Consider the following 72,089-nt stretch of genomic DNA (forward strand, 5'->3'; position numbering starts at 1 on the left):
CTCTGATGATTTAAAATGTACTGCTAACCAACTTACTGAATCCTAAGAAAACTAACCTTTTCCTGTTCTTCCCTTCAATTCTCCAACACCATAAAACTACCTTTTTTGTCTCCTCCCTGGACAACACAGCCATCTCTACTAAACGTCATACAAAACTCCATGGAGTTACTGTTGATGACCAAAGTTCGATCTCCACACTCAATAATGTATTAAAAAGATTCATCGAGAACATGGACTCCCATACACACGCACAAAAAATTCCTCACTTATTCCAGACTCTCCCTTGCTCAAGCCTTCCTACTCCCCACATTACTCTACACAGCCCCTATACTCACAAACCTCTAATCTGACTAAATTAAAATTTACCTATAACAAAATTGCAAGATTTACCTCTAACCTACCCTATCACACTCATCATTGTATAGCCCTAATTAACCTGCAATGGCTGGAATTCCAGCACCAAACTGTATTACTCCGGCTTCCCACAGCTCATTCTGTCTTGCGCAGTCCATCATTTTGCCCTCTCTCTGCTCTCATTTAACCTTACACTCCTAGCCATGCCCTCCGTAGTTCTCAACAGAACCTACAGCAAGTCTATAAGCCTAACAAAAATATTGGTAAACTGCTCTATAGCTACTGCATCACAAATGCGTGGAACAAACTACCACTATATGTCAGATCCATCACAAACGCTGGCTCCTTTAAAATAGCATTGAAAGACACCTATCGTAAGTCATGGTCATGCCTTTGTAATGACCCAACATAACATCTTCCTGTCATCTATAATTTCTGCCAGCTTCTCCCACTCTCTAAGCTGCATCTTTTATATAATAAAAAATAAAACTCTTCTAATCAGTTGTCCCCTTAGCTTCTATTATTCTTCACTTATTTCCTACCTAAATTTACATTTTTCACCTACTGTTTTACTCTACACTCAACCTTTCATTACAGTTATTTTCCCAGCTTAGCTTACAACTGTCTGTACTGTATCACTCCTTTTGCATTTATTTACACCCTCATGATGCAGTTTTCTATCTAACTTATGGCAGATTTGTACTGTGCACAATGTTAAGTTGTCTATCTCGCCTTCATTCTTGCTGGATGGGTTCGGAGCCGACCTCGGCTCCGACTCGGCCACTCTAAAAGCTCGAGAGTTGGTTCCACCGGCTCGAGGCTCCCCTTATATCCCACAATGCTAGGCGAGAGTTACCTCAGATCTCGTTTGCCGCTACAGCTATCGAGGTTGGTTTTCTACCGGTTCTTGGTAAGTCACTTTTTCTTGTGTAATTTAGTCTATTAAAACCCCTTTAATTTTAATATTTTTACTTATTTCCCTTAGTTTAGAGAAATTTTTATCCCCTTCTAAAAAATTCCCGTTTTTTTCCCTCAAGAACTTTAGGTTCTTCCCTTGGGCCTATTGGCCTTTTTCTCTTCCCTAGGGAGTGTGTGTATTATTTTTATTTTAAAAAAAAAAAAAAAAAACCTAGTTAGTGGTTTTATTATAATTTATTATAATTTTAACTTGACAGGGTGTAATTAGTGTGTGTGTGTGTGTGTTTGATTACACCTTCTTAAAAATGTCTAAAGAAGCAAAGGTCTCCGGATTCAAGAAGTGTGATGCGTGCTGTCAGAAAATGTCTCTGACAGACGCTCACACTTCTTGTGTCTACTGTCTGGGACCTTTGCACCTGCAGGACTCCTGTGCTGTGTGCCATGGCTTCAGCCCCAGGGTCCTGCAGGAAAGAAAAAATAAATTGATCTTGAGGGGCTTACTCAAGCCAGAGGATTCCCTTTCTGTTTCTACTGGGAAGCCCTCTAAGGCATCTAGGTCTTGGCTCCGACAACTGAGCCGAGACCTAAGGTTTCTAAACCTCTGCCTACATCGGCTCCGGGTGGAGCCGATGAGTCTCAGTCCACAGTTTCTGTGGTTCCTCGGCTCGGTCGGAGCCGAGGTATTAGAAGTTCCCGTGTCGGCTCCGACCAGACCTTCGGAGCCGACAACTAGGAAGAGGTCCAGGTCACCATCTCTTGGCTCCGTTCATTCGGCTCCAGGATCTCCCCTGCTGTCTGAACGGAGCCAAAGATCTCACTCCTCTAGGTCATCGAGGCTGTCGGATCATGACCTTCAGAGGGTAGTGAGTCGACTTCTTAAGTCCGAGGCACTGGCCCAGATGCTTCAGAGCCCGACTCATCAGTCGATGCCTGCCCCGGTCCATCAACATATTCCTCCTTCGACTCTCTTGAGCTCGGCGCCGGGTCGCGTCGGAACCGAGACTGTGATAGCGTCGGAGCCGATACAATTGTCTTCGGCTCCGATTTCTTCCTTGGAAGAATCTCGGCGCCGGACTTCCCTCGTCTGCTCCGAGGGGGTGAGTGGCATCGGACCCTTGTCCGACCCCTCTCCCTCTCGGAGCTTGGCTGGTGAGTTCGGCTCCGACATCGGCCTCGGAGCCATCACTGTCGGTGCCGAGGGGGGTTCTTAGCTTCTCGGAGCGGGGACCTCTGGCTCTGCCTGACAGGGGTGCATTCGAGGTCATGCGGAGTGTGTTAGAGCCTGGCTCTACTCCACAGTCGGCTCCGTCCGCTGCTCCCTCTACAGTGCCTCAGGTTAAGTCGACTCACTCCCTCATCCCGGACCGCAGAGAGCCAGCTCCTCAGGAACCCCTGTGGGATTTCATCCTCTTCCGAGGCCTCTCCTGATTTGGCAGAAGAGCTCCCTCGGAAGAGGAAGTGTAAGAGGAAACACATTGACTCACCTGAGTCCATCACGTCAGACACAGATTTGGATGATTCTGAGGGTTCCCCGTTCCCCTTCTGAAGATGTCTCATTTGCAGACATTCTGGAGATCCTCAAACAGAGGGGAAATTGGCCAGCCCTCAACCCTTCGGAGGACGAATCTGTGTATCTTGAGGCGTTGGCTCTCGTCCTTCCACCTCCTGGGTGTCTCCCCCCTTTGACCCCCTCATGCAGGTGGTTGCTAAGAAGGCATGGACGGCTCCTGATTCAGTGGACCCCACTCCCAGGAGACCCTCCAAGTTCATAACGGCACCAGCAGACAAACAGTTCTTAACAAAAGGAGTTTCTGTGGATGCTATGGTGGTAGCTGCTGCCACTAAGAAGGAGCTAGCTGATCCTTCAGTACCTGTCCATCCACCTAACAAGGAATCTAGGTACATGGACAGGTACGGGAAGCGGATGTTCTCGTCAGCGACATTTACCATGCGTTCGCTGAACTACCTGTGCCATTTTACTCGTCTTCAAAGGGACTTGATCAAGGAAGCGAGTGAAATGTTAAAGGACCCTACAGCTGCGGGTTTCCAGGATAAGATGAACACGCAGCTGGCTACCCTTAACTCCATAACCAACTCCTCCATGCGCCTTCTTTCTTACGCGGCTGATGGAGCGAGCAGAGCCGCAGGGACAGGTGTGGCCTTACGTAGGCATGCCTGGATGCGGCTATGCAATTTGCGGACCCTTCAAGACGTCTTTCACTAACTCCCCGTTTGATGGATCATCCCTCTTTGGTCCTCAAGTGAAAGAAACCTTGACTAGGTGCGAAACTGATGGCAAGACCCTTTCTGCCGTCGGAGTCCGTTTTTCTACTCCTTCTAGGCCTTACCCCAAAGGCCAGAAAGGTGGAAAGATGTGGTTCCGTAAACAATCTCAAGGGACTTCGCCTGACGCACAGAGTCGTTTCCCCGCCAGAATCAGAGGCGGGAATAACAATGGTAGACGTCGCCCTAGGGGCAGGGGGGGTCCGCAGAACCAGGGCAATCGGGAAGCCTTCCCTGACAAGCCCTTTCAGCATCCCTGAGGTGTTGCCCGACTGCCCATCTTCGGAGGCAGTCGGGGGAAGATTGTCACTGTACCCAGAAGCCTGGCTATCCCTGACTCAAGACAAATGGGTACAGTCCATCATTTCCGAAGGCTATTCTATCCCCTTTCTTCGCATTCCAAATCAGTCAAAAAAATCCCTTCCAGATGTTCCACCGCTCAAAGGGATCTAGCGGTTTTGGAGATTTCAAAACTGCTTGCAAAAAGAGCAATTCAGCCAGTTCCAGCAGACCAGCAAGGATCCGGAATCTACTCAAGGTTCTTTTTAGTTCCAAAGAAAACGGGACTGGAGACCAATTTTGGATCTCAGTGTCTTGAACAGATCAGTCAAGAAAACAAGATTTCGGATGGTCACGCTGCAATCCATCCTTCCCCTTTTGGGCAAAGGAAACTGGATGTGCTCTATAGACCTTCAGGATGCGTACTATCACATAAAAATGAACAGACGCTCCAGAAGATTCCTCCGCTTCAGGCTGGGAACCAGTCATTTTCAGTTCAGGGCCCTGCCCTTTGGTCTCACCACTGCCCCCCGGGTGTTTACCAAATGCATGGCAGTGGTAGCTTCTCACCTGAGACGACAAGGATTCCAGGTGTTTCCATATTTGGACGACTGGCTCCTCACAGCTCCCACCAAGCATCTCCTTCTGATGGCCAGGGATTACACTTTTCGCATTTGTCAAAAGCTGGGTATTTCAATAAATTGCGAAAAGTCTGTTGTGTCGCCTTGTCGTACTATTACCTACATAGGCAAATCTAGATACAGTAAACATGTCTGCGAGACTAACACATCAGAGAATAACAGACATTCACAAACTGGTATCACTCCTTTTCAACAACAACAGAATCAAAGCCAGGTTAGTTCTGAAAGTGTTGGGAATTATGGCAGCGGCCATACCTCTGCTTCCATTAGCCAGATTCCACATGCGGATCCTTCAATGGATGCTCTTTACTCAATGGTCATACCAGCAACTTCCAATGTCTCACACCATTATGATCACGCAAGCGTGCAAAAATCATCTCAAGTGGTGGATGTCTTCCCCTCAGCTCTTGTTGGGAAGACCCTTTGTTCCACCTCCTCCGGTTGCTACTCTGACTACGGATGCCTCCCTGATCGGGTGGGGGGGGCATTATCAGGGCAGGACGGTCCAGGGCACATGGCAACCAAACGAATGCCACTTGCACATAAATGTTCCGGAGATGAGAGCAGTGTTTTTAGCGTTGCAAGCCCTTCAAGACTCTCTTCCCTTGGGAACGATTGCAATCCAAACAGACAATATGTCTGTAGTGTGGTACATCAACAAACAAGGTGGAACCAGGTCATACCCCCTGTGTCGAGAAGCACTCAGACTGTGGCAATGGGCGATTTCTTCTCAGCGGTTTCTGATAGCAACGCACATCCCCGGGAAGTCCAATCAAATTGCGGACAAGTTGAGCAGAGCTATCCTCATGCCTCACGAGTGGTCTCTGAAAGACTCTGTAGTGAGAGAAATTTTTCTCAAGTGGGGCCAGCCTTGCTGCGATCTTTTTGCTACTCCCCAAAACAGCAAGTGCAGAGAATATTTCACTCTGTTCCCTTTACCAGGCCAACCCAGCAGAGACGCTCTAGTCCAAGTTTGGCCCGGGACTTCTGTATGCATTTCCTCCTTCCCACTAATCTCTCAAGTGATACAGAAAGCTATCGCTCAGAAGGCCTCATTGATCCTCATTGCTCCTTACTGGCCTCGACAAGTGTGGTTCCCCTTTCTACATCGATTTCTTTTGGAGCGACCGTGGAATCTGGACCTAGTTCCAGATCTTTTGATCCATCAGTCGGGTCAGTTTCATCGCTCCCTCCCCTCTCTGAACCTCACTGCTTGGTTCCTCCAGTTCCAACCTTAGCCAGGCTTCCTCAATTATCTCACTCTGTTAGAGATATTTTGATAGCTTCCCATAAATCTTCCACTCGGAAGATTTATTTGAGTAAGTGGAAACGCTTCACATATTGGGCTCAAGGAAAGGACATAGATCCTTTCACTGCTTCCATCCAATTAGTCCTTGATTTTCTAGCTGAACTCTTCCATGCAGGTTCATCTCCTCTACACTTAAAGTTCAATTGGCAGCTATTTCTAACTTTCATGTGGGTATTTCTGAATCTGCCTTAATGTCCCACAAGCTTTGCAAAGCCTTTTGAAAGGAGTTTTTCTTCTCAGACCTCCTATAAGAAATCCTCCTTCTCCTTGGGACCTAAATTTAGTTCTTGCTTCTTTGATTCTCCCCCCTTTCGAACCTGCAGTCTCCTGTTCTTTAAAATTATTATCATGGAAGACTCTTTTTCTGGTAGCTATTACATCAGCTAGAAGAGTTTCAGAGCTTCAAGCACTCAGCTGTCGTCCTCCTTATCTTTTGTTTCATAAGGACAGAGTATCCTTACGAACTAACCCGTCCTTTTTGCCTAAGGTGGTCTCGACGTCAAATCTAAATCAAAGCATTGATCTACCTGTCTTTTTTCCAGAATACTCCAATAGGTCTGAACAAAAATTACACTGCCTGGATGTTCACCGTCAATTGAGGTACTACTTGGATAGAACAAAACAGTTCAGAAAATCTGATCAGCTGTTTGTCTCCTATGCGGAAAGCAGAAAGGGACTTTCAGTTTCAAAGGTATCATTATCCAGATGGCTAACATCTTTGATTTCCCTTGTATATGAAATTAGACATCAAAAGCTGCCTAATAAACCTAAGGCCCATTCCACCAGAGCTTTGGCTACTTCTTTAGCTTTCCAAGACAGTCTGCCTATTGACACCATTTGTGCAGCGGCTACTTGGGCTACTCCTCACACTTTCATTTCTCATTATAAGTTGGATTTAGCTTCTAGGCATAGAGCTAACTTTGGTTCCACTGTTCTCAGGAGTCTGTTCCGTTAGGCCACCCGGGACAAGGTGCTAGGGACGCGGTCCCATCCAGCAAGAATGAAAGCGAGATAGACAACTTAACATATAGAAGTTATGTTCTTACCATAACGTTCCATGTTAGTTGTCTTCTTCTCGCGTCCCACCCTCCTTCCCCCTGGCCTGGACAGACCTAGAGGAGTTGTGATTGTGACCTCTCTTTCTACCACCTCTTTCTTAGACATATGCTGTTGTGCATATTTCCTGGTGCAGGATGTAGGTCACCCTTCTTTCTTCCTGTTGTTAGAGGTGGACTCTGTTTACAGTTATACTGTTACTATTATAAGCTGGGGTTAACTTACAAACGAGATCTGAGGTAACTCTCGCCTAGCATTGTGGGATATAAGGGGAGCCTCGAGCCGGTGGAACCAACTCTCGAGCTTTTAGAGTGGCCGAGTCGGAGCCGAGGTCGGCTCCGAACCCATCCAGCAAGAAGAAGGCGAGAAGAAGACAACTAACATGGAACGTTATGGTAAGAACATAACTTCTATTTTTGTTTTTCTTAGTGTTAAAAAACAAACTTATGACCTTGTTATTAACAGTTATTTCATGCTTGTAGTTTTTAATCTTTTTTCTACTGTAAGTATTTACATTTATTACTCACTTTTTTTTTTGTAATGACTGAAGCTTTTCTCGTCAGGTCTCAACTGAAGAAAAGCTCTCTGTCCAATCGGACTAACCTGGTTAATAAATGTCAAATAAATAAAATAAAAAGCCAAAATTTTGAATGCACCTTTAAGTTCTGTATTGGTCTGCATATACATTCCCAGTACTGAAAAGAAATCATATACAACACATGTAACTTATTTTACTGGAAACTGTAAATGATATAAATGATGTCAATGAAGTCAGAATAATGGAACTGTTACTTATGAATGAAACTGGCTGTAAATGAAACAATGTAACTGGTGACAAGGATGTCTGAATATGGAACTGTTACTTATGAATGAAACTGACTGTAAATGAAACAATGTAACTGATGTCAAGAAGTCTGAATAATAGAGCTGTTACTTATGAATGAAACTGGCTGTGAATGAAACTGACTGTAAATGAAACAATGTAACTGATGATAAGGATATCTGAATAATAGAAGTGTTACTTATGAATGAAACTGACTGTAAATGATGAAACAATGTAACTGATGACAAGGATGTCTGAATAATAGAAGTGTTACTTATGAATGAAACTGACTGTAAATGAAACAATGCAACTGATGAAAAGGATATCTGAATAATAGAAGTGTTACTTATAAATGAAACAATGAAATTACCCCTCCTGGCTATAACATCCTTAGAAATGACCGTGAAACTAAAAAAGGTGGAGTTATAGCCATTTTCTATAAATCTAACCTCCAAATTTCACCCATCAATGTGCTTCCATCATTTGCCACCAATTCTGAAATCCTAACTACCAAACTCCAAATCAATAACTCCAAATATATCTACTTTGTATGTATCTACCCCCAGGTAATAATACCAATACTCTAGAGAACCTACTCAATCACCTCTCTACCCAACTACCCCAAGAGACCATTGTACTAGGTGACTTTAACATAGACTGGTCCACTTGCAGTTTTATGAATCCTACCAATCACATAAACCTCTTTGGTTTCACACAATTAATAACTCCTACAAGAATCAGCAAACCTACCAAAAAAGAAACTACTCTGGATTGGATCCTTATTAATAGCGACCCTGAAACTTATACTCCAGGAACCCTTCCAGATGACATTAGCGACCACATGCTTACCTACATTATTAGACAAAAAGTCCATATTCCAACTACTCATAACCTCAAAACCTCCTGCTCAAAAAAATTCTTCAACCCAAACAGCTTTCTAACCGAATTGCAAGCATGTGACTGGTCACCACTAACCCATCTAGAACTTGATGAATCCGTTACTTACTTTAATACTAACTTTCTTCAAATCCTTGACTGCCATGCACCTTATCGCACGACTAGAATAAGAACAAAACCTGCCCCATGGCTCACAAAACAAACCAGGCAGAAGTTACTCCTCAGAAATAAAATCTGGGCCAAATGGAGAGCTACCAAATGCCCATCAAACCACCTTCACTATAAACCGCTAAGAAATGCCACCAAGAAGGATATTCTTAGGGATAGAAAAGATTTCTACCTTCAACTACAACAAACCAGCCAATAAACTCCTCAAAAGTTTTGGTCTGGAATAAACACTTCTTCAGCCAGGCCACACCACTACTCCAGACACAACTGGTTACAACCATAATAACTCCACCCAGATCCCTGATGCCTTTAATAACTATTTTACTGAAGCCATTATAACCCTGGCTAATTCTTTACCACCTTTCACTACCTCCCAAACTAATACCTGTAATACTTCCCTGCTTACCTTTCAGATACAACCTGTATCTACATCCCTCATCTGTAAGCTACTTCAAAAACTGAAACCTTGCAGCCCTTCTGCAGACCGTCTCCCATCTGAATTCCTACAAATAGCCGCAAAAGCCATAGCCTATCCCATCTCCATCCTTATTAACAGAACTATCTCAGAAGGCAAAATCCCTGCTCTATGGAAGATATCCCGTATCATCCCTCTACACAAAGGTGGTTCTTCTACTGAGCTTTCAAACTATCGCCCTATCTCTTTACTCTCCCCTTTATCTAAGATCATGGAAAAGTGCATTCACAAACAACTACTTAACCACTTATTACAAAATAACCTACTTGCAAACTGCCAACATGGCTTTAGACCATTCCACAGCACATCGACTGCCCTCTTATCCTTTACCAACTCCATAAATAAAAATCGTAACAATAACTCTTTTTCCTCTGCACTGTTTATTGACCTGTCGAAAGCCTTCAATATGGTTAACCATAACTTACTACTAGACAAACTAAATGCCTACTCTCTCAAGCCTCAAGCTATACAATGGTTTAGGTCATATCTGGAAAATAGACAGCAAGCAGTACTTTGGCAGAACAATTTGTCTTCACTACTACCAGTCAGTATTGGAGTACCCCAGGGCTCTATCCTAGGTCCCCTACTCTTTTCTTTATTTATTAACAATCTACACATGAACATACCTCAAGCCACCTGCATTCAATACGCCGACTCCACCTTAATCTGTACAGCTAAGAATATAGCCACTCTCCACTCCCTTACCCAAACTGTTTTTCATAAAGTTGAAAACTGGTTTATGCAACACTGCCTCCTCCTAAATCCCAAAAAAACTAAAGTACTGCTTTTCACCCCTACTCACAAATCTCCTACTCCTTTCTTCACTATAACCTCTAACAATGGCACTAACATTACCCCAGATACTACAACCCGCCTTCTAGGTGTAACAATTGATAATCGTCTCAGCTATGATGAACACATCAACTCCACTATAAAGTCTGTTAACAAAAAACTTGGTACCCTCTATAGAATCAAACCCTTCCTTACCCCTTCTGCAAGAAAAACTATTGCCCAAATCTACCTCATTTCTACCCTTTTCTATGCCTGTGTCATATATACTAACCTTTCCAATAATAACCTCTCTAAACTCTCCACCTGTTATAATAGCATAGCTAGATTCATCACAAGCTCCCCCTTTAAAACTCACTACTGCCTTAACCTCAAACAACTAGGATGGCTAGAATTGAAAAACCATATACTCTGTCAACAATTACTTATTACGCAAAAGATCCTATACCACCCTAACACCACCCCTATCCTCACCAATCTAATTTCACCCTATACAAATCTATCCACACTGCGCTCTGCTAATAAGCTTGTAGTTTCCTCAAATAAAGCTAATAAGAAAGCTGGGGATTCACTATTCTCAAACACTGCAGGAAAACTCTGGAACCAGCTTCCCTCAGAATTATCCACCCGTGCTTCTACTTCTATTTTTAAAAAACATCTTAAAGAACATCTAAAAACTCATCGGCGTTGTCCATGCACTAACCCAGACCGATGTTTTTCGTTACTCTTTCACTTACCCCTTTCCCTACTCCTCTAAACTAAGTCTCCGAAACAAGTTACTACTGTTTCTTTGAAGTATGAGGATAACACTTGTGTTTCCCTTCCCTGCCTGAGACTTGTTCTTACATTCTACTGTTCTTTATATAATTAGTTAGTAGAATTTCTTCTAAATCTACTATAATTGAAAATGTATTTTCATTACTCCTTTTAGACTAATACTACTCTGTACTGTATTCCTGCATGTTTCTATACATTAACTGTTGTTAAAATTTGTATTATTATTACTCATTTTAGACTAATATTAGATTGTAATGTAATCCTTTATGATGTTCGTGTTACCCTGCTGCAGTCATCACACGTGGGTTATCCTGTCGTCAGGCGGTCCCGCAGTCGGCCGGAATTCCAAAGTCTTGGTCCGGCGTCGGTTGCTGTCGCCTCTTCCCTGATGTCAGTGCGCCAGGGGTATAATGCAACCGACGCCATTTTCTTCAGTCTTTCTTGCCGCGCGGTGCCCGAAGCAGTTTGCAAGTGCCGGTCGGCCGACTCCTGAGATTTTCGAATTCGAATTTCAGACCGAAGTCTTCTATAAAGCTAAGTACCCCATTGGGGAAACTTTTCTTGCCTCAGACCGATGTCAGAAAAAGTTAACAATTGTATTTCTTGTGGGAAGCAAATACCTCATAAGGATTTTCATTCTTATTGCATACCTTGCCTAGGCCCAGACCACGACGTCACTACTTGTCGGTTTTGTGCTAGGTTTAATAAGCGTACTATTAAAAGACACTTTGATTTCGCACGACACTACTTCGGTAGGAAATTTAACTACACCATGCCGTCAGAGCAACCGACTACCGGCGTGCACAAAAAACGCACGGATAAGGACAGACAGCCCAGGCCTAAGCCAGATTCCGAGGCTCGGCCGAGCCGGTCTCTGGTCCTCAGTGAGGCTCCGACGCAGTCCCTGACTACCGCAGATCTGGAACCAGAGACCGCTACGGAATTTTTGGCGGAATGCACCAGGCCGACACAGCCATTTAGTTCAGGCCCTTCCGACGACATTGCTACAAAAGACGTCGGTGCTACAGAAACGCCATCGGTTTCTGAAGGTGTTTTCAGACCGACGACCCTCACCATTAAAACATTTTCTAAGATGAAGGCTCCTACTAAATCTAAAAGGACTGCACTTCAGTCTCCTGTTCAAGGCCCCATGCCTAAGAAACAGATGCTCAAAAATGGCTGAAGATTTGATTTCTTTAATCAGGGGTTCCCAGCCCCCTCCTGACAAAAGGCCTAGACAAGAGGAAGATAATGCATCCTCTGAACAAGTGTCCATTTCTTCAGACTCCTCTGAGGACCAAGATTACTCCTCCTCTCCTTATGAAGATTCTGATGCTGAGGACTCTATTCCCTCAGCTTCTCCTCCTGAAGACTACTCCTTTGGGGAAACTTTACACACTATGAGGGAACATTTTCACTGGGAAGGTCAGGACTACTCTGACTCGAAGAAAAGGCTCAGAGAGTTTCTTTTACTCCCCCAACACAGACCACTTGCCATCCCCCCCAGTTTTAGACATTGTGGATGATGTTTACTTAAAATCCAGTTTCAACCCAGACTCTCTACCTCCTGCTCCGGCTAAGCCTGACAGATACTATAGAGTGCCTGATTCCCACAAATTTCTTTACAAAAGCCCTGTAGCTGATTCAGAGACTATCTCCCAGGGTCCCAAGGGGGCTAAGGCTTCTATGGCTAAAAACCCAGTACCCTCTGAGAGGGATTCCAGAGCACTAGACAGGTGGGGGAAAAAGGTTTACACCTCAGCCACACTAGCTATGAGGGCACTGAATTGCCAATTTCACATGCTTAAGTATCAGCAATTTCTAATATCTCAGTTAAAGCAAAGAATAACCACTCTCCCTCAACAATCTGAATTGCAAGAAGTACAGGATCTGTTGCACGCCACTGAGCAGGTGGGCAAACATACCTTACAATGTGGGTTTGATTCTCTGGAGGCCTCCTGCAGAGCAGCTGTCACTGGGTCTGTTATACGTAGGCATGCTTGGTTAAAGGAACAAACTTTGCCTGATCATGTTAAAGCAAAACTACTAGATGCTCCCTTACAGCAGGATGTTCTTTTTGGAGTTAAAGCAGAAGAAGTTTTAAAGAAAATGGAGGATAAGGCAAAATCTATGCAGACAGTCAAAGATTTCCTACAGGTACAACCCCCTCGCTTCAGCAAAAACTGGCCAACCAAAAATTGGTCCTTTCCAGCTTCTGACAGACCACAGAGGGGTAAATACAGATGCCCAAGGGGCAGAGAACAACCACAAGCCCAGTATAAACCTTGCCAATGGGGCACTACAACACAGAAGGGAGGAGAAGACGGGTCCCAATCCACCAGAAGGCAAACTCAATGACTTCCACCTCATCTGGCCAAGCAATACTCTCTTGGCAGCCCCCTTGGGAGGAAAACTCGCACTTTTTTCAGACAACTGGCACATTTTCACAAAGCACAAATGGGTCCTAGACATAATTTCACGAGGATACAGATTCCATTTTCACACCTTGCCAATGAAAAGAAGAATGTCAAACCTGCCACAAAATCAATGGGCAGAGGCACAAAAACAAATTACAGCTCTCATGGACATGAGAGCCATTCAACAAGGTACCGACAAATTACCACATAAGTGGTAATCCATTAAGTACGGAAGAGGTAATCAGGGACCTAGGGACCCAGGTTGACAGTAACCTCTCATTTGACACTCACATTGCCAAAGTGGTTAGGAAGACCTTCTATATATTGCCCACCTTATCATGAAGGGTTTCACATCTAGATCAAGAGAGGTCATTGTGCCCCTGTACTCTTCTCTTATCAGGCCAATGATTGAGTACAATGCCCCATTTGGGATGTATCTCACCCGACACCTGCAGCAGTTGGAAAGACCCCAAAAGTTCCTCACCAAGAGGATAAAGGGTCTTAAACATATGTCATATGCTGCCCGACTGGAAAAACTCCAGCTCTATTCAGTCGCATACTGCCTACTCAGAGGTGATCTGTGCCTGATGTACAAGGCCATGTCCAATCCGGAATTAATAGACATGCTCCACCTCAGAAAATCCAAATCCATCAGAGCCACGAGAACAAGAGACTTAAACCTCAACACAGAAATAAATAGGACATGCTGGAGGGACAGATTCATAACCCAGAGGCTCCCTACACTCTGGAACAGAATCCCAGTCCATGTTAGGCAGAGCCCCTCATTGACTCTATTCAAGAGAAATTTTGACGAGTGGATGGGAGATCGTAGGTTTACCCTGGGGGTCATCTCTGTGTCACTACTAGACAGAGGCACAGTAAACTAAACCCTAAAAGGGCGTAGTATTCTCATCCTAAGGGGTGGTGAAAGCCACACACACTCTGGCTAGGCTTATAAATGCCCTAGGGCAGATAGCCTAGTACGAACCAATGAACTGGTACCTACTTGAGAGCAAGGCCAAGGATTTTACTCTACTCTTTCTAGTGCCCAGAAAGGACAATGCCTGGAGAGCAATTCTGGACCTTTCAATTCTAAACACTTACAAGTACCCAAATTTAAGATGCTAACACTACAGCAGCTACTTCCCATATTGGGCAAGGAAGCATGGCTAGTAACGTTGGACCTCAAGGAGGCATACCTGCATGTCTCTATCAGACAAAGTTACAAAAGATACCTCCATTTCATTGCAGGTTCAACCCATTACCAATTCTCTGCACTGCCCTTTGGCTTATCTACTGCGCCCAGAGTCTTCACAAAATGCCTGGCACCAGTAATTGCATACTGCAGACAAAGAGGAATTCAAATATATCCATACCTGGACGACTGCCTCATCCAAGCAGAAAGCAAAGACATTCTCTTACATCATCTGGCCTTTGTAAAGCATCTACTAAACTGCCTGGGGTACACAGTAAACGAAGAGAAGTCAAAACTAGTACCCTCACAAAAAATGACATTCCTGGGTGCCAGCTTGAATACAACGGCCCAGAAGGCTTATCTTACGCCAGACAAGCAACTACAACTGACTCAATATTTCAAGAAAATGGCAACAAAGACCCAATTAACTGCAAGAAAAATTCTGCAGGCCTTGGGCTTCATGGCATCTTGCATACTAATAATACCATTTGCAAAGCTGCATATGAGGAAATTACAGTGGTACCTAAAAAGCGTATGGTCTCAACACAGCCACAGCTTGGACACAGTGATATCTCTCATTCCCTGCCTACAACAGGAATTTCTATGGTGGTCACAGGCATGCCACCTCAACAAGGGTCAGCCTTTCACCTTGCCCCCAGCCAGGCAAACTATCGTAACAGATGCTTCAGATTACGCCTGGGGGGCACACATGGCAGGGCAATGCGTTCAAGGTCTATGGACTGCAGATCAAAGAAATCTGCACATAAATCAAAAAGAGATGCTAGCTGTACAGAAAGCTCTGACAGTCTTCAAGGATCTATTACATCTAGGACAACTGGCAATACAGACGGACAACACCACAGTAATGTGGTACATAAACAAACAAGGGGGTACACATTCCTACCCTCTATGCAGGCAAGCAATGATCTTATGGAACACAGCTCTGGCTTACCAAGTTCAGTTACAAGCTCAATTCCTGCCAAGACAGAAGAACACATTGGCAGACAACCTCAGCAGAAACATCAAGGATCCCCACGAGTGGAAACTAGATCCACAAATATTTGCAATGATAACTCAAAAATGGGGCCTTCCACACATAGACCTGTTTGCCAGTCCTCAAAACTATCAACTAACAAAATTTTGTACAAGGACATTTCACCATCAAGCTTGGAAAGTGGACGCACTCTCTTTCAGTTGGAAAAACCTGACAGTATATGCCTTCCCTCCATTGCCTCTCCTCACAAAGGTTCTTCTGAAAGTCAAGAAGGAGAGACCACGACTAATTCTCATAGCCCCAGACTGGCCACGTCAGCACTTGTACCCGCTATTGAGAAATATGGCCCACAGCCCACCATGGATATTGCCTCAAATCCCCCATTTGCTCACACAAGAAAATCAGATTCTACACAGCCAGCTGAAAACTTTAAATCTGGCTGCATGGCAAATCTACTAAACATCCAATCAGCTCCTCTTTCCCAAGCAGTTCTGGATGTTATTCTGGAAGCCAGGAGACCAAACACCAGGAAGGCTTATTCGGACAAATGGAAAAGGTTTTGTGCCTGGAACCAAGCTAAAGGCCAAGACACAATTCAGCCTCACATGCCTCACATTCTACAGTATTTAGCTGAGATGTTGCACAAATGACTTTCTTTTTCCTCCATTAAAATCCATGCTTCAGCTATTTCAGCTCACTACAACACGGATCCACCTTTATTTTCACACCCTCTTCTAAGGCAGTTCCTCAGAGGGGCAAAAAACATTAGACCACCCAGAAGAGCTCCTACACCAACATGGGACCTCAATTTTGTTCTGGAAAAACTAACGCTACCTCCCTTTGAACCAGCTTTCTCTGCAGATCTTCAGTTCCTATCATGGAAGACGGCCCTGCTGCTAGCAATAACTTCAGCTAGAAGAGTCTCAGAGCTACAGGCACTAATGGCAGTGGAACCTTTCCTCATTTTTCATCAAGACAGCATTTCTCTACGAACTAATCCTTCCTTTATGCCTAAAGTGGTTTCCAGTGTGGCTTTAAATCAAACCATCCACTTACCCACCTTCTTCCCAAATCCACAGAACAAAGGTGAGAGACTCCTGCATTCCTTGTACATTCACAGGCAACTTCGTTACTACTTGGACAAAACTAAGGCTTTCAGAAAATCTGACCAGCTCTTTGTATCCTATGCTACAGCTTCTCAAGGGAAGGCTATATCAAAACAAACCATTTCTAAATGGATAGGTCATTGCATACGTTTCTGTATATACCCATCATGGGAAACCAGTCCCTGCTACCATTAGGTCCCACTCTACCAGGGCAACAGCTACTTCTACAGCCTTTCTCAGGGGGGTTCCAACCAAGGAGATTTTAGAAGCTGCAACTTGGAGTTCAGTACACACCTTTACCAAACACTATCACTTACCTCTTTACTCTAAGACCAGGGTGGGCTTCGCCACTGCAGTTCTGCAGGGCCTTATAGCCTCCACTAACCCTCTCTGATACCTCCCCCCTTCCTTAGCTTTGGAATTCAACCCAAGTGTGATGACTGCAGCAGGGTAACATGATGAACATAGTACAGTTTTGTACCTACCATAAATGTAGATGTTCGAGTGTTCACCCTGCTGCGGTCCAGGTTACCCTCCCTCCATCCCCTCTGATCTACTGGCTAAATCTCTTCAATACCTTACTGATGTATTTGCTTATAGCTGAGGGGATTTTGTGTTTGTGCAGAGGTTACTCCATTTGGTACTAATTTCTGACCACCTTTTTGGGGGCACCTGACATCTGGGGCAAGAAAGACTGAAGAAAATGGCGTCGGTTGCATTATATAAACCCCTGGCACACTGACGTCAGGGAAGAGGTGACAGCAACAGACGCCGGACCAAGACTTTGGAATTCCGGCCGACTGCGGGACCGCCTGATGACAGGATAACCCAAGTGTGATGACTGCAGCAGGGTGAACACTCGAACATCTACATTTATGGTAGGTACAAAACTGTACTTTTCTATATATTAGTAACTTTATCACTGTTCATGCTTGGAGCTTTTCTTCCTGGGCCTCTACTGAAAATGGACATATATCCAGCTAGACTAGCCCGGTTAACAAATGTAAAATAAATAACTAAATAAATAACTGATGGCAAGGATGTCTGAATAATGGAACTGTTACTTATGAATGAAACTGACTGTAAATGAAACAATGTAACTGATGACAAGGATATCTGAATAATGGAGCTGTTACTTATGAATGAAACTGGCTGTAAATGAAACAAAGTAACTGATGACAAGGAAGTCTGAATAATGGAGCTGTTACTTATGAATGAAACTGACTGTAAATGAAACAATGCAACTGATGACAAGGATATCTGAATAATGGAGCTGTTACTTATGAATGAAACTGGCTGTAAATGAAACAATGTAACTGATGACAAGGAAGTCTGAATAATGGAGCTGTTACTTATGAATGAAACTGACTGTAAATGAAACAATGCAACTGATGACAAGGATATCTGAATAATGGAGCTGTTACTTATGAATGAAACTGACTGTAAATGAAACAATGTAACTGATGACAAGGAAGTCTGAATAATGGAGCTGTTACTTATGAATGAAACTGACTGTAAATGAAACAATGCAACTGATGACAAGGATATCTGAATAATGGAACTGTTACTTATGAATGAAACTGACTGTAAATGAAACAATGTAACTGATGACAAGGATATCTGAATAATGGAACTGTTACTTATGAATGAAACTGAATGTAAATGAAACAATGTAACTGATGACAAGGATATCTGAATAATGGAACTGTTACTTATGAATGAAACTGAATGTAATTGAAACAATGTAACTGATTTACAAGGATGTCTGAATAATGGAATTTATGAATGAAACTTACTGTAAATGATGTCCATGATGTGCATATAATGCCCCCCCCCCAAGCCTCCACTAAAAAAGGGTACTACTCAGGTAGATTTTACTGGTAACCATATTTAATTAAATTAAAATAATTAGTATTTGGCCCTGTGTTACACAGATTCTCAAAAGTGGGATGATAGAGACAAATTAATGCATGGGGTATCTAGGATGTTTCACATACCCAAGTTCTCCCCAAACAAGGTATCTTCCTTCAATGGGCAGCACAAAAAAACAGCCAAAGTCAGGGACTCAAAATGAAATGCAAGAGGATAATCCTTGAAACCAAACAAAAGGGGCTCCTTTCTGAAAAAGGATCACCCGCTTGCAAAGGAGACTATGCTAAGTCACAGAGCACCTCTGCCTCCACCACCACCACTCCTTTTCTTCCTCCCTCCCCTGGCTCTTTCAACCCTGCAGCCTGTCCACAAATAGTCTCAGACAAATGGGTTCCGAGAATAATTTGGAGAGAATAAATGCATTTTAAAAGCTAGAATATTTTGAACTCACTGAATTATTTCTGCAATGCTTAAAGAGTTTCTATTGGTCATTTTTAACATTTGATCATTGTTTGCATTAATTATAAATCTGAGGTGGTATTTTCTTAGTTCTGACAAAGTCCTTTTAAATAAAAACACTAAACTGTTTTTTTTGTATTCAATAAAGTATGTTTTAGACATGAATGGTTCACAGCATCCATTTTTGTATATTTTTCAATTTTAGATTCTCATTGGCCAGTTTGTCTATGATTTTGTATCGGCTTTTGCCATCCTTCTAGGCAGCCTTCATCAGGTAGCTGCTTCAGGAGTTCCCTATAAGTTTGAGTAAGTCATCACCCCCCCCCCTTTTGCCCAGTTTTACATGGGATGGGGTGACATATCAACATTAGTTCAATGTTACGAAATTACCTAGACCCGATATAAGGTGTGTATTTATATATTTTTGTAATGTAAGTTTTTCTTCCATTTTTTTGTTTGCAGGATGTATATCATTCAGTGCCATGGGTGAATTGGTCAGGTTGAGGACTATATATGCTGTCTTAGCGCAGCAGATCACACCACAGCATGAGCCATCCAAGGTTACACATATCTGACAATTCCTGGCCCTTCCTGGAAGAAAATATAATCACATATGCAAACCCACACAGAAGGATTCTTTGGTTATTTATCTTTCTAAACTGAAAAAAATGGAGGAATTAAAAGAGAAGAACTAACAGCAGCAACATTTCACACCTGGAAACATCTGCTTCTTAAGGTCCAGGTTTTTGTGGTTAAAGTCTCCTCAAGGCCTGTCGAAGAACTGCCATGATAGAGCATCGTTTGAGCAAGCGACTACCATTAGTGATAACTTAATATAATACACTCCACACAGGTTTAAACAGGGTTGTTGTGCATATGGCCAGGCCGTTGTGTAGTGTTGGAACCTGCTGATCTTGTCTGACAATATGTCAACTACCTAAAACTCAGCCCAGGTGAAAGCAGCTTCACTACATTCAGTTATGGTGGCTTGTGTGTCCATGTAGGGAAGGGGATTGTTCTCTAATGTATCTTAACCTTTTGTTTAAAATATCCACTCAGCTGCACGTTACAGGATGCTCCTAAGTCACTTGATGTGAACGGGAGTGCTGAATTCTGTATGTGATGGACAGTTGCAGGAAGCCATCTCTGTCTTCAGTCACTGTACACCATTTCCTTGTTATAAAGTGATTCCCCACACAATGTACTACACTTGTGTACGGATTATGTTCACATTAAAATGATGTTTCAAAAAACAGCTTAACATTAAGAATAAATGCTGTTATGCTGAGGTTGTCAGGATGTGTAAAATCTTGAAAATCAAGTGTGACAGATGGGTGACTTTTGATAGTGTTTTTGTGAGGTGTGACACACCATTATTTTTCTGTTAAGTATATGCTGACCTGTAGAGTTGAGAATGGACCACAAGTGATACCAGTTGTGATTTCTTTCTAAGCCATGGTCAGCAGTTTGCATGTTAGCATCCACTTTAGTATTGCCTATACACATATAAAGTGATTCAAGTGATGTAGTGTAAGGGATCAGACTGTGACAGATGCTTTTATCCAGTAACATCTCACTGCATAAAAGCTGGTTTGTATTGGAATGTATAACTGTGAGATAACCATAAGATTAAAATACTGCTGCAATGAAAGCATTTATTACTGAACTGTGTTTCTGTGTACTGCTTTGAATTTGCAAGCTGTCTCATCACAGCTGTGCAGAAATAAGGCCTTCAGGCCAGTGGGTGCTGTTCAGTCAATAACTGAAAAATGTTCACTAGAAATGTTAAAATCCCAGAAGAGATCATTTGCAATATGACTAAGAATGGCTCTTCTAGCTTAGTGACTTGTTTGTAACTGCACAATGTTTTTTTTTGCAATTCTTCATTTTAAAGCTTAACAGTACGAGTAAACAAAACAGTGTATGTTCATAATATATAGTGGGTGGCTGTTCTCCTGCAAGCATCAACCCATGGAACAGCCACTGGGCTGAACTGGATAGAGTGTTCTAATGGATTATGTGCAACAGAACTGTGACCCGTGCATATTTCAGGTTCTGCTTAGTATCCAGCATTGTGGTGAACTCTAGCATAACTCTTGTGTGATGAAAAGTGTGTTGGAAAGCACAAAAGATACAGTAGTAGTTTTTTTGTGTAACACTTAAATGTGCAACAAAAGCAGTGCCCACTGTCTCCAGGAAGAGCAAAAAGCTGAGGTGTAGAGTTCAGCAACTGAAACGCACATAAGAGGTAAGACAAAAAAGCTGTAGTCCTTGGCAATGCCTTAAGCTGTGTGTTAGTGAAGATTCCCACATAAGACACTTGTCAAAACCCACCAGACAACTTGTAGCAGACACGACTGTTTTATACAAGTTTACGTACCCTGTATGTTGAAATGGCATTATGCCCACTTCAAGCAAAGTAGTCAGAACCATCTGCAGACATATTTGAACTATAGCTTTAAAATGTTTATTTGGCCATGAATGTGTATATGGGGGGGGGGGGGGGTCTGATAAACCTGCAAGGCTTTGTGCTTATTTTGTTATTTTGCAGCCTTCTTTTGGCATGTCTGTACTGGGGGGGTCTGATAAATCTGCAAGGCTTTGTGCTTATTTTGCAGCCTTCTTTTGGCATGTCTGTACCAGGCATTTTGCAGTATGGTAGCATTATTTTGTGTAATGTTTCATTATGAGTTTAATTGCTGCTATTGTAAAAGCAGTCATTCAGGTAAGGGTAATTATCATTTAAATGTGAAATCCTGTGATGTTTTATTATGCAGTTGTAAAAGGGCAACTTCGTGATTAGTCTTTGATTTTCTGAAGCATTTTTGTATTTCTCATTTTCCAGATGGTGTGGACAAATGCATGAGCCCCACTTCATGCATTAAGGACATTCCTATCTTTCGTCTCCCTCTCTGCTGCTAATACATTGAGAAAATGACCCAAAAATGTCTAAAGTTTAGCACCCTTCTGTAACTGCGGTCAAGAGTTGAAAAGGTCAGAGAGGCAAACAAGAAGGAATTCTTTCACCCTTATGACCCTTCCTCATTCACACTAAATGTTTGCATTGTGTGCAGGTTTACCATACCTTGCTCTCTGTCTGAATTCTTTTACTAGACACAACAATGCTTATAGGTTACAAGATCTGTACTAGTCTATGATGGGCAGGTTAATTGCTGGCCATGTGTGTTTTACAACCACACTTTATAGCATGCTGAGTGAAAGATGCTGCTTTGACTATATGGAAGCCCTTTTAAACATTGTACATGCCTATGTAAATTGTTTTTAGGTGCAAGACAGATTTTTTTCCCCACAGTCTGATGTATTTAAATGTGATAAATTTAATAATGCATTTTGCATTCTATTCCAGTATCCACACAAGCTTTATATGTATAACTATTGCATGCCATTTATCCAGAACTTTCCAAATGTACCTTCCGCCACTTCAGAGGTGTGTTACCCCCGATATCTTAATACAAGGATGATATGCATATCTAACTAATAGATTTATTAATCAACAGAAAATGATATTCTTTGCCATGAGCTGTTTTTTTTTCAGTTGAACTTACTGGTATATTTTTCTTGCAATGAGTATAAAACTACTAAAGGCTTTTATTAGAGCTTTGGCACTATGTAAGGTATAACAAAGAGTTGCTTTTTTCCTTGCCTCTGTCAGACGAGAACTCCTTTGGAGTTATGCATATTGCATGGGCAATACATTTTGCAGCTCCCTACTAAATCCAGTTGTTAACTGTCTTTGAAAGTATCAAAGTATTAAAATATGAGTCTAAAATTACTAACTTTAGGCCTGTAACAATCTTATTCCCCCCTCTCCAAAATACTTGAAAAATGTATTCAAAAACAATTGCTAAACTATCTCCTGCAGGAAGAACTCCCATCCCCCACACAACATGGATTCTGTCCTTTCCATAGTATTATAAATAATGTCAGTAAAGCTAGAGGTAACAGCAAACTAGTTTCCCCCTTATTTCTAGACTTGTCTAAAGCCTTCATCACAGTTCGTCACAGCAAATTTCTACTTTAGATGTCCTCACTAGGTGTCTCTCAGCCCACCCTTCTATGGATCAAAAGCTACCTGTCCAATAGGTATCAGTCAGTAAAATGTCACTCCATCCTCTATATCTCTCAGTCACCACCGGTGTACCACAAGGCTCTATCTTTGGTCCCCTCCTCTTTAACATTCTCGTCAACACCTTCCACATATCAGGTCTCACAAATATAGTATGCAGATGGCTTCACACTCATTTGCACATCTGACAACATGGCACACCTCCAAAAAATTACTCAGGAAGCTTTAACAACTATGGAAACATCTGAAGCATGACTTTGTAACTCGGACCTCATTCATGCTCAACCTATCCCTCCCCCCCCAAAAAAAAAATAAAACAAACTACTACTTTTTTTCCCCAAATCCCTCTCTCATGAAAAAACAAAATGTAGTGTCCACTCTCTTGATAATACAACCATGGAAGTTACTTATCATAAAAGTAACAAGTTATTAGAGATGATAGTGGATGGTAATCTTAAATTTACCTGCATATATAAAATTGGGTAAGAAAAACTCATCAAAAACTAATGATGCTTTATGGAGCCAAAACCTTTCTCACCACCACAACTAAAACCACACTTGCCAGTGCTTATCCCATCCCCACACTTCTTTATGGCACTTACATTCTTGCTAAACTCCTGGCTTCACAAAAATCCAAACATGAACAATGCTACCTCAAGGTTGTTAAATTTGCAGCAAATACCCCTTTCTAAACCCACCACTGTATAGCACTAAAACCCTAAACTGGTTAGAACTACCTCATCAACTAACACATGCACAGCTTATTACCACCTATAAAATTATCCAGAATCCATCTGCTTTTCCAGCACTAAATAACATTTTACGCAACTATGGTCCCATCTGGTCATTAAGATCCAATGACCAAAACCTCCTGTCTGTCCACCAACCTATCACATCTGCTGGGCATGACCTGTTCTCATACCATGTTGTTAAGGCCTGGAACTCCTTATCTCTATCCATCAGGTCAATACCCTCACTCCCACCCTTCAAAACCACTCTGAAAGACTTCTAGGCAAAAGCTGGCCCTGTTCTTGCTCAACCCCAAGATAAGCTGTATCCCTAAATGTGAACAAATACCGATTCACACCTTACACCTCTTTATTCTCCTTTCTTTACTCACTTCCTTACTTCCAGACGTTTCTTTCCCCTGGCTTTCTCTATAAATATACAATAAGCCTGCTTTTCCTCTCACTTCATATTACAATACTAATTTACCTTTAATTTCTCTATAAATTATATAAAATTTCTCTTAAGAATTAACTTGTATCTATAATTAACCAATGTTTTGATATTATGTCTCATTCTGTATAATTATATAAACAATGTTTTTGTATTATTTTTGAATATTGTAAAATTATTGTTCTTAAACTATTTTGTAGTACTTTGCAGCTTTTATCCATGGGCTTTCACTGATGATGGATTTGTAACCAGTCTAGTGCTCTTGGTAATTAAATGTCAGTAACAGTAATAATAATAACAATAATAATAGTAATAATAATAACAATAATAATGATAATAGTAATAATAATAACAATAGTAATAATAATAAATAATAGTAATAATAACAATAATAGTAATAATAGTAACAATGATAGTAATAATAATAGTAATAATAATAATAAATAATAGTAATAACAATAATAGTAATAGTAATAACAATAATAATAACAATGATGGTTATAATAATAATGATAATAGTAATAATAACAATAATAGTAATAATAATAGTAATAATAATAAATAATAGTAATAACAACAATAGTAATAATAAATAGTAGTAACAATAACAGTAATAATAATAATAGTAAACAATAATAACAATAATAATAATAATGATAGTAATAATAGTAATAACAATAATAGTAATAATAATAATAATAATAATAAATAATAATAATAGTAATAGTAATAATAACAATAGTAATAATAATAGTAATAATAACAATAACAATAATAGTAATAATAACAATAATAATAGTAATAATAACAATAATAGTAATAATAATAATAACAATAATAGTAATAATAACAGTAATAGTAATAATAATGATGATGATAATAATAAAAGTGTGATTTCAATTAGTCAACAGTCAAGTGGCATTTCATTGCTAAAGTTTGCAGTCATTGTCATATTACTAGGCTGATCAGCCTGTAACTGGAAATACATTCCTTCAGTCCCCCAAACAAGATCATGTCCAATATTACAAACAGCTGCATTTTTCTTACTCTACAGAAACCTCTAACATCAAACAATCATGGATCCTGCATTTACACAAACTTCATTTGGACCACATAAATAACAAACTTTCAATTAATAGTCTAAAATAGCAAAACAGTGCCAGGAACAAAATATACAAGTTGTGTTTTCATGTTTACTATATCAATACTCCACCAGACCAATTTACAAATGAATACTAAATTAAGTTGATAAGTAAAAATAAAAGTTGACCATGAAATTCTGATATTATACATTAAAAGCACTTGTCAGTAAATCTCTCTAGATTCTTGAGTAGCATCTGTATCACCACCCTAATACCAATTTTGATTTCTTCGAGTATTGCAAATAAAAACTTTGTGAATTTTTCATACATCTTGGTATTGGTATGTGTGTACAAACCATTTAATCTGAAGTAGGAACTTCATTTGTCAGCAACTTGTGGGATACGGATCCGATCTCGGATCCGAGCCGGCAACTTCTAACATAGCATAGATCTGAGCTCCTAGCTCCTCCCCCATACCCATAATCCCCTGCCTGCCCTAACTGACCTCAGATCTAGTTTGCCGCTCTTCAAGCAACAGCTAGGTTCAGAGCTCTTGGCGTTTTGTGAGAAAAAAAGATTTTATATTTTTTCTTCTGAGTGACTGGTTGTGTGTGTGTGATAGGTTTACCCTTTCTCCTTTTACTTTTATAACTTACTTGTTTTATTTTAAGTAAAATTCTCCCTCCCCCGCTGGTCGTAGCGTGTATGTGTGACTGGATTAGGGGCCTAGTGAGTGTGCTTACTTTAGTATGTCGGAGGACCCTAAGGCAATTTTTTCGAAATACACCGAGTGTGGTCACAAGCTTTCACCGGCTGATGGCCACACTCGGTGCGTTAGGTGCCTTGGGGTTGAACACCTCTCTTCGGGTTGCGCGATTTGCGCTGTGTTCAACCCCAGGGCACTCAAGGATCAAAGGTCGAAGCTAGTTCTGGCGGGTCTTCTACCGCCAGACTCTGCTTCGGCCTCCGGTGCTTCGGTGCCCGCTACCCCTCCGGTAGCGGTCACCCCTGCCTCCCTTCCTCCGACCGGGACTCAACTTCCCACTTCGACTCTGGAGGATAGGGAGGCCAGGAAAGAGAAGCGGCGGGAGAAGCACCTTAAGCAGCGGGCCGAGGACTCTTCATCGGCCCCGCCCGCCAAGAGGGCTTCCCCATCCAAGTCTTCTCGATCTCCTCCTCCTCGGATCCGATCCCCTTTTTTCTCCCCGGGTCCGAGGAGGAGGTGATCCGGTCCCCGTCGAGGTCATCGAGGCGACACTCCAGGTCTGCCTCAGTGGCCTCGTCGAGGTCCACCTTTAGCATGTCTGATGTGGATATGGACCAGATGATGAGGAGATTCATCCAGGCCCAGATGCAGATGGGAGTGCTCTTGCCTCCCCCCCCCCCCGGGGGGGAGCTTGACCACTTTTTTCACTCCTATAGCTCCATCTCCGACCCGCATTCTGGGCTCGGAGCTGAGCCACATTGGATCCGGGGGTAGGTCGGAGCCGACCGTGCTGGGCACTTCGGCTCTGACTATTCCCTCGAGTCTGTCGGATCCGACCTCTCGGAGCCGTGGGCCGAGCTTCGGATCCGAGGGATTCGGTGTGCTTTCGGCTCTGTCCCGATCGGAGCACACTGGTCCTTCGGATCTGACGTTATCGGCGCCAGGTCCGATCCCCGCTTCGGATCCGAGTTGGATCTTGGATCCTTCTGAGAGCAGTTCCCCCTCGGCTTTCGCTGCGGTGGAGAGGGCACTGTCGAGTGCTTCCAGGCCTCCGATCCTGGCTTCGGCTCCCTCCTGCACTCCTTCTCATCTGATCCTGGCTCCCCTCATCCGGACCTCTGGGCAGCCTGCCTCAGCGCCTTTAGGAGTTCCAGTGGAACAGGTTACAGCCCGTGAGGACTCCTCGGACAGCCCCCCCCCAAGGAGATTCCCCACAAGGCAAAGTGCAAAAGGAGGCACATAGACTCCCCTGAGAGTCTCACAGAAGATACAGACTTGGCTGAAGGGGAAGGCTCCCCGAGATCACCCCCTGAGGATGTCTCCCTTGGAGACCATGGAAATGCTCAAAATCAGAGGTGGGTGGTCCGCCCCCAAGGCTTCCTCTGACGAGTCCGTATTCCTTGAGGCGTTCGAGGCAGGACCATCTACCTCTTGAGTGTCCCCTCCACCTGACCCCCTGGTGGATCTCATATCCTCTAGGGCTTGGAAGGAACCGGACACCATATAGCCGATCCCCAAGCGCCCAGACAAAATTTTGAGCCCCCCTGCAGAGAGATCACATTGGAACAGAGGTCCCCCTGTGGATGCCATGTTGGTGGCTGCAGCCATTAAGAAAGAGTTGGCTCAAGAGAGCCCCACGGTTCATCCTCCGAGCAAGGAGTCTCGCGTGCTGGACTGTCTTGGGAAGCGGGCCTTCAGTTCAGTGACCTTCTCTATGAGGGCCTTGAACTATATGGCACACATTATTAGGATGCAGCGGACCTAATTAAGGAATACGCTGCTTCCCCCCCGGGGTCCATGTCGGAGGGAGACAAGGATTTGTACTCTTCCCGAATGGCCACCCTCAGCTCTATCTCTAATACCTCTATGCGGCTATTGTCTCATGCTACAGAGAGAGCCGCTAGAGCAGGCGGAGTCGGGCTTGTCATGAGGAGACAGGCCTGGCTCCGTCACTGTGACTTCTCGGAAACCTTTAAGACGTCATTCGCGAATGCCCTTTTTGATGGTTCTGCACTGTTCGGCAAAACCATTCGCAACACTCTTGTCCAGAGCGAGAAAGACGGGAAGACCTTGTCTGCCGTCGGAGTCCGCTTCTCTGCTCCCCAGAGGTCCTTTTCCAAGAACCAAAAGGGTCAGAAGAAGATGGGGTTCCGAAAATCGCATCAATCTCAGTCTGCTCAGGACAACCAGTCCTCTCGTGGCAGAGGAGGACAGGGAGGACGCCGCCCCAGAGGCAGAGGGGGTCCGAGGAATTTTGGGTCCAGAGAACCTTTCTCTGAGAGGCCAACGCAGAACCCCTGAGGGGTTTCCCAGACTGCTCCACTCTGGAGGCAGTCGGGGGGGCGTTTTTCGAAGCACCTGGCAAAATGTGAGTCCATAACAACAGATTGCTGGGTGCTTTGCATTATATCCAGAGGTTACCTAATTCCCTTCATAGCCAACCCCAAAATCAGAAGCCTTCCCGACGTCCCACCCAGTCAAAAGAAGGCAGCTGCTGCAGAAATCCAGCAGCTTCTACAAAAAAGAGCCATCCAGCCTGTCCCCCCAGATCAAGTCGGATCAGGGTTTTACTCCAGGTTCTTTCTGGTGCCAAAAAAGATGGGGGACTTGAGGTCCATCCTCGACCTCTCTTTCCTAAACCTGGTGGTACCCAAACAAAAGTTCTGAATGGTCACGTTGCAATCCATCCTCCCCTTATTGCGGGAGGGTGACTGGATGTGCTCTATAGACCTCAAGGATGTGTACTATCACGTTCTAGTGGACAGGTGTTCCAGGAGGTTCCTCCGCTTCTGGCTGGGAGCCAGTCACTTTCAATTCAGGGTCCTCCCCTTCGGTCTCACCTCAGCCCCCAGGGTGTTCACCAAGGTCCTAGTGGTAGTAGCGGCCCAACTGAGACTCCAGGGAATTCAGGTCTTTCCATACCTGGATGACTGGCTCCTCACAGCCCCAACAAGGCATCTACTTTGCTCAGCAGGGACTATTTTCTCGGTCTGGCTCCACTATTAGGATTAACCATCAACATGACCAAATCCTCTCTCATCCCTACACAAATGCTAGATTTTATAGGGGCAAGACTGGATTCCAGACAGATGCTTGCGTTCTTGACTCCAGATTGACTTCGGAACCTGATGTTACACGTGCAGGCCATTCTTCATCTGCAAACTCCTTCGTCGGAATTGATTCTGAGGGCCCTAGGATCTATGGCGGCTGCAATCCCTCTGCTACCATTGGCCCGGTTGAACATGAGGGTTCTACAGTGGACCCTCCAGGTACAATGGTCCCTGTCTTGCAACCCTCTGTCTCACCCCGTTTCCTTAAGCAAGGTTTGCAGAAAATCGCTCCTGTGGTGGCTCCAGTCTCCCAACCTCCACACGGGCCGTCCCTTCTCACTACCTCCACCAGTCGACACAGTGACCACGGACGCTTCTCACCTGGGATGTGGGGGGGGGCATTTTTCAGGCAGAACAGTCCAAGGCACTTGGAACGACGTAGAGACCTCTTTGCATATCAATGTCCTAGAGATGAGAGCGGTGCTTTTGACGTTGCAAGCACTACACAACTCTCTTCCGGTAGGGACAATTGCGGTACAGACAGACATGTCGATAGTCTGGTACATCAACAAACAGGGGGGAACCAGGTCTTACCCCCTTTGCCGCGAGGCCATGAGAGTGTGGGAATGGGCGATTTCCACCAACCGCTTTCTCATAGCAACTCACATTCTGGGATGGTCCAACATTTTAGCGGACAGACTCAGTCGTACTATCCTGACTCCTTACGAGTGGTCTCTCAACCACCGAGTGGCAGAGCAAGTATTTGCCCGATGGGGGCAACCTTGTTGCGATCTTTTTGCCTCTCCTTCAAACACCAAATGCATTGATTACTTCGCTCTGATCCCCCCTCCGGGGAAGTCCCCGAGAGACTCTCTAGTTCATGCTTGGCCTCCCGGTCTGCTTTATGCTTACCCTCCTCTACCCCTGATGTTGAAATTATTACAGAAAGCCAGGCAGCTGGGGAGCAGAATGATCCTCATTGCCCCATTCTGGCCTCGTCAGACGTGGTTCCCTTACCTATGGTCTCACCTAGTGTATCCACCATGGATTCTGGATCCCATTCCGGATCTCATCTCTCATCCTCTCAGTCTTCCAACTCCGAACCTGGTCAACCTCAAGCTGACGGCTTGGTTGCTCCAGTTCCACTCCTCATAAGGACTCCCGGGATCTCATCACCGGTTAAAACCATTCTTGTAGCAGCTCACAAGCCTTCCACCAGGAAGGTTTATCGGAGTAAGTGGAAACGCTTCACCATTTGGGCAAAACACCGTAGTTTAGACCCGTTTACAGCCCCGATATCATCGGTTCTAGATTTTCTAACCTCTCTCTTTCACCAGGGGGCTAGTTCTTCCACAGTCAAGGTACAACTGGCAGCAATCTCATACTATCACGTGGGGCAAGAGTCTGGCCCTCTTATCACTTCCAAACTGTGTAAGACCTTCCTCAAGGGTACCTTCCTCCTTAGGCCTCCAGTTAAAGAGGGGGTACCTCCATGGGATTTATCCTTAGTCTTGCAGGCCTTGACTGGTCCCCCATTCGAACCGGCTGCCACGGTTGATCTCAAATTTCTCTCTTGGAAGACAGCCTTTTTGGTGGCCATAACTTCAGCCAAAAGGGTATCAGAATTGCAAGCCCTTTGCGTCAAACCACCATATTTGGTTTTTCACCCGGATAGGGTTTACCTCAGAATCAACCCGTCCTTTCTACCTAAGGTATCTTCTGAAGCGAACATCAGTCAATCAATCCATCAATCTCCCAGTGTTTTTCCCCAACTTTCATAACAAAGGAGAGTACAAGCTTCATTCCTTGGACGTACACAGACAGTTAACGTTTTTATATCCACAGAACTGCTGGTCATAGGCAATCCGATCAGTTGTTTATCTCCTTTGCCAAAAGTAATTTTGGAAAATCACTTCTAAGGTTTCTCTCTCTAGATTGATCTCAAGTTGTATTCTGTTAGCATATCAGAGTTCGGGAAGGCCTGCACCTCAAGGAGTCCGTGCTCATTCTACTAGGGCCGTTGCCACTTCTGCAGCCTTTCAGGCTAGGGTTCCACTGGATGACATTTGTTCCGCAGCCACTTGGGCTTCATCTCACACCTTTATCAACCATTATAAAATAGATGTTTCCCGAGGTAGAGCGTCCTTTGGCTCTGCGGTGCTCCGGAATATCCTTCCATGAAGGCCACCCAAGACTTAGGTAGCTGAGGACTCTGTCCCACAGGTTGCTGACAAATGAAGTTCCTACTTCAGATTAAGAAGTTATGTACTCACCATAATGTTCCATCTGAGTAGGTATCTTCATTTGTCTGCAACCATCCCCTCCCCTCCTTCCCCCTGACCGATTGGATCGCTCTTGTGTTATTAGCATATGTTCCCATTGGGACACCTGTTATCTGTTGTGCTATAGGGCAAACTTGATCTGAGGTCAGTTAGGGCAGGCAGGGCGTTATGGGTAAGGGGGAGGAGCTAGGAGCTCAGATCTATGCTATGTTAGAAGTTGCCGGCTCGGATCCGAGATTGGATCCGTATCCCACAGGTTGCAGACAAATGAAGATGCCTACTTAGATGGAACGTTATGGTGAGTACATAACTTCTTATTTCATTTGTCTTAGTGGTATATGTGTGTCCATAGATCCTGTTTCTAAGCACCCTGCTTGTATTACCTCTATAAAATGCTTCACACAAATAACACTGAGCTACGTAAACAAAAGTGACCACCCCTTTCAATCCATCTTGCTGTTTTAAAAATAGTGACTCTCCACTAAAACTTAACTTTTTAAACAGGTAAAGCTTAAGTTACCTACTTTCACATCTAACTTCTCTAGTACACACTGCAGTGTTTAGGATAAACCATTTTTTTTTCATCTCACCTTTAAGCGTCCCTGTGACTAGCACTTGCTCTAATACCTGCTGGAAAGCACTAGGAAGCCTTAAACTGATACAAGCACTCAACTCTCCTTGTTAATAAGGAGAAATTAATTGTAGGCACTAAACAGCCTATAATTGCAAAGTACCTTGCTAAGGTAAGGGAAAACAGCTCCTGTACTTTACAAAAAAAGCACCAAACCAATCATGTCCAAGGGTCAGCTTCCGTTAATTTCTCCTATCCACATGGTGAATCTGGGCATACTGGGGCAATGCAGCAATTGCCTTATGTACACAGACAAACCTCTCCTCCTAGCACCCAACACTACAACCTGTGAGAGATGCACTTACATAGCCAAAATGGAAGCAAAGCTCTCTCCACCCAAGATTGTGCTAGACAGTCAAGAGGAGAAGGTTAACACCCACACTACACCTCAAGCAACACATAGCCCTACTAAACCCACACCACCAACACCCACATATAGCAACACTAAATCCACATATGCAGAGGCCCTTAACTGTAACCTGCCCAAGCAACAAGGACCTCTGAAGCTGAAACACAAACAAACACCAATCACAACCAAAGTGTCACATAGCTCACAACACCAGTGTGCCACCCAGCAACAGTCCCTAAGGCAAGACAACGTACCTAACACTTTAGTCATAGGTGACTCTATAGTCCAGCACACTGATGTCCCACTCACCAGGTTGAACGAGAAAATTACAGTCAGCTGCCTGTCGAGTGCCAGGATCCGCCACATAACTCATGCAGTCAAGTCACCACAACAAGTACAAATATGACTCTGTCATTGTCCTTGGAGTGAATGACTTGAGACGTACCTCCCTGCACTACATGAAAAGAGACATGGAAGAGCTCTCGGATCATGTGGCTGAGGCAGGTATGACCCTAGCCCTGAGTAACATCCTGCCTTTGCCCAGAATGATACCATAATATAAGGACAAAATGATTGACTTCAACAATTGGCTAAGCTTCTGGTGTCATTCAAAGGGGATCCAGTATCTGTCTGCCTGGGATGACATGATCGACAGACTACGATGCTTTGCCAGAGATGGTCTGCACCTGTCACCCCTGGGATTCAGGTTACTGGCTAAGGCTCTTGCCACCCCTGTAGTGCCTTTTTTAGGCAAAGTTCAAAGGACAAAACCACCACCGTAACAGGTACAAGCATGCAAAATCTGAAGGTAATGCTACTCAATGCTAGAAGTCTAACCCTCAAAATGCACTCTCTTGAGGCACTCCTAAAAATGAAGAACATTGATATTTGTGTAGTAACTGAGACCTGGTTCAAGGCTTCAGAGAACACCCCTGCAATACCAGGCTACAACTCTTACCACACATTTCGGCCAGCAAACCAGGACCGAAACACTAAAGGTGGAGGAGTGTCAATATTCACCAAGGATATTCACACCACCAGGCTAGTTGCCCAACACAATGCATCTGAAATTCTCCAGGTGCAACTAACACTAGGTAAGACTGCAATCCAAATTGTAGCTTGCTACAGATCCCCCACCATGCCCCAAGATTCTCACTACACCTTTCTAAACATACTGGAAAATATCAAGATACAACTAAACACCATAATACTGGGTGATTTTAACTACCCTGCCATTAACTGGGAAAACTACTCGTTTACCAACACCTTTGCCCAACGGTTCTTGGAATTCATAAATTCCAATGCCCTGGATCAACTAAAGTCCCACCAGGGGCTCCAATATCCTAGACCTGGTCATTACCAACATGGGAAATTGATGCTCCACACCTATGGTCAGCCCCTCGTTAGTCAGGTCTGACCATAAGCTAATCACCCTTAACATCCACATCCCTCCCCTACCCCCCAGTAAGGAAACCTCCATAAAATCTTCTCCAAAGCCAACTTCATGCTACTCAAGTCAGAAGTGACAAACTTCATGACACCTATTCAGACAGGAACTGAAAGTTTAACTGCTGAATCCTACACTAAGGCACTGTATGAGCACATCCACTCATGCATGAATCATGCCATCCCAAATAGAACCAAGATGCTGTCCTCCAAAAAAGGAAGCCAATCTGGTGGTCCCCTGCCATAAACAAACTTTACAACAAAAGGAAGAAACTGTTGCAGAAAAAGAGGAAAATGCCAGGATGCAAAAAACTCCCTTACCAGCCTCAGTAAGAAACTGAGATCCCTCATAAAATCCTCCAAAGCTAGTTGCGAAAATAAAATTGCCAAAGATTCCAAAGACAACCACAAGGCATTCTATAACTATGTCAAGAATCTAAATGGCAATGCTCAGATCTGCTCTGAGCTAAAACAGAATGGCATTAAATACATTGATCCCAAGGATATTGCCAATATCCTGGCAGATCGATTCAGTGCCAACTTCACCCCCCCTCTCACCCCCTAAATGGCCCATCTCAATACTGGAAGATTGCCAAATTCCAGTAGTAATGGCCACACAGGTAAAAAACGCACTCTCCAAAGCTAAGAATACAGCATCCATGGGACCAGATGACATCCCAGGCTGTGTACTACATGAACTACAATATGAACTGGCACCTCACCTAAGTGTCATGTTTAATCATAGCCTCACCTCAGGTGTCGTGCCCACTGAGTGGTGCAGAGCTACAGTTATCCCACTCCACAAGGGGGGATCCACCTTGGATCCCGGAAACTACTGTCCCATCAGTTTGACGAGCCTTATCTGCAAGGCCATGGAGCGTATTATCATGGAACTTATAAACAAAGACATTGGCAAACTTCAAACACTGGACCCTACCCAATTTGGGTTCGTGAAGTGCCGATCTTGTCTCCTGAACCTGATTGACTTCTTCAAATCAGTCTCCAGAGCCATGGACAAGGGTAAGGTGGTCCACACAGCCTATCTAGACCTTGCCAAGGCCTTTGACACCATCCCCCACTCTGGAATCATAGATAAACTTACTAAGCTGGGCATAAATCCCTACGTCACTCGATGGGTTGCCAACTGGCTTACTGACAGAACCCAGACTGTAAAAGTAGCCGACTCCAAATCCAGCTCCAGACAAGTGGAGTACCTCAGGGTTCAGTACTGGGACCACTCTAGTTTGGCATCTACTTCTCTGAAGTACAGGCCAACACTAAGGGACTCTGGCTAACAAAGTTTGCAGATGACTGCAAACTGCAAACTGGGAGCCATTATTGAATCCCCAAATGATGTGGATATTCTACAAAAGGGCCTTACAGAAACAGATGCTTGGTGCCAGAGCCATGGGCTCAAGCTCAATGCCAAGAAATGTATAGTTATCCCCTTTGGGGAAAAAACATGTATCCGTGAATTACCATATAGGTGGCAGTACACTAAACACCAAAAGTGTGATAAGAGACTTAGGGACACAGGTGGACAGTGGTCTCACCTTCAATAACCACATCAACACAACAGTCAGGAAATCCTTCTATGTGGCACCACCTCATCACTAAGGGCTTTTCATCCAGAAAAAAGGAGGTCATTGTCCCACTGTACTCATTAGACCCATTATAGAATACAATGCCCTGTTTGGTATGTACCTCTCAAGACATCTGCAACAATTGGAAAGGACACAGAAATACCTCACTAAAAGAATCACAGGCTTAAGCAGATGCCCTACGCTGACCACCTTAAAAAACTCCAGCTATACTCTGTCGCATATTGTCTACTCAGAGGTGATCTCTGCTTAACATACAAGGCTATGTCAAACCCAGAGCTGTTGGATATGCTACACTTAAAAAAATCCCAATCCCTCAGAGCCACACGCTCCAGGGATCTAAACCTTTTCATCATAATAAATAAAACATGCTGGAGGGATAGGTTCCTGACCCAGAGACTCCCCAGACTCTGGAATAGATTACCCATACATGTCAAGCAGAGCAGCTCATTGGCCCTTTTCAAAAGGAACCTTGACGATTGGATGGGAGAAAGGAAATTCACCCTGGGGATCATGTCAGCCACCCTGCTAGACAGGGGTCCAGAGAAGTAAATAGTGTGGGAAGAAATAGCCAGGGAATTGTTATGGCTAGACGTGTATAAGCCCTAGGGCTGATAGCCTAGTACCAACCTATGAACTTCACAGGAACATGTTTCTTACCTCGCTCCCTTATTAGTGTTGTTATAAAAAGAAGGAACCTCTCCTCAAAATAAATCTACAGTAACTGCAGTTCTGCGTTGTGTTAAGCACCACACTCCTTCACAGCAGAAGTAATTCAGTTTAACCACATCCTGAAATGTGGAATACAAAATTGTCTATGAATTTAACTCACTCAAGTGATTCTAAGAGTACTGGAGGTGTTATAAATAAACATTGCAGACTTTCTGCATTTCAGGATATGGTTAAACTGAATAATTGGAGAACTGAATTACTTCTTTTCCTGGTGTGGTTAAAGTGTTAGGGCAGAAGCCACTTTTTGTAAAGAAAACAAGTATCAATTTGAAATAGTCTTTTGAAAAAACAATGCACTGATAAAAGTAAATGACAAGATTTGCAAATAATTACTCCTAATTTTGCCTGTAACAGTTATCTGAAGAAAAAAAAAAAAACAGTTGTTCAAAATAGTATCCATATATGTCCCCCCAACAATTTTATTTTCAAAAATGAAATACCTGCACATAATGAGCTTTTTCCCCGGGCCCCTGCTGAAAATGAGTTTTACCCAGTTGGACTTTTCCTAGTCAACAAAGACAAATAAATAATAGCATGGATTTAGGTTAGAGCACAGAAAAAAAAAACAGCTTCGCTAACTTTTATAAACTGTATTCATGAAAGACAATATCAAAGTAAAATGGTTGCATGTCTATTTTTAGATCGAGCCAAATAATTTGATATAATTTCACATACAATGCTATTAGACTCAAGGAACTCGATCTTACAAATAGTATAATCAATTGGTTTAAAAGTTGCTTCAGTGTGTATGCTTGGCTTAAACAACATGAAGTGTACCACAATGTCCATTATTCGGACCTTTACTCTTTAGTATATTTTTAAATGTAAACAGCCTCTCCCCCAGCAAATGTAATGCAAAATGCAGATAATACTAATAGTATTTGTGTTCTTCCTACTTTATTTTGCTTTTGCCTCTTAAAAGTACTCAATTTTATTTATTCTGCTGCATTTATTACTGCTTGGTAGTAGCCTGATTAAATTTTAACTGTTATTCTAAGCCTTTTGGTTAAAGCACTTTTGCTTCACATCAGTTGTTTTACATTAAGAAAGTTTGTGGTCCACACTGTTGTGGCAGGACAGATAGCTTACATCCTTCTGAGTTGGGAGTTGCTGATTGAAGGCTCAATGTCTGTTATTCTAAAAGCACATTAGTTCTGGTTTAAGCACTTGGGCTCTAAGCCAGTTATTTTACATTAATAAGGTTTGTGTTCTGCACTGTTGTGGCAGGACAGGTAGCTTACATCCTTCTGAGTTGGGAGTTGCTGATTGAAGGCTCAATGTCTGTTATTCTAAAAGCACATTAGTTCTGGTTTAAGCACTTGGGCTCTAAGCCAGTTATTTTACATTAATAAGGTTTGTGGTCTGCACTGTTGTGGCAGGACAGGTAGCTTACATCCTTCTGAGTTGGGAGTTGCTGATTGAAGGCTCAATGTCTGTTATTCTAAAAGCACATTAGTTCTGGTTTAAGCACTTGGGCTCTAAGCCAGTTATTTTACATTAATAAGGTTTGTGGTCTGCACTGTTGTGGCAGGACAGGTAGCTTACATCCTTCTAAGCTGGGAATTGCTGATTGAAGGCTCAGTGTCTGCTATTCTAAAAGTGTATTAGTTCTGGTTTAAGCACTTGGGCTTCAGGCCAGTTATTCTACATTAAGAAGGTTTGTGATCTGCACTCTTGTGGGAGGTGAGGCTGGATTCTGCCCTTCTGAGCTGAGAATTTCTGGTCACAGGCTTATTGTGCCTGCTTATTTGAACTGTTTCTTTCTGAAATTGGTGTGCCTTGTTGCTGCAGCATAGACCAGATTCAGGCCTGCTGAATCTAGCTTTGTTTGTATAACTTGAGCACTGATCCAGGCCATCTTTTTTTGGAGAAGGTTCCCCTGCACCCTAGTAGCAGAAGTGTGCAGTTAGAACTTGTCTGATTGAAGACTGCTGGAACAGGGCTCGGTTTTGAGCTTTTTTTCTGGTTAATTTGGGTAACTTGTTTAAATCAGTTTGTTCGTGTTCTATTGTTTTATATATATATATATATATATATACTTCATAACACAGAAAGCTCAAAACACTGAAACCAAAGCACTGCAACTTCCAAGTCTTGAAAACACAAAACACTGAAAACACATATCAAACATATACTAAGTTTAAACAACATAAATCATAGCACTTTCCACCAAGTGTAAGCAGGGGGCAAGCCCCCCTGCGCCCCCCCTGCTACTTATATATATCAACTCCAAGATTGCACTTCACTACCCTAGGTGCAATCTTGGAGTTGATATATTTAAGAAGCAGGGGGTGTGTAGCCCCCCACATGGGGGTGCAGGGGGGCTTGCACCCCTGCTTACACTTGGTGGAAAGTGCTATGATTTATGTTGTTTAAGCTCAGTATATGTATGATATGTGTTTTCAGTGTTTTGAGTTTAAGTGTTTTGAGTTTTCAGTGTTTTGAAGTTTCAGTGTTATGAAGTGAATCCATATATATATATATATATATATATATATATATATATATATATATATATATAAATTGCACTTTCTTCATCTACTTTTACTGTATTTGTGTTTCTTCCTACTTTATTACTAGGGGCATTGACTACAACTCTGATCTGAGATATATAACAAGTATCCTTTTATGTGCATTTAAAGTGTTTTTTTTTTATTGTATCTGCTTTATTTTCTGAAAAAAAATACTTATTTCCCATCTTTCTAAGCTAGTATAGTCCAGTTTTCATGTTAGTGCTGAATTCAGGGCTGTGTTACAAATCTGTGTTTGCCCATACCTTACTTGGATAGAAGGAAGTTTCTCTGTTCACCTGTGAGAGAGGGGAGCTTTGAGCAGCCTATCTGTCCCTGGAGGAGTGGTTACAGCCAGAAATTAATAGCTTATTGGCCATTTTGGGCTAATTTCTCTCTCTTTCATTTCCCTACTATAAAAAACGCATTTGCTCGGTTTTGTGAGCCAGGCAGCGCCGGATAGCTATTCCTGGCTCCACAAAGTCTCCTCTTCAATTTTTCCCTTGGAACTAGACAAACTTTCAACTTAAGCGCTCAAGTTATTCATTTTTCAGCCCAGCACTTGCTCAAAACTCATAGCAAGCACTTATAAACCCTAGCACTAGGACCCTCCTGTACTGTACAGAAGGACAAGGGTCTCTATTCGACCTTACCAGCCATTCTGTAAAACAGTTCACTGTACCTATCCAGGCATTTCCAAAGGGCAGTTTCAGGTGTACTCTCAAGTCCAACTGGTGAATCTGGGCATTTTGAGGCAATGTTACAACTGCCTCATGTACAAAGACGACCCTCTCCTCCTACCACCAAACACTAATAGATGCGAGAGATGCAATTATACAGCCAAACTGGAGGCTAAGCTCTCTCAACCCAAGGCCGGATCAGACAGTCAAGAGGAGAAGGGAAATACTTGCATCACACCACCAGTCAACATAGACCCATTAAACCAGCACTGGCAAAAAACACACATAAATACATGAAAGCATACTCAGAGGCTCTAAATAAAAATCTGAAAAAGCAACAGAGACCTCCAAAGCAGACATCCAAGCAACCTCCACCCCCCAACACAAACCATGAAACACATACTTCACAAAACCAGTGTGCCATGCAATCACAGCCCTTAAGGCAAAATAACATACCCAACATACTAGTAATAGGTGACTCTATAGTCCGACACACTGACGTCCCACTCACTAGGCTGAATAAGGAGAAGGTTACTGTTAGCTGCCTGTTGGGTGCCAGGATCTGTCACATAACACAAACACTCAGGTCACTCCAGAACAAGTAAACAAATACGACTGTCATTGTCCATGCTGGTGTGAATGACCTGAGCCATACCTCCCTGGACTACATGAAAAGAGACATGGAAGAGCTGTCTGATCGTGTAGCCCAGGCTGCATGACCCTGACCCTGAGTAGCATCCTGCCCTCACCAAGAAAGATACCACGGTATAAAGGAAAAATTATCAATTTCAACAATTGGCTAAGTTTCTGGTTTCATTCAAAGTGGATCCAGTGTCTGTCGACCTGGGATGACATGCTTGACAAGCCACATTGCTTCACTAGAGACGGCTTGCACCATCACCCTTAGGCTTTCGAATACTGGCTAAGGCTCTTGCCACCCCCATAGTGCCTTTTTTAGGCAAGACTCAAAAGACAAACCCATCACCGTAAATAGCCAAATAACAAAAAACTGATGGTAATGCTACTCAGTGCCAGAATTCTAAACCTCAAAATACACGCACTCAAGGCACTCCACAGTATGGGGAAAATCGATATATGTGCAATAACAGAAACCTGGTTTAAGTCTCCAGAGTGCACCCCAGCACTACAGGCTACAACTTATACCATACATTTTGGCCACAGAACCCGGACCAAAATACAAAAGGTGGGGGCGTATACATATTCATCAAGGATACCCACACCTTCAGGTTAGTGGCACAGCACAATGCTTCAGAGATCATCCATGTGCAACTAACAATGGGCAAAACTGCAATTCAAATTGTAGCTTACTACAGATCACCCACCATGTCCCAGGATCCCCATTCCACATTTCTGGAAACACGGGGAAACATAAAGGTCCTACTAAACACACTAATATTTGGTGATTTCAATTACCCAAACATTAACTGGGAGAACTACTCAAGTACTAACTCCCTTGCCCAACATTTCCTAGAATTTATAAACTCAACCACCCTGGATCAACTGGTCAACACTCCCACCAGAGGTGACATGTTGGACCTGGTCATCACCAACATGGGTGACCGGTGTTCCACACCAGAAGTCAACCCCTCGCTGGCTAGATCTGACCATAAACAAATCACTTTGGATATCTACATTACGCCCCCACCCCCAGACAAGGAAACCACCATGAAAAACTTTTCAAAAGCAAACCACGTTACTTAAGACCGAGGTGGAAAGTTTCAAAGCCCCCATGCCAAAGGATAACGCTGGCCAAGCTGCAAAATCCTTTACTAATGCATTCTACGGGCACCTACAAGAATGCATGGATTGTGCTATCCCAAGCAAAACCAAGACTCACTTCTCCAAGAAAAGGAAACTAGTCTGGTGGACCCCTGCCATAAACAAGCTATACAACAGAAGGAGGAAACTAGTACAGAAAAGAGTAAAATCCCAAGAAGAGAAGACATCCCTGATCAGTATCAGCAAAAAACTACGATCCCTCATAAAATCATCCAAGGCGAGCTTCAAAAGAAAAATTGCCAAGGACTCCAAAGATAACCACAAGGCATTCTTTAGCTATGTCAAGAATCTAAGTGGCAATGTTCAGATCTGCTCAGAGTTAGTGCAGAATGGCACAAAATACAATGAACCGACTGATATCGCCAACATCTTGGCAGACAGGTTCAGTGCAGACTTCACCCACCTCACCCCCAAAAGGGCCCATAACCATACCAGAAGAATGTAGAGCCTCTGAAATCACAGACACTCAGGTTAAAATAGCCCTCTCCAAAGCCAAAAACACAGCATCAGTAGGACTGGACGGTGTCCCAGGCTGTGTCCTACATGAGCTCAAAGACGAACTAACCCCTCACCTAAACACACTGTTCAAACTCAGCCTCTCCACAGACTATGTACCCATAGAGTGGCACACAGCAATGGTTATTCTGCTCCACAAAGGTGGAGCCACAACGGACCCCGGGAACTATCACCCTATAAGCCTGACTAGCTTGGTCTGCAAGGCTATGGAGCACATCATCATGGAACTCATTAACAGAGACATTGGGAACCTCCAAACACTGGACCCTACCCAGTTCGGCTTTGTTAAGGGCAGATCATGCCTCCTAAATCTGGTGGACTTCTTTGAGACAGTTACCAAGGCTATAGACAAGGGAAAGGTGGTACACACAGCCTACCTAGACCTCGGGAAGGCCTTAAACACCATTCCCCATTCTGGTATTATAGACAGGCTCACAAGCCTGAGTCTACATCACAAGATGGGTTGCCAACTGGCTATGATGAGAGTTGCGGGAGCTAGGTCCGACACAAAACCAGTTACAAGTGGCATTCCCCAGGGCCAGTCCTAGGACCCCTGCTGTTCGGCATATACTTCTCAGAGGTACAGGCAAGCACAGGAGGACTATGGCTGACCAAGTTCGCAGACGACTGCAAACTAGTGGCTATAAGTGACTCTCCGGCTGACACAGACATCCTCCAAAAGGGTCTCACTGAGACGGATACCTGGTGTCAAAATCATGGCCTCAAGCTAAATGCCAAAAAGTGCATAGTCATCCCCTTTGGAAAAAAACAAAGTACCTACAAACTACCACATAGGTGGTAGTCCCCTAAATACGGAAGATGTAATAAGGGATCTGGGGACCCAAGTAGATAGTAATCTCTCCTTTGATAATCACATTGCCAAAGTATTTAGAAAATCCTTCTATGTGGCCTACAGATCAAAAGAGGTTATTGTGCCCCTCTACTCATCACTCATCACTCATCAGACCCATCATAGAGTACAATGCCCCATTTGGGATGTACCTTACAAGACACCTGCAACAGCTGGAAGGACCACAGAAGTACTTCACAAAGAGGATCACTGGCCTCAAACAGATGCCCTATGCAGCTCAATTGAAGAAACTCCAGCTGTACTTGGTTGCATACTGCCTATGCAGAGGTTATCTCTGCCTGACATACAAGGCCATGTCCAACCCGGAATTGATGGACATGCTCCACCCCCTCGAGCCACATGCTGTAGGGATCTAAACCTCACCACAACAATAAATAGGACATGCTGGAGGGATATATTCCTGTCCCAGAGACTTCCCATGCTTTGGAGCAAGATTCCAATCTACATTAGGCAGAGTCCCTCAGTAACACTCTTCAAGAGAAACCTTGATGAGTGGATGGAAAATAGAAAGTTTACCCCGGTGATCACTTCAGTGGCTGTGCTGGACAGAGGCACAGGGAACTAATCTAAGGAGGTGGCGAAAGCCAACACATTCTGGCTAGGCTTATAAATGCCATTGGACAGATAGCCTAGTACCTACCTATGAACCTATATGTGTGACGTCAATCTTCATATATTCTCGATTGATAGGTTATGGTTCTAATCCTCAGAACCAAACTGGCCATTAGATAGCTTGCATCATCCAAAAGTCTCTCAAGTTCATTATCTACCCACAATGCCCCATGTCTACATTACCTCAGATCTCATTTGCCGCTCTTACAGCAAGATGCATCAGCCGACGTCTCTCTCGTAGCTAAGTAAAAATGTTATTATTGCAAAATTTTCTTATTAGCTTTTTCTGGTTTCTAATTCATTAGTTTTTTTTCATACTTTGGTCTCCCCTCTGTTTCAGTGAGAGCGTTTCCCTTCACCATCGGTATTTCTTATCTACCATTGTTGGTGGTCCCCTTCCTCCTCTCTTCCCCTTACCTTTCGGTAATCTTTTTACCATTGTTGGTAGTTCCCTTCCTCCTCTCTTCCTCTTACCTTTCGGTAATCTTTTTGCCATTGTTGGTAGTCCCCTTCCTTCTCTCTTCCCCTTACCTTTCGGTAATCTTTTTACCATTGTTGGTAGTCCCCTTCCTCCTCTCTTCCCCTTACTTTTCGGTAATCTTTTTGCCATTGCTGGTAGTTCCCTTCCTCCTCTCTTCCCCTTACCTTTCTGTAATCTTTTTACCATTGTTGGTAGTTCCCTTTCTCCTCTCTTCCCCTTACCTTTCGGTAATCTTTTTGCCATTGTTGGTAGTTCCCTTCCTCCCCTCTTCCCCTTACCTTTCGGTAATCTTTTTGCCATTGTTGGTAGTTCCCTTCCTCCTCTCTTCCCCTTACCTTTCGGTAATCTTTTTGCCATTGTTGGTAGTTCCCTTCCTCCTCTCTTCCTCTTACCTTTCGGTAATCTTTTTACCATTGTTGGTAGCATTTTCCCTTTGTGGTGGGACTGTTTTTTCTTCTTTTCTTTTTCTACCTCTCCTTTTGTTTTTTTTCAGCTATGGCAGATAAATCCAAAACTACTACTACTGGTTTTAAGCAGTGTAAAGTGTGTGGCAGGAAAATGCCAAACTCCGATGGACGTGAATGCTGTGTGTACTGTTTGGGTGCATCCCACTTGAATGTTGAGTGCTCTATCTGCCAGAGTTTCAGTAATAGAGCCCTGATAGGGCATAGAAACAAGTTGATCTTCTAAGGGCTTATTAAAGCCCCTTTCAAAGAAGCCTTGTCCAAGGCTGACCAGTCTCTGACATCTCATTTGGCACTGATACCAAAGAGGCATAAACACTCTTCTGCAAATTCCTGTTCAGAACCGAGATCTAAGGTTGCGAAGCTTTCAGAACAGGGTGATTATTCATCACCAACTCCCTTATCGATGCCATCGACACCGACTATGACTTCTGGGCAGGTTACAACACTGATTATGACTGGTTTGACTATGGTTCCAATGATGGCACCAATTTCTACTACTGCCGTTGCAGCACCAACTTCTTCTACAGCCCTGCAGATGCTCCACTCTGCCCCTTTGCCAAAGACAGGTTTTTTGGTTCCACCCATTTCTGCTTATTTCCTGTCTATTGACCTTTTTTGGGGGCAACTCCCCAGCCCCTTTTTAAAGAGACCTGAGTCTCCATCTGGCTTGTTCGTTCGCTCCACCAGGAGTCCATCTGAAGTTGATATAGTGAGGTTGGCGGACCAGCTTCTGACAGCTAGGGGTCTTCCCCCATTTTCTCAGACCCCTCTCTCCCCAGTGCAGAGGGTTTCTGTCCTACAACCCCTTCTTATACTCCTCCTCTAACCTCTTTGCAGGCTTTAGAGCAGTCAACTCCAACCACTCAGACACCAGTGACCTCAGCACCTACAAATTTTTTGTCTTCGGTTCCGGGTGCAGTTCTGACTCCTTCTGTTGTTTTGGGACTGATGGGTCTATGGGACCGGGTCTTCACCATTGGGCCTGAGAGGTTCGAGTCAGCTCCTGTAGTTTCTTCAGAGCCAGCCTTACCTTTTTGGGCTGTGTTGACAGAGGACTCGTCCTCAGTATCAGCTTTTCAGGTGGGTTTGTTGGTGCAAGGTGTGACCCCAATTCCGAGTTTGTCTGTCTCAGTTCTGAGCTCCCATCCTTCCTTCGGGGAGGGGCTGCTTTTCAAGCCATTGTAAGAGCTTTGACCACTGCTTCTTCTCAGGTGGACCCTATGTTACCAGACTGTCACCCAGTGACTCTTGCTTATCTGGAGCTACCACTGACTTCCACCCCCAGACAGCAAGCTCCAAGGCTGCTAGAGCTGCCGACCAAAGGACTACCCTCTTTCAAATTCTCTCTAGATGCTCCCACTGAAGGGCCTCCTCAGAAGAAGTTGTGTATTAGGAAATACCTGGACTCTCCTGAAGAATCCATCACTGAGGAAATAGATTTTGATGAGGGGGAGGGTACCCCCTAGTCACCCACGGAAGACGCCTCCTTTGGAGACATTCTAGAGATCCTTAAACAGGGGGGTGATTGAAAGCCCAAAGGCTCTTCTTCTGAGGAATCTGTTTACTTGCAGACCTTTGGAGCTCACCCATCTACCTCCTGGGTGACCCCACTCACTGACGACCTCATTAAACTAATGGGTCAGCAGACTTGGAAGGCTCCTGACTCTATAGAACCTATCTCCCAGAGACCTGATAAAATTCTTTCCACTCCTGAGGACCAAACATACTGGGAAAAAGTTTTAGCGGTAGATGCCATTGTGGTAGGTGCTGCCACTAAGAAAGAACCAGCCAAGGAAAGTTCTACTGTACATCCCCCTAACCAAGAGTCGAGGACGATGGACAGGTTTGGGAAACAGGTCTGCATATCATTGACCTTTTCCATCAGTCCTTGAATTTTTTGACACACTTCACTAGGCTTCAGAGGGATCTGGTCAAAGAGCTGTCAGATACCCTGGCAGGAGCAGTAGCTGAGGAGGTCCAGGAAACAATGGCCTCCCAGTTAGCTACCCTGGAATCTATCTCAAATTCCTCCATGATAATTGCACATGCAGCCGAACATGCAGCAATTCGATGACACACTTGGATGCTCCTCTGTAAGTTTGCAGAACCATTCAAGTCTTCCTTCACCAGTGCTCCTTTTGACAGATCATCTTTGTTTGGTCCCAAAGTAAAGAAAACTCTATCCAGGTGTGAGAAAGATGGAAAGACTCTGTCTGCTGTGGGAATACGTTTTTCTGCTCCACAACGATCTTATTCCAGGAATCAAAGGAATGGTAAGATGTGGTTCAAGAAGTCCCAGAAGCCTTTCCAGGACACAAGTGGCACAGACTCCCCCGGGGCAGAGGAGGGAGTTACAATGGAAGACACCATCTTAGAGGCAGGGGTGGTCCACAGAACCAGGGTTCCAGGGAGTCCTTGTCTGGCCAATCCTACCAGTGCTCCAAAGAAGACCTGATTGCTTGCATCTGGAGGCAGTTGAGGGAAGATTCTTTTGCACCCAACAGCCTGGCGATGAATAACCTCAGATACCTGGGTGTTAAGAATAATTGCCAGAGATTATCTTATCCTTTCACCCTTTATCGAAAACCCCGAACAAGACTCCCCAACCTTCCACACAGTCAGAGGGACTAAGCAGCATTAGAAATATGAAAGGTGCTACAAAACAGAGTCATTCAAGTAGCCCCACAAGACTAGTTAGGATCTGGATTTTACTCAAGGTTCTTTTTAGCGCCAGAGAAGACAAGGGACTGAAGACCAACTTTGGATCTCAGCATTATAAACAAATTTGTCCAACAGTCAAAATTCCGGATGTCATGGTTCAGTCAATACTTCCCTTTCTGGAGGAAAGCACTTGGATGTGCTCTATAAACTTTCAAGATGCATATTACCACCTAAAAATGGGCAAACGCTCAAGAAAGTTTCTCTGTTTCCAGCTAGGAGCCAGTCACTAGTAATTCAGGGTGCTGCCCTTTGTTCTCACCACAGCCCCCAGGGTGTTCACCAAATGTATGGCAGCAGTGACAGCACATTTGAGGCTGCACAAATTTCGAGTGTTTCCATACCTTGACGACTGGCTCCTCACTGCTTTCACCAGGCATCTACATCTTAAAACAATGGATTTCATATTGAAACTATCTCAACAGTTGGGCGTCACGATCAATATTGCAAAGTCTCAACTGACCCCTTTTCAGGATATGAAGTTTATCAGAGCTCATCTCAACACTCTGTCTTGTGTGGCCTCTCTACCCCACCACAGGTTGCAGAAAATTCAATCTCAGGTTCAGCCTATTCTTTACTCAAGCAAGGTACCAGCACAACTGCTACTTCAAGCATTGGGCTCCATGGCGATGGCGATCAGTCTAGCTCCACTAGCAAGATTTCACATGAGACTTCTACAATGGCTTCTTGTCAACAATGGTCAATTCTAACCCATCCTATGAATCACCCAGTTTTTATAACCAACAACTGCAAAGACGACCTATCCTGGTGGATGCAATCCAAAGAGATTCTTATAGGCTGTCCCTTTGTCCCTCCTCATCCCAAAGCCATTGTGACCATGGATGCTTCCCAGATGGTGGGAGGGGCATTATCTGGGGAAGACAGTCCAAGACACTTGGTCCCCTTTAGAGGCCAATCTGCATATCAATGTTCTGGAGTTGAGGGCAGAGCTTCTAGTGTTGCAAGCATTTCACTCTGCCTTATCTCAGGGAACAATAGCAATTCAATCAGACAATATGTCCATAGTCTGGAACATCAACAGACAAGGAGGAACCAAGTCTTACCCTCTATCTTAAGAAGCCCTTCGAGTGTGGCAATGGACCATAGCCTCTGACTGCTTTCTGATAGCAACGTACATCCCGGGAGTTCAAACATGACAGCAGACAAACTGAGCACATGCATTCTTATGCCTCACAAGTGGTCTCTAAATCCCAGAGTGGCAAAGAAGATCTTTCTTCGCTGGGACCAGCCTTGCCACAACCCGTTTGCTTCACACCTGGACAACAGTTGCAGAAGCTACTTTGCCCTAATTCCAACTCAGGGGCATCCCTGAGAGATGCTAGTCTCCTTGATTGCCCCCCAGGTCTTCCCTCCTTTCCATCTGATACCCCTTTTCCTCAAGAAAGCAGCTCAGTTGAGAAGCAAAGGAATACTCATTGCACTTTACTGGCCTCGACAAATCTGGTATCCCTTCCTATGGCCTCAACTACTTTGGTGCCCGTGGATTCTGGACCCAGTTCCAGACCTTCTGTCTCATCCCCATCGAATCATGCATCCCGTCTACAAACTCTCAAGCTGACTCCTTGGTTTCTCCAATTCCGTTAGTCTCCAGGCATAATGACATTCCATCTCCTGTACGACACATTTTACTGGCATCCCACAAACCATTCACCAGGAATCTTTTCCTCAGTAAATGGAAGAGATTTTCTATCCAGGCTTGTGATAATTGTCTCGACAACTTTTCAGCCCCAGTGGAGAAAGTTCTAGAGTTTTTAGCTACTGTATTTGGTAAAAGAGCTTCTGCTTCTACAATTAAGGTTATCTTCGCAGCCATCTCAAATTTTCATAACGGTTTCGGTGACCAGCCCTTAATTTGTCACAGACTTTGTAAGGTTTTTCTTAAAGGGACAATTCAGTTAAAGCCCCCATTCAAAGATCCTCTACCACCATGGGATTTGACAATTGTCATGCAGTCACTTACATCATCTCCCTTTGAACCTGCAGCTACCTGTGACTTAAAATTCCTTTCTTGGAAAATGCTTTTATTTATAGCTGTTACCTCTGTAAGACGAGTTTCTGAATTACAGGCTCTATGTTCAAAACTCCCTTATCTTGTTTTCCATGAAGACAGAGTTTCACTCAGAACAAACTCATCCTTTCTTCCTAAAGTGGTTTCAAAGGCCAACATTAATCAGTCTATAGATTTGCCTGTATTTTTTCCAAATTTTTCTAATAAAGGTAACTATTGTTTACACCTTTTGGATGTCCACAGGCAGTTATATTTTTACCTGGAGAGAGCTAAACAATTCAGACAATCAGAACAGTTATTTGTTTCATTTGCGGGTGTAACCTTGAGCAAACCTGATTCTAAGGTTACTTTGACGAGATGGTTAAGAGATTGTATTTCCTTTATTTACACAAAAAAGGAATCTAAAGCTTCCTATGCCAGTGAAAGCACATTCCACCAGATCTATGGCTACATCAGAGGTTTTTCATTCTAAGGCTTCCATGCCAGAGATATGCACAGGAGCAGCATGGGCTATCCCACATACCTTTATTACTCATTACAAATTGGATATAGTATCTTTGGGGAAAGCCTTCTTTGGGTCTCTGGTTCTCAGGAATGTACTTCCATAGGGCCACCCAGGATCTAAGGTAGCTGGGGACTCTGTTCCATCAGTCAAGAATAGATGAAGGTTGACAACATCAGATAAAGAAGTTACGGCTTGCCATAACATTCCATCTGCATTGTCGATCTTCATCTATTCATGTGTCCCACCAACCTGCACCCTTCTGTAGAGTCCTGGTGGAGCGACTTGCTGTCCTGGGTTTCCCTGTTAGGATGTACCTTGGACATGGCTTCTGACTTGATTTAGGGGTCTCAGTATTGTTTTCTGTAAGTCTGCAAACTCGATCTGAGGTAATGTAGAGAGGGACATTGTGGGTAGACTATTAGCTCGAGAGATTTTTAGCTGACGCGAGCTATATAATGGCTAGATCGGTCCCGAGGCTTGGAACCGTAACTCATCAGTCGAGAATAGATTTATTTTTATTTATTTATTATTTATTACATTTGTTAATCAGGTATGTCCGACTGGGCCAGATGCCCATTTTCAGCGGAGACCCGGGGAGAAAAGCTCTGCAAAAATATAAAACAACATATAAAACAAAAGCACAGTAACAGCAATACGTTAGTACAAGAATTATTTTATAATATCAAGAAACAGTGCAATTACAAGGTCATGTTGACTAGAGGAGACCAAGGGAGAAAAGCTTGACAGTAGTGCAACACAACCAAGAAGCAGTAAAAATAGTAAAAAATAGTAAAAAAAGTAAAAATAGTACAAAGAATACAAAGGCAGTAGCAGTAACAACCAAGTAGCAGAACATATAGTTCAATCAGTGAACTGTACAATTACAGCGTTGAGTGAGCAAACACTAGATAGGATCTAAAATAAAGTTTGCAAAAGAGGTTAGGAGATAGTTGAGATAAAGGTAAAAAAATAAAAATAAAATAAATGAAGATGAACAACACAGATGGAACTTTATGGTAAGACGTAATTTCTTTTTTACAAATATTGAAAAATGGCAAGAGCAATCTAAACCAATCCTAAAATCCAAATAAAACTTAACTAATGTATTTAACCCTAATGTTTATCAATCCAACTAGTACTAAAAATCTTAATAGTCAATAATGCTAGAAGTCGGCTAGTGCAAAATGCAAAACTAATGGATATGATAATTGACTATAGATTAAAATCTGATCAGCATATCCAATATGCAGTTCAAAAAGCCAACTATAAAAAAGACTTCTTTATAAAGTCAGACATTTTCTGTGAGAGAATGAATGGAAGACCACACCTCAGACCTATCTATTCCCTAGTCTGCTGTGTGCCTCATCAGTTTTGACAAACCTACAGTCCTCTTAGCTAGCCAAACTACAACAATCTTATGTTTGCAGTAATCATGGTAACCAAGCACATCAATGTCTTGTACTTTACTCCTTTAAATGAAGACTGCCCACAAGATCTTGAATACCCCCCCGAGATGCCCTGCCACCAGTCAGTTATTAAAGTGGTACTAACGTCATGCCGAATTATAACACTTAGTGCTTACTCAAAAATCTAAAAATCATAAAGATGACTGCCTGTCTAAATATTAAACCATTATACTGTCTCCCAACAAACAACAGGAATATCTCCTCTCCTCTACAGTTTTAAATACTGGAAATGTACTCTTTCATTGAACTGGTCCTGCACCGGTAAAACTCTTATTACTAAGCTCCCCCTTATTCTTATCTTATCCCATGCATGTTTTGAAAAGCTGATTAAATCATACCTGTCCAAAAACAGCCCTCCTCTTGTACCAGAACAGGTATGAAGTCCCTTCTTTATGCAGCTGAAATAAACATAACAAAATCCTCACACTTTGTCTCGTATTTACAGGTCACAAGTGAATAACTGTTTGGATAATATGTATACACCTTGTTTGCTGTCAGTGTCAAAATTTCATTGTGAATTTGTATATAAACTGTAAAATAATGCTAAATGTTCTGTAGATATGTATGACTTCAGCTTCTGTAAACAGTATAAATTGCACTTAACATGGCATTTACCTGTTAAGTTGAATATATCTCTGTGTTATACAGTATACTTTTATTCTTAGCTCATGCTAACTACCTGTGCAAGCGTAGTTAACATGGAGAGCTTCTCCCAAGGCCTCTGCTGAAAAGGGCTTTACCCAGCTGGACTTTCCTGGTAATCAAAGGCAAATAAATAAACAGCTTCTGGACATGGAGCTCCCAGTGGTTCCTGAAAGCCTCTTGGAGTCAGCACTCACAACCTGGACATGGGTTTCAGTCTGCTTCTTGAGGGCTTCTTGGACTCAACATGGTCCCTAAAAATGAAACTCCCAGTGTTTGGTTGCTGAGGGCATGTTAAAGTCAGCACTCACAACCTGGTCATGGAGCTTCCAGTACTGCCCTGCATGCATAGGAGTTATCATGAAATACAGATCAGGTGTCCAGGAATGATGGGAGGTCATTCTCCCTGCCAGAGACTGCCTAGTCTCTGAATACAGATGCCACAGCTTTTGCATGGGATGTCCTCGTAGGAATCTTCTAATTTTAAGAATCCTTGATCCCACTTGCGAAGAAGTCTGCATGTCAACTTGAAAGAGATACTAGCAATCCTGTTAGTCCTTAAGGCATTCAGAAACCAGTGGAAATTAGATGTCCTAATACCCAGCATAGACAGCACCATAGTAGTTGGTACATAAACAGGGATGTAGGAGATGTTATCCATTATATGCGCTCGTACAGGTTAATGGCTCAGTCCAATCTGGAGCTCAGGGCAATTTATCTGCATTGCAACAGCTACCATGCAGTGTCACTCAAATAAAAAGGTTACTAGAAAAGCAAAAACCTACCTCACTGCCCCCGACATTTTTCCATTTAAATAAATTCCAGCAAGTACAATAAATAAATCTGTATGTGAATTTTATGTTCCAGTCCTGTGGAAGCAATGTTCTGTAATACCTCTTCATAAAAAAGAAATAAGCAATTCCCTTAGTAATTTTAGAACTACTGTCATACCATCCCATCTCTAAAATACTTAAAAAACATATACAAAAACAGCTGTTACATCATCACCTTATAAATAACAATTTATCAGCTACACAACATAGTTTTTTACATCAATTCAGCACTGAAACTGCTCTTTTACTCTTCTTACATACTATTAATAATAGCAAAAACAAGAGTCTTCTCACTGCTGTATTCGCGTAGACATATCCAAAGCCTTCCATCTCTCACATGCTCCTTTTACAAAGTCTAACTAATATGGATCTGAGACACAGCAAGTTAAAATGGTTCAAAGGTTATCTGTCTAATCACTAATAAGCAGTTTCTATGTTTGCACTCAATAATATAGGTGTTCCACAAGGCTCAATACTTGAATCGGTTTTATTCATTATCTGTGTAAATGACACGCATGTGGGCCAGTTCTGTTCAGTGTCTGTGTAAATGACATGCATTCAGACCAATGCTATTCATTTATCTTTGTAAATGACATGCATTCGGACCAATGCTATTCATTTATCTTTGTAAATGACATGCATTCGGACCAATGCTATTCATTTATCTTTGTAAATGACATGCATTCGGACCAATGCTATTCATTTATCTTTGTAAATGACATGCATTCGGACCAATGCTATTCATTTATCTTTGTAAATGACATGCATTTGGATCAATGCTATTCATTTATCTTTGTGAATGACATGCATTTGGACCAATGCTATTCATTTATCTTTTGGACCAATGCTATTCATTTATCTTTGTAAATGACATGCATTTGGACCAATGCTATTCATTTATCTTTGTAAATGACATGCACACCAAGCATACCTTTTAACCTCTTAACACAAGAAATATGGACAAAGTCAAACACAATACTAGGGACAAAGGTTGCAAATCACGGACAGATTTAATGTATTGCTCTTATAAACTTAGAAGTTATCTAGAATAGCATGAATTGAATTACCATGTATTTTCTGAGGGTCTATATTATATGACCTAAAGTTCGTAATATCAAACGCTCTGAAAAGTGAAAATGCCAGACCTCGAATTGCTTCTTGTGGGATCACAGTACAGTGAAGGTTGAAATGTTTACACTTTTCTCACTGTATTGTGATCTCGGAGTTGCTATATATTTAGCGGGGGAGGGGGGTGCAGCCCCCCACAATAAGGAGTTCGAGGTCTGGCATTTTCGCTCTTTAGAGCGTTTGATATTATGAACTTTCGTTAATATAATATAGACCATTTTCTGAAAGATATGAAATTTGAAACTCAAATGTCTGTCATTATTTAGTGATGTTAGACTTGAATGATTTGCCAGAAAACCACACATTTTATGAGGAACATTTCAAAATATGAAGCAAATATCTGGACATTCTGAAATCCCTGGACAGTTGAGAGGTATTGTCAATATTACTGATTCCATATTAATACAGTACCCCAGTGACTCCTGTGGTATCTGTTCTGCTAACTCCCTCAGTTAGTTGCATTTCTATACAGCTTAACCGTCAAAGCCTAGAACATTGGCTTAAAGACTCACATCTTTTATTAAATGCCAGTAAAATTAAATTACTCATACTTGGTTGTAGTGATATCTCAGTTACTTTACAAAATAACACAGTAATTGAACAAGGTTCACATGCCACACTTGTATGTATAGTCATACATCATAAATTGCCCTTCAAGAAACATAGTAACTTTACAACCTCAAAAACTCATGAAAAGTTAGGTAGGAAAAGTCAAAATGCTACCTAACTAAATCAACCCAACTACATAGCACCCATCCGCTGTTACTTCCTACATTACTATATGTATCCTTTATTGTTACTAATATTCCAAAAGCTCACTTACATAAGCTAGAACAAACATACAGCAAAACTGCAAAATACACTTAATGACCCCAACAAAACTCAACAATGTAAAGCACTTTGTGAGATTAACTGGCTACAGTGAAAACACGTTTTAACATTTAGCCAGTTAAAAAAACGCACATAGCATTCTATGTGAATCCAGCAGATGCCCTTCTATCTGTAATTTACTTCCAAAATAAATGCTTTGCAGAGACCCAAGATCTCAAGCCCAAAACCTCCTAGAAACTGCCAGATCAAAGGACCACTTTGATGACTTCTTTACCCTGTGTTTATGTTCCTAACCTGTGGAATTCCTTTACCCCAAACCTTAGACATGAATTTAAACATAAAATATTTCTGTATAAACTAAAACCTCCCGAACTTCTCCTGGGACCTGTTCTTGTACCTGAATTTCATCTCCGCAAATCCTCTTCATGCTAAGTTGTCCTTCTCTTCCTGTACCTTCTATAACCACTGCAGTGTCTACATTCTTAACATAATATTTAACTGTTTTCATATATCGTCAGTGTGTTTATTTGTAACCCCTTCATTACTGATGTTTTGTATGTACATATGTAGTTTCTAACTTTTGCATATGCATTCAAGAAAATGTATGTACAGTTGATTTTTTGTTGCCTCTTTTGAATAATTGTGTTTTTGTTCCCCAGACCCCCACTGAAAATTGGTTTTGGCTTGGTTGAATTATTCCCAGTCAACAAATGGAAATAAAATGTGACCCTTATTCATTGCCTGTTTGACCACTAGGACAAATTCAATGCACTTTGAAAATGATACAGCTGAAGAATCCAGAGCTGCATTCACTTTGCCCACCTAGCTCCAAAAAAACATTTTACTTCCCTTCCCTTCTATTTTAGGACTCCGTTCCTTATCCAAACAATTGTTGGAGTAGTATGAAAAGGCATTCCTGTTTGTGATCTGCACAGCAGTCCTGCTGCCCTCCCTAAGCATTCTGGTCACAGGAGCAGTGCAGTGCAGTCCAGAGCAGGCTGCTCCCTCGCTGCTTGACTTTGCTCCTTAAACTTGCAGATTCAGGCAGCTGAGTGGATGTAGATTGCACCTTTCTGTTATGTTCTCCAGATCATACATTGTCAGCCAAAGTCCATTTGGCTTTTTGGTCTTTAATATAATGGCCTTTCTGTCTGATAGTGCCTCATGATAGCTGATTTGCTAGCAACACTTGAGAGTAAGCAGATAACATTTTTTGTTCTAGCAGTTTCCCTGGGTCTTGTTTACTCATTGAAATTACCCTGAAGCACTCCTTGCAATGTGCACATTATCCAACATAAAGTGTCTGATTTTTTTTTCATTTCTGCACTTTTACTTCCTTTGATTCAATTTTCAGGCTGCAGTAAAGCTCTCCCAAACCACACAGCCTGTTTCTTAATCATCTAATCCAGCAGGCCAGTGTTGATTCCAAATTCACTAAATGATTGCTCATCCTTTTGGTTTATTAGACTTGCATATAGAATTATTGTGAACTTGCAATGCTACAGTTATTAACTTTTACACTAATTTATTATTCAAAGTTATAGTTTCTTTGGAAGAATGGAGTATGTGGTGAGGGCTAATGCTCCTTTTGTTTGGGGTGCCACGCCGACTGTAGCTGGATGTGTGGAAGTAGGAGAATTACCCTCTCCGAGTGGCTGTTTGCTTTGAAATCAGATCGGACAAAAAGTCTGATTGAGAACAAGCTGTTTTGTTTTGATTTACTGCTGTTGAAATCTCTTCTTGAAAGACCCTTTGTTATAGCTGGTGTTACATAACTGTATTTTCCCCTGCCAAACATTAGGTGGTGCTTAGTAACAGGTGTGTAGCCAGTCTGTTGTTTGGCACAGCTGTTCGAGCTCACTAGTAGATGATGTTCATTAATTGGTTTGTAGGTGTATATACCAGGCTACTGACCACCAGGGCCTTTATATGCCTAGGCATACAATCCAACCCAGTTGTGCCCCTATGTGTCCTTAGCATTTATTAGCAGGGGGTATGTTAGGAAGTTTCTAGAAGTATTAGTTCATAGGTATATATTGGGCGAAGGATCACCAAGGCCTTTATAAGCCTGGCCATGCAATCCAACCCAGTTGTGTCCCTATGTGTCATTTAGCATTTATTAATGGGGGTATGTTAGGAAGTTTCTAGAAGTATTAGTTCATAGGTTCATAGATAGGTACTAGGCTATTGGCCCTAGGACCTATATAAGCCTAGCCAAACGGTACCCTGGCTTTTGCCACCCAAGAAAATTATTTTCCTGTGCCCCTGTCAAGCAGAGACACAGAAGTGATCCCCAGGGTGAATTTCCTATCTCCCATCCAATCATCAAGATTTTTCTTAGAGTGCTAATGAGGAGCTTTGTTTGATATAGATAGGTAGTTTGTTCCAGAGTATGGGAAGTCTCTGAGACAGGAATCTATCCCTCCAGCATGTTCTGTTTATTGTGGTAACAAGGTTTAGGTCCCTAGAGTGTGTAGCTCGGAGGGATTCGGATTTCTTTACGTGGAGCATGTCCAACAGCTCTGGGTTTGACATAGCTTTGTTTGTTAGGCAGAGATCACCTCTGAGTAGGCGATATGCAAGAGAGTAAAGCTGGAGTTTTTTGAGACTGTCTGCGTAGGCCATCTGTTTGAGGCCAGTAATCCTCTTTGTGAGGTATTTCTGTGGCCTTTCCAGTTGTTGTAGATGTCTTGTGAGGTACATACCAAAAGGGGCATTGTACTCTATAATGGGTCTAATGAGTGATGAGTAGAGGGGAACAATGACCTCTTTTTTCCTGGATGAGAAACCTTTTGTGATGAGGTGTGCCACGTAGAAGGATTTCCTGACTACTGTGGCGATGTGATTATCAAAGGAGAGACTACTGTCCACCTGTGTCCCAAGGTCTCTAATCACACTTTCGGTGTTAAGTATACTACCGCATATGTTGTAGTTCATGGGTACAGAGTTTTTACCAAAAGGGATGACAATGCACTTTTGGCATTGAGCTTGAGGCCATGGCTTTGACACCAGGCATCTGTCTCAGTGAGGCCCTTTTGTAGGATGTCCACATCGTTAGGAGATTTGATTATGGCTCCTAGTTTGCAGTCATCTGTGAACTTTGTTAGCCAAAGACCTTCTGTGTTAGCCTGTACTTCAGAGAAGTAGATACCAAACAGGAGAGGACCTAGGACTGAACCCTGTGGTACTCCACTTGTCACTGGTCTGAAGTTGGATTTAGAGTCTGCTACTTTCACATTGTGGGTTCGGTCAGTGAGCCATTTGGCAACCCATCTTGTGATATAGGGATTTATACCTAGTTTAGTGAGTTTGTCTTTAATTCCAGAGTGGGGGATGGTGTTGAAAGCCTTGGCGAGATCTAGATAGGCTGTGTGTACCACCTTACCCTCATCTACAGCTTTGGTGACCACTTCAAAGAAGTCTATCAGGTTCAGGAGACATGAGTTTCCTTTTACAAACCCAAACTGGGGAGGGTCCAGAGTTTGGAGATTACCAATGTCATTGTTTATAAGTTCCATGATGATATGCTCCATAGCCTTGCAGACCAGGCTCATCAGACTAATGGGGTGGTAGTTCCCGGGGTCTGTGGTGGCTCCCCCTTTGTGGAGTGGGATAACCGTTGCTGTGCACCATTCAGTGAGCCCAAAGCCTGAGGTGAGGCTATGATTGTACATGGTACTTAGGTGGGGTGCCATTTCGTTCTGTAGTTCATATAGAACGCAGCCTGGGATGTTGTCAGGTCCCATGGATGCTGTGTTCTTGGCTTTGGAGAGTGTGTTTTTTACCTGTGCAGCCATGATTACAGGTACTTTGCATTCTTCCGAATAGAGATGGGCTCTTTAGGGGATGAGAGAGGGGTAAAGTTAGCACTGAACCTATCTGCCAGGATGTTGGCAATATCAATTGATTCTGTATATTTAGTGCCATTGTGCTGTAACTCAGAGCAGATCTGAGTGTTGCCATTGAGATTCTTGACATAGCTATAGAATGCTTTGTGGTTGTCTTTAGAATCAGTGGCAATTTTATTTTCGTAACTAGCTTTGGAGAATTTTATGAGGGTTCTCAGCTTCTTACTGAGGCTGACCACGGAGTTCCTCCAATCATGGGATTTTACTCTTTTTTTGCAACAGTTTCTTTCTTCTGTTGTAGAGTTTGTTTATAGCAGGGGACCACCAGATTGGCTTCCTTTTTTTGGAGGATAGCATCTTGGTTCTGTTAGGGATTGCATGATCCATGCACCCATGTAAGTGCTTATAAAGTGCAATTGTATAGGATTCAGCAGTTGCATCTCTACTGTCTTAGGTATGTATTAGGTGAATGACCACCAGGGACATTATAAGGCTTAGCCATGCAATCCAACCCAGTTGTGTCCCTATGTGTCATTAACATTTATTAACAGGGGGTATGTTAGGAAGTTTCTAGAAGTATTAGTTCATAGGTATATATTAGGCTAATGACCACCAGGGCCTTTATAAGGCCTAGCCATGCAATCCAACCCAGTTGTGTCCCTCTGTATCATGAGCACTTAAGCAGGGGTATGTTAGGAAGTTTCTAAACGTTATGTGGGGATGGTGAGTTAGTTACTGTCTACCTCTGTCTCTCAGAGACACTGGGGCCAGACCTGAGATGAATTTCCAATGTCCCATCCATTGATCAAGTTCTTAAGCTTAAATAGGGTTAGGAATGGACTCTGTGTCACATGGATGGGGGGGCCTGTTCCAGGGCATGGGGATCCTCTGAGACTCATATCTGTCTGACCATTATGTCTTATTTATGTCACAAGCAAAATAGATCGCCTGGAGACTGAGTACAGACATAGGGCTTTAAGGCGATCCATACAAGACAATGTGTCTACACCCTGGATTCTCCTGGTAATGAATCTTTGTGAGTGTTCCAACTGTTGCATATGTTTGGTCAGGTACATGCCAAAGGGGGTGTTATACTCAACAACTCGTCTGATAAGGGCTGAATAAAGTGGCACTATGACTTCCTTTTACCTGGATGCAAGGCCCGTACTTGTAAGTCGGGGACACAGAATTATTCTCTTACTACCTTGGCTCATGTTGGTCAAAGGTCAGATTACTGTCCATTTATTTATTTGTAATTGTTTTCCTGGGTAGAGCGCTGATCCACATGCACGTTTTTTCAGACTCAGTCTGGCAGCCATATCTGGTGAAGTGACTTGTTCAGAGTCGCACAGTTAGCTAATGAAGGCTGTGGGAATCAAACCTTGCACCACTGTCCCAGTTAGGTAATGAAGGCTGTGGGAATCAAACCTTGCACCACTGGACCAGTTAGGTAATGAAGGCTGTGGGAATCAAACCTTGCACCACTGGACCAGTTAGGTAATGAAGGCTGTGGGAATCAAACCTTGCACCACTGGACCAGTTAGGTAATGAAGGCTGTGGGAATCAAACCTTGCACCACTGGACCAGTTAGGTAATGAAGGCTGTGGGAATCAAACCTTGCACCACTGGACCAGTTAGGTAATGAAGGCTGTGGGAATCAAACCTTGCACCACTGGACCAGTTAGGTAATGAAGGCTGTGGGAATCAAACCTTGCACCACTGGACCAGTTAGGTAATGAAGGCTGTGGAATCAAACCTTGCACCACTGGACCAGTTAGGTAATGAAGGCTGTGGGAAGCAAACCTTGCACCACTGGACCAGTTAGGTAATGAAGGCTGTGGGAATCAAACCTTGCACCACTGGACCAGTTAGGTAATGAAGGCTGTGGGAATCAAACCTTGCACCACTGGACCAGTTAGGTAATGAAGGCTGTGGGAATCAAACCTTGCACCACTGGACCAGTTAGGTAATGAAGGCTGTGGGAATCAAACCTTGCACCACTGGACCAGTTAGCTAATGAAGGCTGTGGGAATCAAACCTTGCACCACTGGACCACAAGAATATGTTGTTAATAGTTCCTTAATCCTCTAAGCCAACTGCCAGTCTGCATATGTTCTCAGATCCCTGACTACTGGGTCAACAATTAGGGGTATCTTATTGATGGAATAATTAGTCTGGGTGTCTGTTTTCCCAAAAGGCACTAGAATACATTTCTTGGCATTGACTTTTCATCTGTGACTTTGATACCAGTCATTTGTCTGTGTTAGACCCTCTTGCAGGATTTACATGTTATGGGAGGAAATCTGTGATAGTTCTCAATTTGTAGTCATCTGTGAACTTGGTCAGTCAAAGGCCCTTGACGTTAGCCTTTGCCTCTGGGAACTAGATGCCAAATAGGAGCACTCCCAGCACACAGCTCCGGGGTACCCTGGTGGTGACTGCTCTCATAGTGGAGGTGGTCTCCCCAATCCTGCATTTCTGAGTCATGTCTGTGAACCAGCTGACATTCCAGTGAGTTATGTAGGGGGTTATGCCCAGTTTGGTGAATTTGTCAACTATACCTGAGTGGGGTATTGTATTGAACACCTTAGTCAGGGACAAGTAGGTGGTGGGCACTGTTTTCCACTAATCCATTACCTTGCTGACCTCCTCAAAGAAGTCCACCAAGTTTAGTAGGCATGACATTCTCTTGACAAAGCCAAACTGGGTTGGGTCCAGTGACTGAAGGTTACTTGTGTTTTTTCTGATCATTTCATGATAATTTGTTCAATGTCTTTGCATATTAAACTAGCCAGACTAATGGGTCGGTAGTTTCCAGGGTTGGTGCATGGTGGCACACTGTGGGTCGGTAGTTTCCAGGGTTGGTCCACGGTGGCACACTGTGGGTCGGTAGTTTCCAGGGTTGGTCCATGGTGGCACACTGTGGGTCGGTAGTTTCCAGGGTTGGTCCACGGTGGCACACTGTGGGTCGGTAGTTTCCAGGGTTGGTCCACGGTGGCACACTGTGGGTCGGTAGTTTCCAGGGTTGGTCCACGGTGGCACACTGTGGGTCGGTAGTTTCCAGGGTTGGTCCACGGTGGCACACTGTGGGTCAGTAGTTTCCAGGGTTGGTCCATGGTGGCACACTGTGGGTCGGTAGTTTCCAGGGTTGGTCCACGGCGGCACACTGTGGGTAGGTAGTTTCCAGGTTTGGTCCACGGTGGCACACTGTGGGTCGGTAGTTTCCAGGGTTGGTCCACGGTGGCACACTGTGGGTCGGTAGTTTCCAGGGTTGGTCCACGGCGGCACACTGTAGGTCGGTAGTTTCCAGGGTTGGTCCACGGCGGCACACTGTGGGTCGGTAGTTTCCAGGGTTGGTCCACGGTGGCACACTGTGGGTCGGTAGTTTCCAGGGTTGGTCCACGGTGGCACACTGTGGGTCGGTAGTTTCCAGGGTTGGTCCACGGTGGCACACTGTGGGTCGGTAGTTTCCAGGGTTGGTCCACGGTGGCACACTGTGGGTCGGTAGTTTCCATGGTTGGTCCACGGTGGCACACTGTGGGTCAGTAGTTTCCAGGGTTGGTCCACGGTGGCACACTGTGGGTCGGTAGTTTCCAGGGTTGGTCCAAGGTGGCACACTGTGGGTCGGTAGTTTCCAGGGTTGGTCCACGGTGGCACACTGTGGGTCGGTAGTTTCCAGGGTTGGTCCACGTGGCAAACTGTGGGTCGGTAGTTTCCAGGGTTGGTCCACGGTGGCACACTGTGGGTCGGTAGTTTCCAGGGTTGGTCCACGGTGGCACACTGTGGGTCGGTAGTTTCCAGGGTTGGTCCACGGTGGCACACTGTGGGTCGGTAGTTTCCAGGGTTGGTCCATGGTGGCACACTGTGGGTTGGTAGTTTCCAGGGTTGGTGCATGGTGGCACACTGTGGGCCGGTAGTTTCCAGGGTTGGTCCTCGGCGGAACACTGTGGGTCGGTAGTTTCCAGGGTTGGAGCATGGTGGCACACTGTGGGTCGGTAGTTTCCAGGGTTGGTCCATTGTGGCACACTGTGGGTCGGTAGTTTCCAGGGCTGGTCCACAGTGGCACACTGTTTTGAAGTGGGATAACTGTTGCAGTCCCTCCATTCTCATGCTATAAAGCCTGTTTTGCAGCTATAGTTGAAACGTGACACAAATAGTCCTTATAGGGCATGTTTGAAGGTATTTACGAGGCATCCTGGGATTTTGTTGGGGCCCATTGAGGCTGTGTTTTTGGCTTTAGTGAGCACTGCCAGGACCTCCTGCCCCCTGTTAATAGTTGGGGGGTTATAGTAGTGGGTATTTTGTGGGGGAAAGCAGGAGGGAGTGGGGGTGAAGTTCTAGCTGAATTTGTCAGCCAGCAGGTATTTGATATGTCCCTCTCCTCAGTGAAGGTGGCATCGTTGACCACAAGTTCAGCACACTGCTGTGTGCTGCCTTTCAGGTTTCTGCCACAGCTGTAGAAGGCCTTGTAGTTATCTTTAGCCTGTGAGGCTAATTTGACCTTGTAATTGTCCCTGTTGGACTTAATTAGTCCACTAAGTTTCCTGTGTAGTTTAATTAGAGAGTTCTTATCATTATGAGAGTTACTCTTCCTGATTTTAACTACAACTTTTTTCCTTTTGTTATATACCCTATTAAGGTTAGGATACCATCAGTGTGGTTTGTTTTTGGAGTTTGTTTTGGGATTACTTCTAGTAGGTACAGCAGCCTTTACACAGTAATTTACATGGTTGTATAGGGTCTCTGTGAACACTTCTGCATAGGCTGTTGTGAACTTGGGGTTAGGAGGAGCACTGATTAATAGGATATAGTTTGCTTTGGAATAGTTACTATTACAGGGTTTGCTGGAGATATTGAGTTGATTTTTATTTATAAGGACATGGCTTTGTGGTTCAATCTCACTAGTAAGGACATGACACTGGAGGGTGTGCAGTGCTCTCCCATATTGGTGAGTACCAGGTCCAGTATGTCTGAACCTGTGGTGGATGTGCTCGCTATCTGGTCAATTTGTGTTAATAAAGTCCAGGATTCATTGTGACTACTAGTTTGAGGCCGTGTATGCTTCCCAGTCTATAAAGGGGTAGTTAAAGTCTCTCATGGATAAAATATTTAGTTTAATGGTGAGTGTCACTAGTAGGTCTAGGTACAAGCTATGGGATTCTAGGGCCATAGAGGGTGACCTATAGCTTGCTAGGATATGGTATGAGACTTTGTCTGTGGTGATTTGCATGTGGATAAACTCCATAGTGTCATCCTGTTTAACCAACCTGAAGTCATATTTGTTGCTAATGTAGATGAAGACCCCTCCACCTTTAGTCCCTGTCTGTGCAACTGCTGGTCTAAATGTGTGAAAGTCAGCAAAGCCTTCCACTGATGGAGTCCTTTCTGCAGTATCATTAATGGCACAGACGTCTATATTCTCCAGGGTGAGGAGAGCTTGTAGGGTGTGGAGTTTCTAGCATTGAGCAGTAACACCTTTAACTTTCTTTGGGTTTTATTTGCTATTTCAGTAAGTTTGTCAATTTGGCATTGCCTAAAAAAGGCTCTAAGATGGTGGATAAATTTAGCCAATATTTGGAAGCCTAGAGGCGACTGGTGCAGACCATCCTTTCAAAAGCAACGTGGTTGTTAACTGGGTCCTCTCACACTGACAAATATTGAATCCCCCTGAAAAACACCAGAAACTAAGCCAGTTATTGAAGTCAGTCATCTTATGTTCATACTGTGGCATCATTATTGGTGGCAGTATAATGCTGCTCAGTGCAAGGCACATACCTGCCTGAGATACATATTTAGAGAGATCAGTAATGCCTGTCTTGTTGTAGTCCAGGGAGGGATGTCTCAGGTCATTAACACCCACACGGACTATGACAAAATCATACTGGTACCTGTGGTGTAGTGACTTGAGTGTGTGTGTAACTTGGCAGATTCCGGCTCCAGATACGTGACTAACCATTATCTTTTCCTTGTTCAGTCTGGTGAGGGGGGCATCTGTGTGATGTCCAATGGAGCTGAAGAGTGTGGCATCTGTGTGATGTCCAATGGAGCTGAAGAGTGGGGTTATCTGTGTGTTGTACAATGGAGCTGAAGAGTGGGGCATCTGTGTGTTGTACAATGGAGCTGAAGAGTGGGGCATCTGTGTGATGTACAATGGAGCTGAAGAGTGGGGCATCTGTGTGTTGTACAATGGAGTCCCCTATGACAAGAGTCCTGGATAGTGGGGCATCAGTGTGATGTACAATGGAGTCCCCTATGACAACAGTCCTGGATAGTGGGGCATCAGTGTGATGTACAATGGAGTCCCCTATGACAAGAGTCCTGGATAGTGGGGCATCAGTGTGATGTACAATGGAGTCCCCTATGACAAGAGTACTGGATAGGGGGGCTTCTGTGTGATGTTCAATGGAGCTGAAGAGTGGGGCATCTGTGTGATGTACAATTGAGCTGAAGAGTGGGGCATCTGTGTGTTGTACAATGAAGTCCCCAGTGACAAGAGTCCTGGATAGTGGGGCATCAGTGTGATGTACAATGGAGTCCCCTATGACAAGAGTCGTGGATAGTGGGGCATCTGTGTGATGCACAATGGAGTCTCCTATGACAAGAGTCCTGGATAGTGGATCATCTATGTGTTGTACAATGGAGTCCCCTATGACAAGAGTCCTAGGTTTGTTTACCTTATGGGCTTTGCTGTTGGGGCTCCACAGGGTGTAGACCAATGTGTGATGTTTGGTGTTGCTCTTGTTGAATGCTTTATAGATGGCTGAGTATAAGCATTTCAGTTTATAGTCTTAGGAGGTCTTTTAGTATTTCTCATCCCAAGGGAATCCAGGAGGCATTTCAGTAGTGTTTGTAACTTCTGTTCTATTAACAGTTCCCTGACGAAGCAACTAGTAATCTTTACAGCCCCTCAGCCCATCATTGTACAACCATCAAAGACTGCATAGGTATCCAGTTGCTTCAGTGGTGCACCTTGTAGAGTATTTGTATGATATTCTGAAGGGCCTGGGTTCAAGTCTCAGCTGAAGTACTTAGTTCTTTCTCAGCATTGTTTGCGCATGTCATAATGCATTTCAGCTGCTATGATTAGGAATAGAACTGTGATTTTGGTCCTCAAATTTAACCTTGCTTCTACTAGATTTACTGATTTTCCACATAAAGTCAGACCTGTTTATGGGTAAACATTTTATTTAATAAATTAACACTATACAAAGACTCCCTACCACTATGTTATAGTAAGTAAAAACATTTTCATGTGAAACATAAGAAAGTGCTCCTGTTTCTGATCTTTAAAAGCTGGTGCTATGATTTTTACTGCTTGGAGGCATGCATAATATATGCACAATGCACTCTGGGGTTTGTTTTCATCACTTGGCACAGTGGAAGGCAAGATAACTGGATCTTTTTCTTGTTATGAGACAGAGAACTGGATCTAGTTTTTTATTTTTCCTTGTTTGGCTATTTATAATGAAATGGTGGTGTGCTCTGGAGCTGGTGAATGAGTTAAGCTGTGTTTTCCATTCCCTGTTCCGAATATAATCACTGAATACAAATACCCTGTGTGCACTTTCAGTAGAGTCATGTCCAGTGTGCAGCAGTTTGTTTTTTGTGAAAGTCATTATTTTATTTACTTACATGCATACTGACTGTATATGCAGAGCAAGATGGTATAGTTGTAGTCCATATGTGCTGAATGTGCAGTTCATAAGTCACCTCAAATAATTGCACTGTGATTCTTCTAGCAGTGGGGCTTTGCCCCAATTTTCTTTGTCTTATATATATGCCAACTTCATGGTTGCACTTAAGTGGAGAAGAGGAGGAAAAACATTGGAAGTGCCCCGTCAGTGTACACACTTAAGTGCTGCAAAATGAGCTGCGATATAAAAATTCAAATAAATAGCCACTTGGATGACTATTCTTCAAGGAGCTGAGGGTATTCTGATTTACATACAGGGTCTCTGAATGCATTAGTTTCACTGGAAAGCCCCACAGAAATGAGGACTTAACATCTCGCGTCTATTGTCCTTTCATGATTGAGAATGTGGAACAGCAGCTGACTCAACAAGGACTGCTGGTAGCTGCTTAGAGATTTGTACTCTTGTCAAAAATGGTCTTCTAGCAGATGGATACTTCTTACTATGGTGCTGAGTGTTTTGCTAAAGGAAAGCCTTTAAGTTATACCATAAATGGTATCCCATAGCAGGTTCAATGATCCATCTACCTTCAGCTAGCAGCTGCCTTTTTCTGTCATTGTGAGGGCGGGGGCCGTGATCCTAAGGCATCAGTTGTAGGATTGGATGGAGAATGGAAAAGGAATAGGTGTGTGCACGTCTATATATGTTGGGGGGGTGATGGTAACTGGGTTAAAAAACTCACTACATATATAATAAAATGTCTACATACAGTGATACAGGGAATGAAATCTACAGGCTCATTTTGCAGTAAAATATGTGTATCAGCTCAGAAGGATAGCTATTTGTGCGGCACCATCAGCATACAGGGCAGAAGAGCACGTACACTAAAGTGCCTTTTATACCACATCCCCAGGACACTACAAACTGAATGCAAAGCCTGATAAAGGAATATATGCCTGCCTATGTCATGCAGTCATGTTCAGTGGCAGATGATGAATATAAGAATGCACTAATGATACAGTGAGATAAAATGTCTTCATCCCAGACAATCTTTTTCTTTAAAAATGTCAAAGCTGCAAACCTTCCAGCAGGACGTGACTGCAATGAGTTCCTTTAGTCAGATCAGCACAACCCTTCTCATGAATAGGTGTTCTGTCTGCTCTTGGCATGCTTGCAGTCGAGTGTCAGAATGTTTAGAAATAATCTTAACAAGGAAGCCCAGAGCCAGACATTTACTTGAAGGGAGCTGGTCATGGGGTCATTCACAGTATGGAGAAATAAATAAAGCAGTCATGCTGTTCACGAGAGAGTGTGTGTGTGTGTGTGTGTGTGTGTGTGTGTGTGTGTGTGTGGTCTCAGGCAGGTGCTTTTGATTGTTAAGATAAACTTAAAAAAAAGGGTTTTGCCAATATGGATCCAGTCCATTAATCTCAGTGCTTAATTCTCACTTCCACCACTATTGAATTTAATACCCCCCTCCCGCCCTCCACTTTACACACTGCTTCCCTCATCATGACAGTGTTTAATTTTTCCTCATCCCATACATACATACACAGGTAGTCCCCAAAGTGATGTCTGTAGAACTTGTGTTTGATCTTACCACTCATAGAAATATTGAACCAAGCAAACACTTGTGTTAAAATGAAAAGAGAAAATAAACCATTGTCACGTTCACATTTGTAAGAATGTTACTGTGTTTTGGACATCTAGTAGTCAAATAGAAGTGGGAATATGAATCCTGCCAGGTTTACCACAAGTCCCAGTCTGTATAGTGGGAATGTTGATGGCTTCAGATCTGGTTTATGCTATCTGGGTGCATCACCTCCTGCTAAAGGAAAGCAAGTCTTTTAGTAAAGTCATGTTTTTATTTGGATTCAAATGCAGGAAAAGCTTGCAGCAGACTCCCAAATGCAGAGGATATGAAAGCCTTGGACAAATATATTATCAAGAGGCTCTTGTTGGTCCAATGGCAGTGACACTAGCACTGGTGCTGGAGGTTTTAGGTTCAAGTCCCAGATGAGAGCAGCTATTAACCTTTTACTTCTATGATTGTTGCATATCGATTAGAAGCTACTGTCAATAAAAATAAACTGAACAAACAATTAAAAAGTTTGTCTTCAGTCCTAATTTATTACCTTTCTGTGATTTGAAGTTTAGGATGCAAAATCTGCTGTGCCTAGCTTCTTAGTAGTCAGACATACTAAGGATCCTCACCTGATGTGTCAAATATTTTCCACATCAATTTAAATGCAAATATTCTGATATATATTTTTTGTAGGCATAGATTTTGTGCTTACTATGAAAGCTTACACCAGTTTCTGTAATAGTAGTTTGTGTCATAAAGATTGTTCTGGATGAAACTTACTTCCTTTTTCATACAAATGGCGCTTTTCTATATTACTGATGGCCTGTTCACAACATCCTGTATGTGTATGGGGATATTATAGCTGACCACACACACACACAACATGGTTGCCTTCAGATTGTTTGTAGGGCTACAGTCCTGCATAACCGCCTACGCTAGAAGTCTGTGTCAAGGAAAGAGAAGTACTGTTCAGAAAGTGGGCAATTACTTTATGACTTTCTTCCTTGTCTGAAATATGACCTTAAAGTTAGTACTCATAAAATCTGTGATAGCCTCTTAATGCATTTTTCTTTCTTAAATTGTCTGGCTCTTCTATCCCTGTTGGACCTCGGTCAGGCCCATTTTCCTTCAAATATTAATCTATTCGCTCAAAGGAAGAGTGTGGTCTCAACACCTTTGGCGATGTGTTCACACAAAGGAAGAGTGTGGTCTCAACACCTTTGGCGATATGTTCTCACAAAGGAAGAGTGTGGTCTCAACACCTTTGGCGATATGTTCCCACAAAGGAAGTGTGTGGTCTCAACACCTTTGTCGATATGTTCTCACAAAGGAAGAGTGTGGTCTCAACACCTTTGGCGATGTGTTCGCACAAAGGAAGAGTGTGGTCTCAACACCTTTGGTGATGTGTTCGCACAAAGGAAGAGTGTGTTCTCAACACCTTTGGCGATGTGTTTGCACAAAGGAAGAGTGTGGTCTCAACACCTTTGGCGATGTGTTCGCACAAAGGAAGAGTGTGGTCTCAACACCTTTGGCGATGTGTTCGCACAAAGGAAGATTGTGGTCTCAACACCTTTGGTGATGTGTTTGCACAAAGGAAGAGTGTGGTCTCAACAACTTTGGCGATGTGTTCACACAAAGGAAGAGTGTGGTCTCAACACCTTTGGCGATATGTTCACACAAGGGAAGAGTGTGGTCTCAGCACCTTTGGCGATGTGTTCACACAAGGGAAGAGTGTGGTCTCAGCACCTTTGGCGATGTGTTCACACAAAGGAAGAGTGTGGTCTCAGCACCTTTGGCATTGTTCGCACAAAGGAAGAGTGTGGTCTCAGCACCTTTGGCGATGTGTTCACACAAAGGAAGAGTGTGGTCTCAACACCTTTGGCATTGTTCGCACAAAGGAAGAGTGTGGTCTCAACACCTTTAGTGATGTGTTCACACAAAGGAAGAGTGTGGTCTCAACACCTTTGGTGATGTGTTCGCACAAAGGAAGAGTGTGGTCTCAACACCTTTGGCATTGTTCGCACAAAGGAAGAGTGTGGTCTCAGCACCTTTGGCGATGTGTTCACACAAAGGAAGAGTGTGGTCTCAACACCTTTGGCATTGTTCGCACAAAGGAAGAGTGTGGTCTCAGCACCTTTGGCGATGTGTTCACACAAAGGAAGAGTGTGGTCTCAACACCTTTGGCATTGTTCGCACAAAGGAAGAGTGTTTTCTCAACACCTTTGGTGATGTGTTCACACAAAGGAAGAGTGTGGTCTCAACACCTTTGGTGATGTGTTCGCACAAAGGAAGAGTGTGGTCTCAACACCTTTGGCATTGTTTCCGCAAAGGAAGAGTGTTGTCTCAACACCATTGGCGGTGTTCACACAAAGGAAGAGTGTGGTCTCAGCACCTTTGGCGATGTGTTCACACAAAGGAAGAGTGTGGTCTCAACACCTTTGGCATTGTTCGCACAAAGGAAGAGTGTGGTCTCAGCACCTTTGTCGATGTGTACTCGCCCATAGCATTGTCATCTACTGAAGCACTTTCCCTGACTAAGCATTCCTATATCTCTCTAAAGGTTGTACTGTTCTGCCTAATCATTTACACCTGCTTTAATGCCCCTGGAATGTAGTTTAAATGCACACAGCAGCACAAGTCCCAGTTTTCCTTTTTATGTATATTGAATGTCCCCGAGTGGATTAGTTTGAATGAGATGTGAACCTCTTCATTATGGCATAACTTGACCTGTGGTAAAGGAGGAGTATCTTTAATTGGTGACTGCTGCATAGGAATTTAAGAGGGTTTTGTGGAACAAAGATGTTGAGACTGTTCTCACAGAGGCTGGCTTTTTTTTTTCTAAGGGGTCAGTGTTTGAATCCTAGCTGTGACCTGAATGACTGGCTTTACCGTATTTCTGACCTGCCACAATAAGTTTTGATTTTACAAGGATAGCAGAATATTATGCCATCAACTTTTGTAATATCTACAACTTTCTGCATTATGATGTAAAACAAAGCTCACGCACAACAACTGAGCGTTTCTCCTTTGGACATCACTATCACTCAGACACAAGTGCACTCAGCTGAGGTTCTAGAAGGTACTCTCATCAACCAAATGACTAGTCTCCAGAGTGTATGTGATCCACATACACATAAAAAGGTATACAGATCATTGTAGTCAGAATGCACACATTTTATTGGTATAGGAAATGTGGAGCAGTTCTTGTAAAAACAGGCTGACCAAGAGGTTCTTACCTGGTGACAATTTATGTTTTCTAATAATAGTTTCCTGAGGGACAGTGATACTATAAGCAAGATGCAACACCGGGCTAGACAAGCTGAGGGTCACAAAGTATGAGTAGGGGGTAACTCAGGGCTATACAGGTCCCTGACAGAGTGCAGTACTGAGGGCTGGTTACACAGTATGAGTAGGGAGTAACTCAGGACTATTTAGGTCCCTGACAGAGTGCAGTACTGAGGGCCAGTTACATAGTATGAGTAGGGGGTAACTCAGGACTATTCAGATCCCTGACAGATTACAGTACTGAAGGCTGGTTACACGCTGTGGGTCGTACATCACGACAGTGAGTTAACACATGGATAGAGAGGCCTCTGAGCAGGACTGATATTGTGTGCTGCACATTGTTAGTAGGACATAGGACAGGACAAGATGGATTCCAGAGGGAGAATGTAGAAACCAGCAGCAGTGGTGCTGGATAAGGATCAGCAGTGCTTATCTCGTCTGCCCTTACCCATTCCTTGCAGATCTGCATTGTCATTTTACTTATATTTGTTGGTTTTCTTCTGCTCTCCTAAAGGTGTTTACTTTTGTTTGACACCTGCTCGACTTCTCCTGCATACAGTATGGTATGTAGTAGCAAACTGCATATGTATTCTCTGCATTTAGGTAAAAAAAATATATACATCTCTCTCTCCCTTTCTCTCTCTCTCTCTCTCTATATATATATATATATATATATATAGCTATAGATAGATATATCTCCTCACATCCATAAGTCTTGTCCGTCTGTTTAAACTGAGCCCTTTTATTTGGTTGGGGAATATGCCCTTACCTCACTGTACTGTGATCTTAAAGTTGGCATATATGTATATATATATATATATATATATATATATATATATATATATATAATTAGCAGGGGGTGTGTAGGTGCAGGGGGTTTGCCCTTATTCCACTGTAGTGTGGTCTCAAAGTTGGTGCATATAATCAACAGGGGTTGTGGGGTGCAGGGGGGCTTTCCCTCCACAAAAAAAACATTGTGTGAGTGTTATTCTTTTTTTTTTTATCCTTTGTGGGTAGATGTTTTGGTATTCACCAATTAGGTGTTGATCTTTGTAGGAAGGTTATGCTTCGATATATACACACACACACACACATATATATATATATATATATATATATATAAATATATATATATATATATATATATATACACACACACACACATATATATATATATATATATATATATATATATATATATATACATGTACAAAGAGAGGGAGATAGATGGACAGATAGATAGATGGATGTGTGTGTATTAGCTTTCCTTTGTCACTAAATCTTGGAAATCTCTTGCAAAAACTACTTATCTTTTTGTGTTTTGAAATGCCTTACTTGGATGATTACGTTGTTCAGTATGTTTGACATGACACGACTGAATTTGAAGTAAGTGCGCTTTGACTGATTACCATAAAGCTATATATTTATTTCGCACACCTCCTTATCTCCCTTCTTTACTCACTTTCTAAGTGCAGTCAGTTTGTCTCCCAAGAAACTAATTATGTCATAACCCTGTTTTTTTTTCTATTACTTCACATTACAATTCCTGCTTGTATTATACCAACAATTTGTCTGAACTGGCTACAGGTTCTCTACACATTAAATTATTGTCTTATAAGCTGTATCTATTTTTAACCAATGCTTTTACATTGTCTTAATTTGGTATAATTATTTAAACTGTTCTTGTATTATTT

The sequence above is a fragment of the Protopterus annectens genome, chromosome 10.part0 (genome assembly GCF_019279795.1).
Source record: "Protopterus annectens isolate FY-2018-M chromosome 10.part0, PAN1.0, whole genome shotgun sequence".
NCBI lineage: Eukaryota > Metazoa > Chordata > Ceratodontiformes > Protopteridae > Protopterus > Protopterus annectens.